Source organism: Chelmon rostratus, chromosome 16 (assembly GCF_017976325.1).
Source record: "Chelmon rostratus isolate fCheRos1 chromosome 16, fCheRos1.pri, whole genome shotgun sequence".
Classification (NCBI taxonomy): Eukaryota; Metazoa; Chordata; class Actinopteri; order Chaetodontiformes; family Chaetodontidae; genus Chelmon; species Chelmon rostratus.
Window position 1 is genome coordinate 17827057 of NC_055673.1, and position 72089 is coordinate 17899145.

Sequence of the window (72089 nt, forward strand, 5' to 3'; positions counted from 1 at the left end):
CGGTTTCATTTTTTCCAAGTGGTCACAGCTTCACAGAAACTAAAACATAGCAAGAGGTTGTTCTAAAATTTGGTTTACAGATAGAATCAGCAGAATCTGCACGCTGCCTTTAGTGTGGCTGTTAAAAAACACCTTGGGATATTTTAGAGGCAGAACAGGAGTCTACTGAGGTACAAACTTGGCGTTGGTCTCAATGCCTGGTTAGAATGCTTTCCAAAAAAGCAAACAAATAAATTCATAAAAATAGCAATCCTTAGAGATTGTAGTCACAAAAGAATATTTAGAAAATTCCCCACAAAAGCCTCTCTTAAATTCACATTACAGCTATTGAAAGGATAACTTGACTTATTACCAGGCAAAAAACGTGAACTGTCAGGTGACTGGACATGTGCACAGCCAGCCGTGCAGCTATGTTATCTAAACATTTTTATTTGAAGGTAAAAGCAAAAGTGAGCACAGCCAAAATGTTGTGGAAGTGTAAAATTCCCTCATTTGCAGTGGGTTGGTCTCTTAACTTTGATGGATGATAATAATGGACAGTTTGGATAATGATTTTATCATTCAACCGAGGTCTCTCTTATACAAGTAAGTAAGTCTCATGTTATCATACCAATATACAGCATCACTGAGCTCAAATACTGCCTCACAGAGGCTATACTAGCCTGACTGCAGACTCCTAAGGGACTGATGTGCACCATTATCCCTGTTCCCCCATGACGGCCGACTTACAGCCATTACTACCTGCTGTACTGTAAAAAATGTTTGTACTAATCTGCAAATACACTGACACCAACATAGGCCTCTTTGAGAGCCAGAACAATGACAGAAAGAACGAAAGCCTTCAGGTGAGTGTTATGTTTTCTGTGTGTTGTCTGTTCTGTTGGGTTGCAGGTGAACCACGTGTGCGGCCCTGGCCTACCAGCCCTAATTGCTCCAATGTGGCAGGGTTTAAAAGCCCCTCCTCCGACCAGCGGCACTCTGTCAGCACTGAGCAAGTTATAGCTCATCAAATATTCAGTTGTAATGACAGCTACTGGTATTCTCTGACGAGGTTGATAATGATTTCTATACAGATTTCTGTAAATTTGCCTGCTACGGACATCAGCGATAATGATAGTTACAGAGGAGCACAGTGAATATTTTATTCACCACTGCTGTGAAAATGAAAGTTGTAAGAAATGGAAATTATCTTTAACTTCACTAACACCTTAGACATCATCAGACTTTAACACATTGTCATGCAGGGCAGCAGTTGACCTCCATCAAGGTGTAGGATGAGATTAATAAATGGATATTTGTGGAATGATGATGAGTATGTCTTGAAGTAGGCAACCCCCCGAGGAGCAGCAACCAATCTACACAAGTTCTACCCACAATACCACTTTCACATGCAGTCCCATCACTTGGCATCATCCTACGCTGCATTGTTATGCAGACACAAACTAACGGCGTCACTCTATCTCTGAGATACTTCACAATTCTGAATATCACTGAACATTAGATATAATATGAGGATGCAGATTCATGTAATCAAGTTTTCATCAACCTGAAATACAAATCTCAAAAAAAAGTTTGAACAGCTTGAACAGTTTGAACTTTAACAAGGTCAGCAATTATATAGTGAACATTCAATAGTCCGCCAGTTATTAATAGACATCATAGACTATTCACTGCTTAATCACAAAAAGCCAAATTTCCTGCTCAAGCAGACAACAAAACAATGCAGTTTAGTTTTACATGCAGCTCACTGCTCCCTCAAACACCACAATCACTGCCAGACTCCCATACAAAAAGGAACGGTTGCTCTCTGGAATAGCAAATCCCGATGCCCTCCTCACAGTGGCAGAAAGCAGAAAAAATGGCATGTGCTACCACGGCGCCACCGAAAATTAGCAAGAGATTGTTTAGTAATGATAGATTACGCCAGTTTGCAATGACAACAGTGGAAAATTTATTATATTGCAGTCATTTTTAAGACAACAGGTCTTGATATGGGGCGGCATGGTTAGCATTGCAGGGTGGCTCTGGTTAGAGGGTTTCACCCAGCGCTGTCATGTTGCTGAGCAAACAGCATGTAAGTGAAACACATCATTGATTATTGCCCTAGCAGTAAAGGATGTGGAGTCAAGCAACGTGATTTTGTGCATTTTCTGTGGAACATACTTATAATTAACAGCTATTTGATTGGTTGTGATTGCTGGCTTGCGATTCACAGACAGTTCTGTGTCTTCCCAGGAAATCCCTTACATTCCCTGACATTTTGACAAACCTCCCCTCCCAAAGTACAGCATCCCGTGGAGTCAGTGTAATGGACAGAGCGAGAGAGAGAGAAAGACCGCGGCGACCTCCTCGAGGGGGCATCCTGACATCATCCACAGTGGCGGTGGAGACGTGGTGCTGTCACAACACACGGCGACGCGGGGGGGGAGTGGGCTGGCTCGGTGTCATCAGCTCTGACACACTGGGGAATGACCCAAGCCGGAGCAATGACTGTGACAGTAATGGGACACGTCTGGGAAAAGGGTGGGTGGTGGAGGAGCAGGATGGAAACAGAAGAAGGTGGAGGGGTGAGCTGTGGGACGGTGGTTTGTTGAGGGAGATCAGAGAGACAAGGCACAAGACTGGACAGGATGACTGTGTCGGCGTGGATGGATGCAGCATTGTTTGGACAGCTGAAGTAAAGCAGTTCAGACCTGACAAGTGAACAGCGAAGCACAGCACTTTAAACATCATTCTATCACCGTCACATGAACGGTGATAGTTCTGTATCAAGAAATGTCTGCTTCTATTGATTATTATCTACATTTTACATCAAATAATACCAATATTTCTATTGCTCCTTTTTGACCTTTACCTCATCCTCTATATTTGTAGTTTGTAGTGAGAGACAGAAGCTTGCAGTCTCCTTGGTGAGGGTCTTATATATCTACATGAAAAACATTTCTAGTATAATTCTCTTTGATTCGCAGAGCAGATAATAGGCTCCTCCAGTTTTATTACACACATTTCTAATGGGGCCTTGACACACATTTAGTCGCCTCAAAATTACAACAATATGCATGTGCATGCTCAGCCACTCAGTCTGAGCCGATTTGCTCTTACGGGAAAACACAGAGGCAGCAAGCCTCCTACATGCATCGCGGATTGCCAGCAGACATTGTGCGGACTAACCAGGGCGCATTGTGGGGAAAGAGGTGTCAATTGCGATTTACTCATTCGGTTCAGTTGTCTCATTTCTTTCTCTCTAAAGGCTGATTTTCGGGCCAACCTGAAAGATTTTCTGCTGGGGTTTAAGAAGAAACCATCAATTGGTATATTCCTCTACCCCTGCAGGGGAGTGCGTTTCATTCTTCAGGCCTGAAGAACACTGAACCCACACTGCAGTCTGTTTTCAGCCTGTTACAGATATCTTTTCCCTGTCAGGCCAAATCTGCACTTGCCTCCAAAACATTAGATTTTTAGAATTCATTTAGGGAACATGATCTTTGCACATCTGTGTTCAGACAGGTGCACGGGAGAATAAGTAATGAGGAGACTGCTTGACCGAGCCCTCGCCATTCAGTAGACGTAAAGTGCTGACAGTGTGCCGGAGACTTTGTTACTCAGGTCAAGAATGAATCAGCCAGATGTCTTCCAGCTTCCTCCACATTAGGAGAAGAGCACGGAGAGGCGGTGATGCTCATTTCTCTCATGCGAGTCAAATTGGCTCACTCTGATTGGCTCTGATGTGCAATTGTGGCTAAGTGGAGAGAGCCCTAATGAAGAACTACAAGTGATCTTAGGACTACACCTCTGATATCTAACTACAGTGTCTTTAGTTTCACCCAAAGGCTGCTGCTGTTACAAATATGAAATCTGTCAGTCAGTTCAAATAACTCATGTGGTTATAGCTTAGTCATAGCTTGTTTTTAGGCAGCAACATCACTATTGACAACCAGCTCTGTGGCTTTGCTTGGATGCTGCCCCTTTCTTTATCACAGATGATGCGGCTGCTTAGTTTTAATAGGAAATATGGGATCCTCTGTTTCTCTGTCTATTTAACATTTCTCCCCCCCACTCCCCCACCAGACAGAAAAAAAAGCCTGTACTAAAACGATGGAGCATCAGCATTCTCTAGAGGCCAGTGGAGGGCATGACATATTCTTTGCAGCGAGGCATTCATCTTCCAGCCTGTCGGTCTGATCTTCCTCCTGTCTGCTTCCACTCAATGCAAGATAGTGGAATATTTATTACAGATTCCGGCCGTGTGCAGGACTATTTTGAGAAATCTGACATTCTTTTGGAAAGGACTCGCTGGTATAATGTGAAAACAGGATCCAAATGACAAAACCTGCTTTGTGGCTTCTAAGGAAGTTACAAGAAATTCCAGCACTGCTTTGGCACACCCTAACTGAAGTTGGCAAGGTCAGGTCTCTCTCTCTCTGTCTCTCTCTCTCACACACACACACACACACACACAGTAACAACACTGTGAAACGATTTCGACATAATTCTATGTTAACTTCCATCTTACACGTATTTGTGTCGTTGCCTCCACTTACTGTATTTGTTGCATTCATGGTAAGTCAACATGTGGGTGTATCATCTTCACTTGGAAACTCACCAAAAAAACAAACAAACAAACAAAAATCAAACAAACAAATCTGGAAAAAACACCCCAACAGGTCTGGGAGCAGAAATCCCTCCCTCCTGTGGAATGTATGGGATTGTCTGCCACAAAGACACAGCTATCACAGCATTTCCTCGCTCTTTTTGTTTGTGTTTTTTGTGAGTACGGGCTGAGAAATGCGATACAGGACTGATAATGGAATCCGGATGTGATGCCATGGGGGATTTTTTGGCGCATTGTTGATTAATATGTGTATTTGCTGACACCCGTAGGCTCATTACAAGTTTTCTTTAAAAACTTTCAACTACTTTCAATTTCCCCTGTGTTCATTTGTTTTTCATTTCGAGCTACTGTTCAGATATAAATATATATCTTTTATTTTGAGTAGCTGAAGAAGGAGCGACTTTTGTTCTCCTTGTGCAGGGAAAGTCAAAGCACGTTGATGAAGAGGACACTAAACCATATCTAAAGGTTAAATGCCTGAAAGCAGCGCTGACTCAAGTCCTCATACTGGCTCACAGATTAGATTTTGCATTCTAATGTGTTGATTTGCATCAGTTTCATATCACATGCAACACCGCGCAGATCTGTCACCTGTCCGGTCAGCCAGCCTGTTGCTTACCCTTCTCTTCAAGTCTATAACCATCACATCATTTTCCACTCAAACTGTCTGTTAAACAGTTTCTCTTTCCTCTCTCTGATGTTATCTCTCCGTCACTTCTCTGTCTTCCCGCAAAATAGCCCGAGGCAGCTCTGCTCATGCAAAACAGGTCCAGATTGAAGTTGCCAGTGTGTGAGAGTATGTAGGTGTCTGTGCGTGATGCTCCACCCAGCCTCCCATTCCTGAACGCTTCCGATATGTCCACACCTCAAAGCCAACCCCCTCAAAATATCCAGGTGAGAGCAAGTCAGTTAGCATCGATACAAGGCCAGCTGGGACGCACTTGGCAGTCAGGAAGCACCTCTTTTCTGCTGCGCCTCTCTGCCTAAGGTAAGGTGCTTTGCTCTGTATTTAAAAGAAGTGCTAGATCAAGAAAACAGATGAAGAAAGATCTCAGTTTAATTTCAGATTAGTGCTGAAATGGATTCAAGAGGGCAAAATATAAAGGGACACTAAAAGAGCTAGAATATTGTTAATTCTGTTCCTTTTCTAACATACACAGAGGGAAGATCTTGACATACAAGATCTCAGAGAGAGCTCAGCCCTGGTGCGTACAAAAGAATGAGCTGTGTAAAGACAGATAACTGGAAGCGGTGCGAATAAAACTATACACGGCTTGCCTGTGCTTTACTCCTCCGGCTGATACGTCTCCCCTTGAAAAATGGAATAAAGCCAGGTTGAAGGTAAAAAGGCGAGATGTGCGCGAATGACAGAAAAAGAATGAAAAGCAGAGGTGGGAAGAGGAAGAAGAAGAAAAGGCGCACAAGAGAAACTTCAACCGCACCTTGTTAGCCATTGACTCATACAGACAATGAAGCCGAGGTGGATAGAAAGTATTTGCAACTAGCTCAACCTGTAGAGCGAGTCACAGTCAATGATCTATCACTGTTTCGGATGAGGTGTACACAAGGATAGACATGTAGACGTAATGGAGATCTGCACTGCGGATCAGGGGGATTTACACAAATGTAAAGGGGGGATTTCCTAAGAATAGTGTTGGCACATTTGGACATCCCTGCCGAATACGTCACACAAAGCTGAGAGTGTTTATGGCGGTTGATTTCCCCCATGCACGCTGTGTGAGGAGCTTGCGCTACAGCTGTATTTGCGTGGCGCTGAGACGGAAAACTGGAATCAAATGCCTCAAATAACCGGAGGTTTCTCAGTCTTGCAAAGCGTGATGCGTCTCCTCCGTCACAACAAAGAGAAAGACAAACACGGTGCAAAGAGATAGAGGAGGCCGCTGCTGTCGGCAGGGAAGGCGACACTGCAATCTAGAGCAAATAGGAAAACAAATTGTGGTCCAGCTTTGCCATCTCCCCGAGACAAGATATACTGTTGTGTCTGACCCCCCCCCCCCCATCCATGCTGAATGTCACCTCAGAGTTTGTTTGTTTGTGTGTGTGTGTGTGTGTGTGCATTTTGTATGAAATGGATAAATAATAAATCACATGCTCTGTATGTTAGTGCAAGAGCAGTCAATCATACCATATATGCATTTATGTAAGAGTAAGTGTGTTTGTGTCTCAACACCGGCCTCTACAATGCGTCTGAGGATTCCAAATAGTGATCCATCTTACAGCCCGCTTTCTAAACACAACTGAGGTGCATCATCGTCCCACAGACTGAGGCTCATTTCGAGATTAATACCACTGGTTGCATTATCCACTCAGGAGAGGTAAAGGTAGCATTGATTGAACCTCCCTGGCTTTCAGTAGCCTATGTTGTGATTCTGAGGGCATTCATTGAGTCGAGGCTTTTCATGCTGTGTAATTTAATAGTCAGAAATGCTGGATGAGAGAGAAAATAGCAACTGATTTGACAGCTCAATATGTCTACAGTGATGCCGAAACGCTGAAGAAAAGGGTTTCTGAATTCAAATACTCTGGATTAGACGAGACAGAATTGAAATGGAACAGTGAACAGTGAAGCTGTTATCCAACTTGTTCCCTGTCAGGCTGTGAGCGTTCATCAGAATGAGATGTAAATGTGTAAGAGGCGCATTTTTTCTGTTGTTGAAGTGAAATCCTTTCGAAAATCGTAGCCCTCGTGCAGCGTAGCAGACGCTCCTTGTGTTTACCCTTACATAACAAAATCAAATATGCATCTCAACGGTGTTTGCACCCCTCGCTCGTCAGTCACACCTGTCACTCCAGAGCTCCCAACCCAAACTAAATCTGTCAGCTCCTTTCAGATTTTAATGGCAATAAATCTTCTTAAACACACACGCCGTAAGGCGCATGCGTGCGCGCGCACCTACATCCAAGCGCCACTTTTGTTTGCACGCCAAATCTCAGAGAGAGGGAGAAATGGGAAGAGGAGACGCATGCAGTTACAGAAATCTGAAAGTACGCCCACACGCGTAGAAAAACAGAGCCAGCTGACTATGCAGGTGATCCATAACAGCTCCGGCTTTAAAGTCTGCACACGGTCGGACCATTAAATCCACATGCTAATATTTCAACTAAAACTCCCTCTCTCTCAGAGCACGGCGGTCCCATGCCGTCCCTTAACAGTCCTTTGAAGAACCAAGGCCGCAATAGGCCTTTGAGATTAGAGATGAGTGCGGCTGGCTGATCAACCACACTGTTCAAATAGCTGATTAATAGAGTTGAAAGTATTGCTTTGTCTTTTCTGCACACAGGCGGTCTCCGATGATGACTCATTCATTCATGTGTAATGAGTCAGTGCTGAAAAGGTAGCTCAGCGTAAATACGGATCAAATATCACAGGGACTGTTTGTGAAAATGATGTTTGGTTGTCTTCTTTCCTCAAAGTCAATCGCATTGAAATAGCTTTGCGATTGTTCATTCAGCTTCTACAGAGTGGGGTAATGGCATAGAAAAGCTGTATTACATTTATGGAGTAGTTTCTTAATATAGTATTATATAAGTATGCATACAAAAAGTCTATTCTAATTTAACTGGAAAACAACTGCAAGTAATTGGAGTACTTTTTTTAGTGATTTTGTGATCCTTGTGTGTGAGTAAGAACATGACATATCTACAAATGAGGAAATAATTAGGGGAACTCCACCTGTTTTACACATCAAGTCCAGTTTAGGTGCCTGAAGGCAACAATTCAGTCTGTGAAAACAAGAGCTTTATCAAATCTGAGAAAATAACCCTGATGATGTCATCGTGGTGTCACTGGGGTTAGGTCAGCCGTGACATTAATGCTGCAGAAAGTCTGCATTATAAACCGGCTGAGTTGTGTTTTAATACATGTGGGCGTTTACCAGGCAGGGAGGGCATACCCTAACATAATACACCATCAAGTGGCATCATGGGAAATGTTGGGCCTTCTTTGATCTTCACCTGCTGCATCACTTTTGACTTTTTGTCGCTAGTTCCCCAACTTTAAGAAGGTGCATTATTAAATCACTGGGAAAATTCCCTTTATGCCTTGCTGCAATACTTGCTTTATAAAACAAAATTAAATATATGACAAGAAGAATATGCAGAGCTTTTATATCTAATAAATGGAGAGCGAGTTATTCACATTTAAGTGCTTGAACTACTCTCCTGTTTCTAATCTGCGGTGTCATTCTTCCATTGCTCAGGGTGAGACCATCAAGAACCTCGTCCCACCTGGTCTCCTGAGGTGATCTCCTTCAGCCTCCTCCACCTCTAAGGTAGCAGTCATGAACTGGTCTGCGCTGGAGGCCCTCCTCAGTGGGGTCAACAAGTACTCCACCGTGTTCGGCCGCATCTGGCTCTCCATGGTCTTCGTCTTCCGGGTGATGGTGTTCGTGGTGGCGGCCCAGCGAGTGTGGGGCGACGAGAGCAAGGACTTTGTCTGCAACACGGCCCAGCCGGGCTGCAACAACGTGTGCTACGACCACATCTTCCCCATCTCCCACATCCGCCTGTGGGCCCTGCAGCTCATCTTCGTCACCTGTCCGTCGCTGATGGTGGTGGGGCACGTCAAGTATCGTGAGAAGAAGGACATGCAGTACACCGCCTCGCACAAGGGTGCCCACCTGTACGCCAACCCTGGGAAGAAACGCGGGGGGCTGTGGTGGACTTACCTGGTAAGCATGAAAGGGATGAAAGTCTGGCCTTCTGGACAGCTTCTTTTGCACGTCTTCGCCCAATCAGAACCAAGTTTTACCATCCCCTGAATTAGGTGCTTGCAGCGGCTGAAAAAGTTTGTTTTTATTATAGATCTGTGCTTTAATTTAATTGCCTTCTAAAACGCCTCATTCCTCCAGCTACTGTCAAACTCAGGCCAGTGGTGGCTGAAAAATCTCCTGCATGCTGTCCGATGGATGGAGAGGCAAATGAACATTTGAAAAATGTGTCTCCCAGTTTAACCCTTGTTTATCTTCTCATAGGTGAGTCTGATTTTCAAGGCAAGCTTCGATGCTGGATTCCTTTACGTGCTGTACTACATCTATGAGGGTTACGACATGCCCCGCCTGTCCAAGTGCTCCCTGGCGCCGTGCCCCAACACGGTGGATTGCTACATATCACGTCCCACTGAGAAGAAGATCTTCACCCTCTTCATGGTGGTCTCCTCTGCCGTCTGCATCTTTATGTGCATCTGTGAGATGATCTACCTCATCTGCAAACGCATCCAGAAACTCATTAGGAGGAAGACTGAGGCAGAGAGGAGGCTGTTCGCCGAGACGCACGAGATGACACCTCTGGCAGCGCCCAGGTCAGAGTTCAGGTCCAAAACGTCAATCCGAGTGGATCCTACAGCCTCTATCCACAACCTCAGTAATATCAAGGCTGAGGAGGGGCTGACTCAGAAAGAATAACGTGCAATATGGCATCGGTTATGTTGAAAAACTGAGCAAAGTACTCAAGGGACCACTGCAAGCGAATGTGTTCATCAGACTCCGTGGAGAACTGCTGCTCAACATCAAAGATCATCATCAGTTCAGGGATCTCCGAGACAGCGTTTTGTAAATATTGCAGAGTTAAATGACTTTCTGCGGGCACGCACACCTTATGCATGCAAATTGACCCCTCAACAAGGATGATTGCAGAGGGAGTTAAAGGGTTTAGAGTATATTTTGGAACTGGTTTGTATTGTGTGTTGACGTGTGCATGTGTGTGTGTTTTTGTGTATGTACCATTGGCCAGTCGTATGTTTAAGCTGTTATCAGGTGCCTTGTCACTAAAACTAGAAATCTAAAATGCTGAAATGACTCAAGTGATGTAAGTACAGTATAGAGAGTGAACTTCTCTGAACATACACACACTGCCTCCTAATGAATAAAACAGCATAAAGCACACAAAGCACATCCTTTAGGGGCAACACAGCAACTGACAGAAAGCACTTCGAGGTCATATATTTTGTTTTACGTTTTCTATTTATTGTTCTGATCCATAAACTTTTTTCACTGTTAAAACATTTGGGTTCTCTGTTCTTTTTGAAAAACCTTTCATAATTATCATCCATGAAACAGTTTATGATTGTCAGTTAAGGGCTTTTATCTGTGAAGATACAGTGTGGGACAAGAAAAAGAGACAGTGTTTCCGTAAACAATAACAATGGTGGTCAAAAATAAATAATGAATGGATACACATGAAGTGGGCTGTGTACAGTATATGCACGTATACATGTCCACCCAGTTCATATATAACCATCACATGTATATAGAAATAAAACCCTAAAGACTCTTAAGTAAACCCTGTATTTGTTAGAGGACTAAGCACTGGGTTATATTTATGAGAAACACTCCACTCTGCCATCCAGTCTGAAGCAGGGGATGTTGGTGTGGTTTTGACAGATGTATAAATGCACCAATAGCTTCCCTGAGCTGGACACGAATGTACAAATCCCACTGCAGCGAAGGTATGACCCGCTCTACTCTATCTAGCCTCTGATTGGCTCTGCCTAATAAAGGTGTTTCTCAGGTAGCCCCTGCTGTTTCTGCTGTTCTGCTGTCTTTGACAAATTAGTTCACGGTTGTTAAACCATAATAATTTAAATGTAGTCCATTGGTTCACAACAACCTAGTTGTGGAGGGTAGGAAAGAACATTAATGTTAAGCTTTTTATTAGCTCGAAACTGATAGGTTTTTTTTCCATTTCCCTCAGTGTTATTTATTGTTTTCATGCATTGAAAAGGTCCAAAAAGTTACAATGTCGACGCCATAGGGAGTTACTCCCTCCCACAGAAAACACTGCTCCTGAACAGCCTGAAACACTTCGGTTGTAGTCCAGCCTTTATTTCCATTAGCTGTCTGCGTCACTGTGTAACGCAGCACCACATCCAGCTGGGTGACTGTCCCGCCCACTGAAACCTGATGATTCTAACTCGCTGTCTGTCATTGTTATAGGAAGATGTGCATGGTATGAGCAAAGCATGCCTTTTTTTTTCTTTTTTTTTTTTTTTTTTTGCTGTTGGCTGAAAGAACGAAAGCAAAAGTCTTCATCTACTCACCATCTGAGCACGTCAAGACCCAGTGAACCTTCGAAGGATTCTCAGTCATCCAGATAATGCAACGCTTTGTCTCTCATCAAAGGGGCTTCTTCAGTTCTAAATGACTTGTGGGGAGTCCCAGGTATTTAACTTCTGTGGGTTGGTTGTGCTCCAGGCTGTGTAATGGCAGTTGTTGGAGTTGCTCGAGTCACCTGGGGCAGGGTGTAAACAGCAGAAGTTGGAATTGTCCCAAGGCTAACTGTGAATCATTGTTGAATGTCCTGAGAAGGGATGAGAGGACAGTATTGTCGGTGGCGGACAAGTGGTGTCGCAGACCTCCTCCTTTGTTGGGGATGGTTTCTCTTTTTTTTACATACACAGCCACCTTCAGTCCTTTTTTAAACATCTCTGCTCCCAATCTAAAATATATAAGTAGCTGTCCTCAAATGACTGTCCCTTATCTTCCTGCTGAGTCTCGACCTGAGGAGACAGCCCTCCTGTGCAGAGCCATGTGTTCCGTTAAATGGTTGTTTAGATTCTCCGATATACAAGTCTGTGCATTCCTCACTGCATTGGACTGCATACAGAAGATTGCTTTTCTCTTTGTATAGGTGTGCAGTCTTTCAGGTGGGACAGTTTCTGGGTTTGACACAGGGGTGCATTGTTTGTTAAAAAAATCTCTCTCAGATACTCCATCCACACATGGAATGACAATGTTCCTGCCTTTTATGTTGGTCTAATCGCAGGCATGTCCAAACTATTCCACAAAGGGCCATGTGGCTGCAGGTTTTTGTTCCAACCAAGGAGGAGCACACCAGGCTGGACCCATTTAATCAGCTGATCTCAGTCTTCAGCTGATAACTAAGTGATCCCTTGATGTTGATTGGTTGGCCTGGTGTGCTCCTTCCTGGTTCGAACGGAAAACTGCAGCCACATGGCCCTTTATGGAAGACTTTGGACATGCCGGGTCTAATGTTTATTTTGTTTGTTAGCCTGTTGAACTTAGCATTAGCATGTTGGGTGGCTAGTGGTGCTTGGGCGACTGTAAGTCCAACACTTTTAACATTGAAGGTCTATCAAAAGAAACTGTGAACATTAAGCATTATTTAAAGCCAACTAAATAACAAGGGTTACTGTCACTATTTTTTTATGTCGCTTTTTGTGGAAATGTATGCTGTATCACTATCTCAGTTAGCATTAGCCTTGTTGTTATACAGAAGCTTGTGCTGCTCTGGGATCCCCGCTGGTATGTGCATGTGTGTATTTGTATGTATTTGCTTGATAGACATACCATGAAGGTAATGATGCAACTACTTGTGAAAAAAGAAATCGTCAAACTGCATCTATTCATTTGCATGGCAACATCGTGTAACTTTGATTAGCACCCAGCAGCCACCATATAGTTGCAATGGTAGTGGCCCGCTGGCCAGTGCGGTCTAAGCTAAAATAAATCAGATTCAGAAGTTTTTGTTTTAGAAGCAGCTATTTCACCAGCATTCAGGGTAGATGTGGGTTGCAGTGATTCTGTGGTTGCAAACTGACAGAGCTGATTAGGGAAACAACTGGCACGACCTGCTCAGGCCAACAGGAGCTGACCAATCAGGAGACAGGAGCTAAAACGTGTCTCAAACAGATGGTGAATATAGATGTTGCAGCTACGCACAGAACGAGAAAAATAATATTTTTTGAACATCAAAGCATGTAAACCTATTCGAAATATTTTATTAAATGTTTCGGTTTTAAATATTCAGGAATAAATATTAAACAATCACTGCGGCTGCATTTTAAGAAGGCAATGCAAATATTGTGCCTTGTAAGGAAATGAAATAGCTTTGATGTGAGCAAAGACGTCCTGAAGATGGTCTGCACCAGTCTAGTGGAAAGTATAATCTCCTGTATCACATGCTGGTATGGAAATATAGGGGCTAGGAGCAAAAGTAAGCTCACACAAATAGAGGCAGTCGGTGGAATCGCACATACCAGGAGGAAAGCAACATCAATAGCAATAGCTGTTGTTTTTTTATGATATGTAATATATTTATTCAGTGTTTTTTTTTTTTTTTGCACTTTTATTCAAACCCTTTTTATGAGGCATGCCGTGCATTTTAATCCATGGCAGAGGATGTTCTTACGTGCATGTACTGTGTGTCTGGGTGCATGGTCTGTTTTCATCATGTCTCTTTGTCTTACTTTCATTTTTATCACACTGTGCGCTTTGCTTTGATGCCAGAGGCGAACTTCCATGCGAGTGGACGATAAAGATGTCTATTCTAGAAGACTTCCCAAATTGAAGTGTAAACCTGAAAATGAGCATAATGTGGCCTCTTTATCCCTAACAACATTCAGTGAAAGTTTGGTGGATGAAAGAGATGAAAAGGCAGCTATAACAATCCAATCATAGTGGAACACTTTCTGTAATTTTATTTCATGCCTTGAATACAATAGAGTCATTTCAAATGTTGAAGTAGTAGTTGGCCATGACTCAACATAACAATAACACCCGATCTCCCCTTTCAAGGATCAGTGAGTAGACTGCCATTGATTCATCAGACCTCGCTGATGTTCAGTCAAATGAACCAGATGGATGCTGATGGTTATAAACATACAAAAATATTTATTCATGAATGAATGAGCGAGCAAATAAACAGACCGAGCCATTTAACAACAAAAAGGCAGTTAACAATTGAACCATACAGTGAGGCGTAAGTTAAAAATAAATATGCATTAAAGTCCATAAAAACCTGACACCCTTTCCAAAACATGACACATTGAAAACCTCGCTTGTTTATATACAGAAGGTTCAATAAAAAACATGTTCTAACCACAACAAGGATACAGAACAGTGCACACAGGTTTACTTTGCATTTGACCATGACTTCCTGTCCTCCAAGTTCCTTCTGCAGACAAGAAATAGACATATTGCCTTTGAATGTGTTTTGTACTGCCATCAGAGATCGGCCTCTTGAACATATACAATTATTCAAAGCACAACAGGGCTGCCTGTTGTATTGTTTCATTAGTTTATGTGTAATCATACTGTACTGCAGACAAGCATATAATGTAAAACTACCTCTCTCCATAACTGTGAAATGGTGAACTTATTTTATATGCATTGTATCATCCTGACTGTGGGTTCTGGCCTTCCCCCATGTTAAGGTGGAGGCATGCCTCCTCATTAGTAGAGAGCCTCACTTTTAAATGAGTTTGAAACTCCTCCTCCCTGTCACTGAGTGTGGCCAGACGGCAAGAGTTTCTGTCATCTAAAGTGCCAAAAACAGTAAAAGGAAATCATCACAAAAATGGACAATGACCTTAGACAAAAAAAAAATTCTTTGGTGTTCACACCTAATCTCATGCTGGCTGCATAACTCAACTACCATTAATGCTAACAAGCCAACTCAACTAGATGACATGGTTAGCTTGTATCTCCCAGGGTTGTTCCTTGGTTAATTCAGTCTCTACATATTATTTGTTAGACGGTGCATCGGTGACGGGTGATAAGATCAGCAGCAGAAATGCCTCATGTTTTCCTGTTGACAAGCTGACATGTGACACTCTCAACCACACATCCCATGGGAGCATAAATGGGAGACAGACTTTGATGACCTCGCAAGCCAGTTATCTACGAAGAATCCAAGAAAGAACGAGGTATGTAACTGATAAAAACAGCTCTCGGCATCCTCCAAAATACTCAATTGTTTCATTCCTCCTGTGTCGTTGCAACTCCAAGTCCCATGGCCACTTGGAGAATGAGGCATGCTCCCCTCAAGGAGGTTGTGTACACTTAGTGGCCACTTTATTGGGTACACCTGTACAATCAAATCAATCTAAAAGTTCTGTCATCAATTTGCTTTTGTGAAGTTTATGATGTTCTGCCTTTGTTGACAGTTGGGTGTTTATATCTGAGGTCAGAGTTAAAGATGGATTTATACTGAACTACATTTTGTTGAGAGGAATTTGTAATTTTTTGTTCTCCCTATTTGCACACATGAGGGGGGCTGAGTATTATAAACACCTCTGAATATAATGCAGCTCAGTACACCACCACCATCAACTATGACCTCGATGCTAAAACATATAATTGAATGAACACCTCTATGACAGCGTAAAAAACCCTGAATATTATAGGCAACATTAAAGCATTTTTTATGGCTGAGCTGGGGCCTTGTGTGCAAGCCTTATTGCAAAAAAGGTGGGACACTGTGTAAAGTATAAACAAAACGAAATGTGATAATTTGTTAAACCTGTTTGACATATACTCACCTGAAAACAGCACAAAAACAATGCATTTAATGTTATACCTCATCAGCTTCATTGATTTTTGTAAATATCTGCTTATTCTGAATTTGATGCAACAACACATTTCAAGCAAGTTGGAAGCAAGGTTCAACACTTTGTGAAAACACGATTGTATAAAGGATGTTACAACATGGGCTCAGGAACACTTTGTGAAACCACTGTTGGTAAACACAGTTCACTTGCAAATAAGTGCATTCTAATTTTATTTATGATTTACACAGTGTGCAAACATTTTTAGAAACCGGGTTATATAAAAGACTCTGCAGCTTTCACACTGAACGGTGGTGTACTCACAAAATTAAAAATATGATACGTACACAAAAAAATACTTACATGTCTCCTTCTATACATGACCATGCAAACGACTATAAATATGACCTTCTTGTCACCTACTGTCCAAATAACAATGACCAAGTCTGCTGCAAAACACATGAAAAAGAAAAACTATGTGAGATCCAGGTGCTGATTACTAAGGTGGATGCCAGAAAAAATGGACTATTTGGCAGTTTGTCCCCCTGGAATCAGGAACACATGCAAGTTGACAGAGTGTCACAATGATGGTCAACGCAGCCGGCCCAGAGATCCGTACAACGGCCGAATTAAAAGAAAATAAAAAGGTCTGACATCAAAGTGTGAAATTACACATTAGACATCAACTAATTACACATCAGCCGCAGGATCAATTACACATCACACATGACTTATTCCAAGTGCATCTGCCCACCCCGCCAGTGCATTTTCTTCCCAAACGAGATGGATTTATGCGTCTCGCCTCCTGTGCGTCACGGATGTGTGTGTACCCTGGAAATTAGGTCCAAGGAGGACAGGTCCGCATGGTGGTGGTCACATGTAGGGAACTGCTGAAATGTTGCCAGGGGTTAACCCCTGATTCCTGGTGGTGAAGAACACACCCCATGTCCACAGTGTCCAAACCCAAGTTGTAATTGGAGGAAGTTCTTTCCAGCAGTGAAAGGTTTGACTCTCCTCTCGGGCTTGTGACGTGGTTTGCTTGTGGCTGTGAAATGCCCTCACCAATAAATTCAGGTAACTGCAGCATTACGTGGAGTGGAGCTTGAATGCTTTTGCTATCATTGCATGGATACGCAGTTGACTCTGAAACTTATCCACCCTCTGCCTGGATATCTAATAAAAGGCGACTGGTTGCCTTCTTTATTTCACATACTGACCAAATTTCTTTCTTGGCTGAAATTGAGCAGTTGCTTGCATTTATTAATATTCAGCTGTCATGCATGTGTATGTGAATGTCTTTACATTAGGATGTGAGTAATTGTGGCTAGAGAGACATAAGAAAAATACTAATGCATACGTACATCCGCCAGTGGTGGAAAAAGTGCTCAGATCTTTGACTTACAAACACTACAAATGACAATACTACAGTGTAGAAATACTCTGTTACAAGTACAAAAGTATTGCCATCAAAATACTCTTAGAGTACAAAAAGTAAAAGTCCTCATGATGCAGAATGGCCAATTTCAGAATAATGTGTATTACTGAATTATAATTATTAATACTTAATACATACATTCAGTTATCAAATAAATACAGTGGAGTAAAAAGTATAATATTTGTCTTTGAAACTTAGTGGAGTAGAAGTAGAACGTAGCAGAAAATAGAAATACTAGTGTAAGTAAATAAGTGTAGACAACTACACATAGTAAGCAATGCACATTATCAGTCAATACTCACTGAAGATTGTTTTCATTTAGAACTACTGCAATAATGCAGAGAAACGTGCCCTCATGTTGGTGAGATCAATTACCGCAACTCTCCTACTTAACTGCTCTGGGTGGTGCTACCTAGCTAGCGAGCTATTCCCCATATTATCATAGCAACCTGCGATTGTAATTCGGAAATATTGATTGTATTTTAATGCAATACCTCCTACGGTTCTTCTTCCTATATCGTCTCCCCAGACGGTGCTGACATCTAACAAGAACGCGAACATGTAACGACATTTTCCCACACTACTCCTTCCCTCACTGTGAGCTAATTTTCCGGAGACCGCAGAACAGTCCGTTTTTTCAACTTCCTGTTTTGTCAGTTGGCGCTACGAGAGAAACGTCATTGTCAGACTAAGCCAATCAGAGGCAGAGTAGGGCGGGTCATGCCGACAGAGCCGTATCCGCCTTTACTGCTGCCTTGTTGAAGGAAGTGAAGTCTGTCAGAATGAGTTTTCGCTACGGCCAGGTATCGAAATATTACGTTTTGTCTATGTCAACTACAATAACATGTTAATATTTTTAAGTAACTGTTCTGTCTTTGTTTGTTTTTTTGCTTTGATATAACGTAACTAATGGTTTATACATAGAAAACACAAGTAGCGTTAGCCGTTCCTGTGATTGCTTTGGATAGCAGTAAACCGTTGCTATTTTTCATTAACAGTCAGTATCGTTTGTAACGGCCTTTTTTTGCTAACGTTAAATCAGTTCAAGCTGTGCTAACATTGCTGATTTTAGTGTAGTATAGAACAATATTCAACTGTTGTATTGTTCCAATTATTTAAGTCGATTTTTTAAGTAGTCCTGATTATTTCTTGTTTACTCATCTAGGAGAAACAAGTAGTTTTTATAAGCAAAATAACGCCATAATGTAAACTTTGAGTGATGGGGCAAGCATTCAGGTTCTTCGTAGTTGAAGTAAGAATACCTCACTGTAAATATATTCCATCACAAGTCATGAATTCAACCTTTTAAACGAGTGAAGTACATAAATATTACCAGCAAAATGTTACAGTCAAAGGAGTACAGTGAATGGCGTCTCCTGAGAACAGCTTCACGCAGCATTGAAAAGTTGAGTGGGGCTAATTTTGTTTGTGTCCTGGATAGCTTCATCTACAACAAGATGTTACGATATATAACGAACAGGTAGCTGCCAGATATATGTGGGGGTGTCAAAATGATATTTCCCTGTTTGCAAAGTAGTAGAAAATGTATATACTCAAGTAAAGTGCAACTACCTCATATTTGTCCCCCACTGTAGGGTTATCCAGTTGGAGGCAACCCACCACCAGGTGCTCCATACGGGGGAGGCAGTGGTCCCTATGGGCATCAGCCCTCAGCTCCATATGCTGGTGCAACACGTCCACCAGGAGGTCCTTATGGCGCTTATGGAGCCCCAGGTCAGGGAGGGCAATATGGGCCTGGACCAGGGGGTGTCCCCGGTGGGCCGTATGGGGGCTATGGGGGACAGCCTCATGGAGGACCTTACGGACACCATGCTCCAGCAGGTAGCTATAGGCTGAGACCGCAGCTGCGTTAGCTTCTCTGGTACCTTTACTTGAAGCAGTTGAAGAGGTGTATTCTGAACACGAGAGACTGCAGATAGGCTTGAAGTCCCCTTCTTCCTGGCTTCTCTCTCCGTTTCTCTCTCCCTCACTCTGGGTGGGATGATGGATAGAAAATGACTTACGTTCCCAGACAGTCGTGTAGAGACAGGGTTCAGCTTGTGCCCCTCAGCAGGATTACACAGCTGGAGTGATGACTCCAGTAATACTGAGTGAGGGCTAAACAGAGTAAGAGACAGATGGGTAAAGAGGTGTGTGTGTGTGTGTGTGTGTGTGTGTGTGTGTGTGTGTGTGTGTGTGTTTGTTTGTGTGTACTGTACAGTACAGTACAGCCTGAGCCAGAACTTGATAGCCTATGTTGCGATCACTCCCCACAGGGACAAAATCCATCAGGGTCTGGCCTGAAGTCTCACCTGTCCCTCTCCCCATTCATTTTTCTGACTATGAGCCCTCCTTCCACTCCTCCCCTCGTCTCACAGCATATTTAACATTTCGTGTCTCTTCTGCCATGTATTCCGGTAATGGCCTCTTGCCCTGACATCTCCCTCCTCACTGAGATGACTTTTCCTCAACCCTTGACCAAGCAGCAACCTTTATTCACAACCTGTGCCTTTTGAAACACTCAGTTTGTATAACCAAGGTTGGGGATGTATTGTTTAGCAGATTACCAACTGGTTTCACAACTGTAGGGAGATTCATTACTCCCGAATTCACCATTTTTTCCTTTACTGGAAGATTATACAGTATTTGAAAGACATAGATTGGACAGCACAGCTGAAATGTGTTTGTTTGTATGATCTCACACAGTTTTAATGGTTTTTCTCTTATCCACATGTTCTTTCAGCCAGTAACATGTCAATACTACATCTACTAACTGTTACTGTAAACTCCATTGCATTTATAAAATGTGCATACTTATAGGAATTATATTTGGCATATCAATTAAAGTGTATTTCATGTTATAGTTACTGTATACCGTACTGTTTTCCAGACCAGTGCCTTCCAAACACCAAGGCCTAAAGATTGAATCAAGCACAGATGTATTATTTTTTATGATCAAGTTTCTGCTTGGCAGAGTCAGCACACTTTCAACAAGCGTGTTTCTTCATCTCTCGGTAAATAAATAATTATTTTGCATCCGAACGAGACAGCCACTTCATTTCGAGGAATCGTCACTGTCTTTTCCTAGATTTTTTACTGTTTCATACACACACACACACACTCGTATCTGTTAGTCTGAGAGCTTCAGTGAAATAATAACCGCTAGAAAATCTCAGGATGGGAAACGATAAAGAGAATAAATTAAACTAGTTGTCTCAGACAGACTGAAGAAGAAGAAGAAGAAGAGAGAAACAAGAGCATGCTAAGAAAACAATCTTCTGATGTGATGGGCGTCTTCGGAGTCAGTCTGAACCCCCATCCTTTCTTCACCATCCTATTACTACTCTATTTCCCCTCTGCAGGTAACATCCCTCCTGGCGTTAACCAAGAGGCGTACCTGTGGTTCCAGAGTGTTGACACGGACCACAGCGGCTTCATCAACCTGAAGGAGCTGAAGCAGGCACTTGTCAACTCAAACTGGTCTTCTTTTAATGACGAGACCTGCCTCATGATGATCAGTAAGTCACACGGTTGCAGCCAAATGCCAATGCCAGAAACAAAAGAATAAAGGAGTGGTGGGACAAAGGGGACGAAGACAAAAGTCTGGCTTTATGTTTGAGTAGCTAAGTCTCCCAAGCTACTAAATAGAAATCTCTCCTGTTTAGGCAGCCATGAGTCAGCCTTAAAATATGACTGAGTCATGTTTGTCTTGATGTCTGTTAGTTGTGCTCCCTACATTCCAGTTGTATTTGCCAGCCAGTGACTAATGTGTCCCATTACCGGAATGAGAAATGTGTGACTGCTTTTCGATAATACAGAGAGAAGATCCACAATGATGGACGAAGGGCTTGCTGGAAACAGAAAATGCACATCACATTTGAGCTCTGTTTCGCAAGAATTACTAAAGAAAAGCGCCCGAGTCTTGCTTGTGCTGAACGCGCTGTGTTTTGTGTTTCCTGTCAGACATGTTTGACAAGACTCGGTCAGGTCGAATGGACCTGTTTGGCTTCTCAGCTATGTGGGACTTCATGCAGCGGTGGAGAGCGCTCTTTCAGCAGTATGACAGAGACGGTTCAGGCTCTATCAGTGGCATGGAGCTCCAGCAAGGTATCCCCATTTGTGCATGTGCATTGTGTGTGTGTGTGTGTAAATGACCATGATTGGCACAATCAGTGGTTTCACTCTCACACCAGTCTTTTAAAATTATTACCAAAATACTCCTTCCTCCGTCCGCCCCCTCTCCCCAGCCCTCGCTCAGATGGGCTACAACCTGAGCCCTCAGTTTTCTGAGACACTGGTGCGGCGCTTCACCGCGCAAGGCGTACGACCCGGCATCCAACTGGACCGCTTCATCCAGGTGTGCACCCAGCTCCAGGTCATGACGGAGGTGTTCAGGCAGAGGGACACGGCCATGACGGGCAACATTCGCATCAACTACGAGGATTTCCTGTCTGGGGCCATCACCAGGCTCATGTGAGCCTCATTCCACTGACAGTCCCTCTGCACTGTGGATTCACAGCACCATTCCATGTTCAGGTCATGTTTTTCCTCAGTTTTTAATGCTCTCCCATAAGTGCCCCAGCCTGTTGGCATGTATACAGTATATCAGCCAGTGCACATCATTCCATGGCGTTTTGCTGAAAGTAGATAAAGCCTCACACCATGCTGCTGAATTGAGTTCAGAGGCTATTACAAAGGCAGATAAAGCCTTCACTGGACAGCTTACCTTTCACCAGCTGGTCAGCAGGAAAGTGCTTGTGGCTTATTATTACATCAGCCACCATCTACTGTAGGTCAGTCAAACAGTCATAATCTTACCATAGATGCCTTCATGACAATTAGCAGGTCTCTTGTTTACTAGTGCCAGGACAGCACTTGATTCAAATGACTAATAGTTTACCTGATGTACAAGAGAGCACTTGATACATATTCACTGAATGTTGACCTGACAACCCCACCGACCACATATCTGTGCAGACTGAATCAGTGTAAAGACTTGACTGCAGGAGATAACAAAATCCACCAGAGATCATTTCTCTGCTCCTTCATACGACTGCATGACGATGATTCTGATGAACTGCAAACTCATCTCCTGCGACTTTGCTCACATGCTGCATTAGCATGTTCCCGTGCCATCAACACAGTTTTAGATTCTCTGTCAAAGTACGTACCTCAGAAGTATTCAGCATTCCCTGAGGGTTTTTCCATGTAATGGTTGCACCTTGTATTGAACAGTGCTTTGTATTGCAAATGTGTGTATTTGAGCAAAAAAAAAAAACACATTGTAATATCAAATCTATCTCTTACAATTAATGAGAAAGCTTTGGAATTAATTGATTCTGAATGTTTAGAAAAAAAAAACGAATTTGTTCAATTTTTTTGCCTAATTGCACTCCTGTGGGCCAGTATGAACCACAAATAAAAACAATGAACTGTGGCCAAAAGACACAAGAGCACTAAAAAGTGCACCTCAATGAAATGGGAGGTTCAGTGATTGTGGGGCCAAGACTCTCGCGGCCGTCTGAACTATTTGTTCTGAAATCAGTGAACATACCAGCTGATTCATAATGCCAAAAACAAATAAATGCTTTTGTATCACGTTTTGATGTTTTCAGATTCTTGACTGACAACCATTCACCGTTTTAAGGGTTTTGAAGCTACATACTGTATGTACTGTTTAATCTGCATCTGAATGGTAAATACTGTGTTAATGCAGCAATACCAAGGTAATACCAATATTAACTATATCAACATGACAAATTTAGATGCATTTATATATATAGTAATAGTTATAATATATAGCACTTCTATTATAATATAATTTTTTTTGCTCTTTTAGAGCAGTTGTTGCTGTATTTTCTTTAACAACAGCCATGGCTAGTCGAAATCCAAACCCTGCTCATGACCTTTGACCTCAAAATGCCCAAAAGTGGGTACTCATTTCACCCTTTCTGGGACAGATTGACTGGACCAAAGACCCTCTGTCTTTCCTTTCACATCTGGCGCCCCTCTCCCTCACCATCTGCTGCTCTGTTTGATTCGTCTGTGTCGAGTCCTCTTGCTTCTCTTTCCAAATCAGAGGCAATCCATCAAATTCTATTGTGAGTCATTTTTTTGGTCATATCCCGCCTCCTTCACCTCCTTTCCCCTTTCCCTCCATTTTAACCTGAGGCTAAACTCCTCAAGCACCCTTTCTGTCACATTCTTCCTGCCATCCGTCCTGCTCTGTTGACATGTCACCTGAACATGGGTGTGGTTTAGTGTCTGGACTGTGTTCAAAACATCGAGTTTAGGGACTTGCAAGTGCAACCAAAAGTGCACCATGTTTGAAGGTTTGAGCCTATAAAGAGAATTGCAGCAGCCCTTTTCTGGTGCGTGTCATTCAGTAGTGATTTAAGCTAAGTCCTGATTGTAATTTCCTGTGTAATGAGGAAATTTCCCACCACTGACCATGCCTGACATCTGTAATTAACTTTGGCAAATAAAGCAGGTCTATGGGGCTCACTTCAGTTAGTGAGGGTGTGACACTCCACTCTGTCAGCCACAGTTTGTGATTTGGATTGATAAGACGGTTGTATTTTTACAGCAAAATTTTGGCGAGCGCGGCTCTAAATCTCATTTACTAATAAACAGGAGCTGCTGAAATCATCCTGGCGCCGCTAAGGTTGTTGGTAAAGCAGAACTGGCACTAGTAATGTTGTTCTCCCTCAAGGGATGAGCACATTTCACTTTATCTGACGGGACTGATCAAATGCCAGTTCTGGCAACGACAAGATGGACGGAATAGAGGGAGGAACTGCTTAAAAGAATCATTTTGGAGCATGAAGCATAATAACCCACACAGAATCCATTTTGAAGTAATGATAACACATAAATCTGAATATAGCTTCTTTTTTTCCTTTTTTTAATTTCTGCTTCTGCACAATTGGCCAATGAGTCCAAACTGGTCATCGCTCCATGACAGGCCGCATTCCAGTGGGCTCTACGCTGGTATATATGGAAAACCTTTTGGCTTGGGAGCTGAAATATAAGTGTCATGAATCATGTTGAGATTTGCAAAGAACACATACTGATTCACTACCCAGCAACTACAGTGGCACAGAGGAATATTTTCTTCCCTCTGTAGTCAGCTCTACAATTTATAGCTTCCCGCTGGGTGACTGAAATTTACACAATTTCTCTGCAGCCCTCATTAGCAGTAAAAGTAAACAAAAGCAAAGCTCCTAAAACTGTGTCTTTATACAGTATACTAATTCTCTGAAAGCTTGCCTGACTTCATATGCCAAAATATGCTTTCAAAAGAGGAAACTACCTCTGCACTTGAGGGGTTTGTAGCTTGTGCCTTGTCAGCATATCACACAGTAGTGGTGACAGATCTGTCAGCCTTTCATGAGTATTCTCTGAGAGGAGTATTTCGTGCGAAGATGCCATTGATGTTTGAATACAAAGAGGTGGCATGTTTATGGAAGGCATGGAAGGGTCAACATTTGTGTATGTTATGTAAGAGCACAGCTCCCTTTGACTGTGTTGTCACAAAATGCATTTTAGGTTGTTTCATTATAAAGTATTTAATAGTTCTACAGCTTAATGAGACATATTTGAATAAAATGTAATGTGTTCTTGTGGGGAAATTGTTGTTTCACTTGTCAAATCATAAAGAAACAAGTGAATTAATTAAGATATGTTGCAATGCTGGATCACATATTTACATAATATTTGACCCAATTAGTTCCATTTTCTGTGAGTCCATATTTTATTGATGATCTTAAATTGAATGTATCTATTTTAATTTATTGTCTATGATGTGATTATTGTAAATTAATACACGATGTATTGGTACCAGCTCCTATCAGCCATATTAGTAGTGGCAGATGTTGATTACCTTTGTGTTTCTTGAAACAATAAGATAAATGTAAATGACTGTTTTGGCATTCCTCATTTCATAGTAGTGTACGCTGTTCACCACTAGGCGGCAGTAAAACACCAAGAAAACGCAAGTTAAAGCTTCTTGCTTACAGCAAAGTGAGGCTCAGCAGCCAATGACGTTTAACCAGGAAGGATACAGACAGTCGCACGGAAATTGCGTTGGTTTTGGCTTGGCACAAGCAACGTGCTAACGTTAAAGGTGAGTGAAGACCAATGAAATAAAACTATTGTCCTTTTCAAATTATCAGAAAAATGAACACCTCGAGCGTAAAATATTATTCCATATTTTCAGATATCGTGCCAAGTTAGATAGAGCCGTGTTACCCGCCATCTGGTTTTGTCCGCGATTGGCTGACGCCATGCCAAACTCCGTTACAAATTTGATCATGTAATATTTGTCGCTGGTGTACAAAGTAAACAACACGACTTCGGACGCAGGTAACCGCCCGTCCGAATCGAGGAGAAGCTCCTTTCTTTTCGGCAACAGTGCAACACACGAGGAAGCGCAAATTAGCATAAAACTTTCGCTATTAAATGAAGTGGTCGACTCGAAGGAACACCGTGTTAGCTTTGCTAATTTCATTAACGTCGATTTGACAAAGCTGACGTCATGTAGCGTTATGGTCTGAGGAAACTGCCATTAGCTTTTTTGGACTGTGTTGCTGTGGGCCATGTCATTGATTCCGCCATTACTTTTGTCAGCTCTATTTGTTGATGGTGTGAGGAGGACATGAGAAGGACAGACTGGCCCTTATGTCCGGTGTCAGCCTAAAGTCTAACGTGTGGCTCGAATAGCCTCACATACCGTTAAAGGCACAGTCAATTTCAGACATATGTTATCGCCACAAGTCATAAAAAAAACCACTGAGCTATGTTCATGTCTAATAAAGACTATTATTACCTCAATAGTGCTTTAATGAAACAACTAAGGCTTAATCATCAGAATCAGCTTCAAACCACAAGAGGGAAGCAGCTAAGAAGAAGTGCTTTTCACACATTAGATAAGAGGTAGTGAGTAATGGTAATATTTCTAGTATGCTCTTTTATGCTTTAATTGTTCACCACTTCTTCATACAATAATTATCCCTTAATGAAATGCAATTACCACTTTATTATTCTTTTCCCCTATAGAGCACCTGGGAGCCAAAGCGCTGTGCAGTCATGTGGCCTGTGGTGTGGACAGCGTTACGGACCTATGCCCCTTATGTCACCTTCCCTGTGACCTTCGTGGTGGGAGCGGTGGGCTACCACCTGGAGTGGTTTGTCAGGGGGACCCCTCAACCTCGAGAGGATAAGAGCATCCTGGAGCTGAGGGAGGAGAGGAAGCTGCAGGAACAAGTGGGTATGGACAGCACCCAGGTGCTTAGCCTGAAAGAGAAACTGGAGTTCACGCCCAAAGCGGCTCTGAACAGGAACCGGCCCGAAAAGAGCTAATCCGTGTCGGCATGAGAGACTCGCGTTTGCCCTTTCTCGGCAGGAGGGCAGTGCATCGGGAGCAAAGGAGGGCGAACCAGAGGGCAAACACACCCATTCAGTCATACAGCCACACTCCAGGCCACCCAAAAGCACCATCTTGTCTGTGTAAATCTCAGCTACATTTTTAGAAGCTAAAGGGTAATCATAAAAACAGTCTTGATCTTGTTTCAAGTCAAACATAGCTCATGTGTGCTATATGTGATTCTTTGACTTTCCCCTTGATGTTGCACACACCTGTTCATGCTTTGATCAATAACCAAGTAATGACAACACCTGAAGAATGGAAACCCTGGCTGTCCAAGCTTCAAACTGATGACAGCGTTGAAAGGGAACTGGTTGTTTTTTGTTTTATTTAAAGCTAGCTGAGAGTCCTATGACAGATGTGATTATTTCTTCACTGTTAAATCAGACAAATGCCATTTCTATGTAATTTCTTGCATAAAAATGATTTTCATGTATGTTAAAAGGAATTCTGTAGGGCCGCTCAGTTAATCTGGCGTCCCCAAGCAAAGCCCAAGATGACGTCCTCAAAGGCATTCAGTTTACTGTCATAGAGGAGTAAAGAAATGGAATCAGAGTTTTGATTAAACAGCTGACATGTTATGGATTCATCATTGTCGCTGCAGACCTCTGATTGTGGACATAAAAGTGGAGGAAGGAAGGCAGGTCTTTGTGGATCGTTATATCTCATGTCTCGTCCTTTTGATGGTATGTGGCACAATAATCCAGCAGTGTGGGAGGTCTCAGGAAGTTTAAGATGCTCAGTCCTATTGTCTTATTCCTATTGAAACATCAACACAATGCTTTTCACTGGATAGTTTGCACACTAAGAGTTTAAATTATTTGTGTTACTGAAGACTGTGATGAATAAAGACTTTTTTGTGTACTCTGAAGTGTATTTTACATTTCAGTTAGTGTTGGCAGAAGAATCGTCTTAAAATCGTACTCAACACAAACTCTTACAGTTTAACCTTGAACGCACAGTTTACTGGACGCCTGAATGCCTCCATGAGATAAGCAGTGGCTGCTCAGAATAGTGTCCTCCATGGATATGCATATGTTCTGGAGCGATGCTGGGACATCTGCTTTGGATATCATGAATGAATTTTGTATATTGAGAGCCCAACCAACCCAAAGCTGACACTACTGGGGGACTTCAAGGCTTTACTGCTAATATGAGGGGCCATACTGGCTTTATCAGACTCGTCCTGATTGCAGCTGAGAAGTGTATTGTACAACCATTGACTAGAAAAGTGAATGAGTACACGTTGTGACTTTGTGGCTGAAAGAGCTTTTATCATACTAACCTTCAGAAAAGATGTTTAATCTCAGAAAAAAAACATTACTTTTTGATAAGTTCTGGAGAGGATGTGTAACCTTTTTACAAAGCAGGACTTCTCTTGATCCATGGCAAGACTTGAAGCGGAACTGCAGCGCTCTGCGGGGGTCCTGGATGCTCCCAGGGGCTGCTGGCTGTGCTTGAGATAGCTCAGGTTTATGGGGGCAGGGGACACAGCTGTCCTCTGTGGGAATGGGACTGGGATCGTCCCTGCGGGTGTCTCTAGGGTTTGGTTTTGGGGGCAGTCATGTTCTCTGCCTCTTTCAGTCCAGGTGGTCCTGGGTGGTTCTATAAACCCCTCAAAGTCTGGGTAAACCACAGAAAGGCAGAGAGCACTGAAACGTTATGTAACATGCATCCATTATCTATTAACACACATTATTGCTGTCATCATTGTGAATACTATGTATCATTATTCATTATTGTTATTACCATTATCTGAATTTAACCCCTTTTTTGTCAAGACTGGACATTTTGGAGGTGAAGGGATGATGTTGGATGCTGTTTGTATTGACTGTATTTTAGTTTGAAAGGGAAAACGTTAGACATAATTAGAAAAAAAAAAAAATCTCCATGGAGCATGTTTGACGTCTCCTGTTCCTTCCACTGATTTCCTCCAACAAAGTCACAAAACAAAAGTTTCAGCATGTGTCACTCGTGTTTCAGCAGCATTGTTTCACATTCAGGTTGCAGCAAATATCTGATCTCACTTGATTATGAGACAACACCGCTGCCAAGGACAGAAAGTAACATCAAAGTCACAGGAAGGAAGTAATGACTCTGCTCATTCAGCTTCAAGAAGGAAATGATTTGAGGGAATGCGGCAGACTAAGCATTGATAAATGGAGAAACCGGCAACTCATTCACTGTTTGGAATTTGACCTGTGGACAATTCTGTGTTCTGCCTCTGGGAACAGAAAACACGATTAAGGAAAACAATCCATTTGAAAATGTATCTGCCAATTGGAGGTCAGTTTCAGATAGAAATGATTCCTTTTCATGTAGGTAAGATGGTTTTAGATGAGAAGTTGTACGTTATTGAGAAACCATCAGGAACTGTTGGAGCAGTTTTCACAATTTAATTTTCACAAGAGTTACATCCCTACACCAAATCACCCTTAAAAAACATTAGAAAAACATTTTGACTGTTAAAAGGCAAATGGAACAAAACATGGCATTTAACTATGTTGCTATGATGAGGATTTAACCTTTGAACACTTAAATTTAAGAATTGTATTGAAGTGGATGGAAACGGTTTACTCATTTTACATTCATAAATTCAAGGTCAGTTATTTAATTAAAATTGCACACTGCAGAAATCCCTCACTGTAACTGCACTCACTCATGATAAATAATTAACATTTCTATTAACGATTAAACTGACGAGAATTAACAGGATCAGTTTATCTCGGCAACAGCCTGGATTAGTCAAACCGCGTTTGAAGAACGGGGCTAAATCTGCCGAGCGACTTGGATGAAGCCTAATGACGCGCGAGCTAACATTGCTGCTAACTATGCCACGCGCCCTACCGCTAAAGAGCTGCACATACGACAACATGTAGAGTTATGTGAAAACATTCCTTTTGATACAAGCGTCAGCAGAACAACGTGGCTAATTTTAACTTCATCCGTTTAAGGGCAGCTTGTCTCGCTTCATCTCACAATCCATCTGCAATGTCACAGACTTATATAGTCCAACAAAAGCAGTGATTAAAAAGACTGTATTATCATGATTGAATTAATGTAGTGCTGACAGGGTGTAGATGAAGACAGACGTTGCCTTCGCCCTCCCTGCGTTGGAAGAAGGAGGGAAAAGTTTCCACATATTCAGTCAAAGAAAGTGTTTACTGTCCTCATAACTGAAATGAGAGCAGTGATGTGGTCGGTAAACAAAGAGTTTAATAAGAATTCATCACTGATTGAAGACGGAGAAGTTATTGGTGTCGTAAACGCGACAAAATGAGGAAACTTTATGAGGCTTTTCAGAGCCGACACGTCATAACTCACATGCACTTAGGAGGAATGTAATAATTATTTTGTTGACTTTTACTCCGGCCCCGCAGCCTTTCCTGTGTTAAATAATGAAACAGAAAGGTCCATTGCTCCTGTGCGTGCCCCAGGAGCTCTCTTAATGGATGGTAACCTTTCCAGTGTGCGAGGGTGAGTTCTGCTACATTACCCTGCCAGCTAGTGAAACGGGGAGAGACGATGAGGCCCAGATTTACACTGGCACCACGGCAGCGAGCGCTGTGCTATCGGCAGTCATCAGCTTGTACTCCCCTCTCGAGGTTGCTATCAGTGGAACGGTCCGCTCCACTCTGGTGACCTCGGTTGTGCCTGCTCAGCGTCAATTACTTCAAGCTGGTGGAAGTTTCCATGTGAAACAAGCAAGGATGGAGAGGCTAAATAACACTGAGAGAGAGAGAGAGAGTTAACAAGGAGTGTGTTTAGGTGTGTGGAAGGTGTGTGCGTCCTCCTGGGAACAATCAGAGGACAGGTCGGCCGTCTAACAATGGCCCAGCTCCTCTGAACTGGACAGTACTGTGGGAACCGAGCACCGAGGCTCCTGGGAAAGGGGGATGTTTGGAGGTGCTCCATTGTTCTTGCTGGATGATGGGGATAATGGGTGTGGGTGATGCTGGCTGTTCCTTTTTTTTTTTAAGGAGGTCCAGTCCAACATCCTGAGTGGACAGGCCGGAGACGGCATTCCCTCTGCTGCAGGAACAATGCAGCTGTCTGCCTGCTCGAAGGGCACCACATCCTCTACTGAACAACCACACATGCACAGAGAGGGAGAGTACAGGTAGTGCTCTATGTCAAACCTACAGAGGCAGTAAACAGAAACATAGAAAGGGTCTCACACTCAAAAGAAGAAGAAGTCAAAGTAAAAATGCATTTATTTAAAGGATGAAAATATCATTTAACAGAGCATTTTCACTGAAGACTGCTAGAAACGAGGTTCACGAGAGTGAACCAAAACAGTGAAGCTGTGAGATGTGAAACCAAAACAATGAGCTGAAAGATGCCAGAATGCTGCATATAGCTGAAGAGAGCTATAGAGATGGGTTTGTCACAATGAGTGACCCATTCCACATTACATTTAGTCATGCGACTCATTGTTTATACAAAAATATTGATAAGTGCAGCTTTAAGTTAAACAGCTCGACCCCACTCACTCCTATCAAGTCCTAAAATGTACCTTTAGCTCATATTGACATTCAGGAGCTTGAGAGAGACTAAATAAACATGCACAAGCTTATTGATATGCCCTACTCCACCTCACACACACACACACACACAAAGAAATTCATATACACACAAAAACTTGCTGTTTGTGCACATTACAAAGACTTGCATGGATTGGAGTCTGAAATGTATCCCCGAAAGTAGTTGTACCCACAGACACACACACACACACACACACTCTGTGAGCTATAAGTGGTACCAGCCCTCTTAATTGACTCCAGCCACACAGCCGGCTCTTTGCCCATTTCCCTCATCCTTCGCTGCTCTTTGATGGGGTGGCCCTGACATTAGGTCAACACAGCGGAGCCGGGACAAAACAATGCAACAATGCCCACAGCAGCCCCATTGTCAGGGTGAACAATCCCAATCGACCGATCCCTGGGGAGAAACAATACTGGAACGGGAAACAGATACGGACCCACTTCCTGCTCAGAGTTTATATTTAGGAGCTGCTCAAAGCATTTTGGTGTCGCTTTGTCCAGCAGCACAAATGCTCAAATTAAGGACTGGGTGCTCGGACGTGACATTGTTATGGATACAGAGAAAGTCGTGTGTCTGTACGGTGTGTGTATGTGCTGCTGGCTGGGTAAAACAACAAAGGGAGTTGGCACACACGCTGTATGCCTATCACACACACACACACACAGACATAAACACTAAACCCTGAAAAATATTTTTGCTATGTGAGAAACATTATTCACAATTACATCTAAATAAAGCTACATTGCATAACTTTATTAACCTCATTCACCCCATAGCATGTTATTTTAAGCCCTGGCGGTCCCTTGTTTGTCTCTGTGTGTGTGTGTGTGTGTGAGAGAGAGAGAGAGAGACAGAGAGAGAGAAACAGAGAGCGCCTTCTCTGTCTGTTCAGAGTACTTCCTAAAGATACCCAGGGCTTTCGGCAGTACAGCTGGCAGGAAGTGTGACGACAGGCCCATCGTTTTTAGCTGGCCTGGGACGAACATGGACCTTCTAAAGACCCTCCAGAGCCTGGTGGGGGCATGACTGTAAGACGCCCCCTAAAAGGAGGCTCGCCTCTGGCCATGACAGTTGGCCTTTCATACGACCTGCTGGAACACGGAGGCTACATGATGGCTCTTTGAACCGCTTTACAATCTAAAACCTTATCTTCAGCGGTGTGTGTGCGTGCGTGTGTGTGTGTGTGTGCGCGCTCATTCACCAAACTGAGTAACTGCCCTTCTTTGTGTGTGATCAGCAGCATGTGGCTTCACCAACAGAGCGAGGAAGTGCATCAGCAGTGACTGCGACAATGTCAGGAAGCGCAGTCAGAACGGCAGGCGATCCCAGAGGTTGCATGTATAACCGTTAAAGATGACCCGTCACACAGACGGGGGTCCTCCCAGCTAATGGCTCCTACTCATTTTTAGTTGCACAGCTTTGCACAAACAAATATCTCCATTGTCAAGCTTTTTATTGGAATATCCTCTGAGAGCGTGTGTTTGATTTGATCTCCCTGAGTTTGGGAAATAGTCTAGACATGAATAATAAATAATCTGTAATCAAGCCAATGGATGGGAGAGCATTTTGCTAGTAGATAATGACTAGGGGAAAAAAAGGCTATTGGAGCTTTGCTGCTGCTTTCATCCTGGACGGTTTATACTGTATTCGCTTCACTGAACAGGAGGTGAGAGTTTACCCTGCGGAAAGAATAGAACAGGGCGTACAGCTTCTCCAGCTACATCGGCTATAAGGAAGATGGATGCAAAAGCGAGCTCCGCTGTTCCGCCGCAGGCTTTGGTTGGCAGGCAGAGGGCCGATGTGGGTCGCCCCCGTGCAATCTGTTCCGTGACCCCCCTGGCTTTATGTGGAAACGCACACATGAACAAATCACGCTGACACACGCATGCGAGTGCACACACATGCGCCCGCCCACCTGGACTGAGATAACAGGGCTGCGCAGGAATGCCAGCCAAGTTCTTGTGGACAGACATTGAACTGGGCAGCTTCAGCAGGCTTCGTTTGGATTGTTCTCTCAGCAGTATCTGCCAATTTCTCCTTGACACAGGGAGGGGCTGCTGACAATAGAAACACATTCCACTCAGAAATGAGTCTGAGTCTTCCTTTTATTATTCATCATAAAACACAAGAGGAAAAAAAGGCGGATTCTTTTTCATTTCAGTTTTTTCAGCTGCTTGTTGCCGTTCTTCTTCGGCCTCACGCAGCCGAAGCTGTTTGTTTTATGAGAACCTGTCTCACTTAAATTTCCCATAAACCCTCCTTCCTGCTATAGATAACTCCTTATCGTCATGGTGACAGTTCGGTAAATTGCTGGAAATGAGCGGCGCACTGCAGAGCGCTGCGGCTGCCGCCCTGAAGACATATGGCTGCATTCATTCGGAGCCTGGGTGAGCACCTTTGTGGAAGGTCCCGAGTTCTGGATTTTATCGCTTGCTTTCCACAAAAGCAGCGTTAGCAGTCAGGGCTCCCCGAGGGATGTTAAATAGAAAGTGCTCTTCCACCTTGTATGAACTTTTACTGGCATATAATTGATGCCTTTCTTCCCCATCCAGCCAGAGCTGTAGATCTGAAAACAGCCATTAAATCAAAGTTATTTCGCGCAGCGTTCTTCCCTCAGGAGGTTATGCTCATCATGCCCCGTAAGGCTCATCCACTTCTCCACACCTCCGCCTTTCTATTATCCCCACAGGACTGTCTCCTGAGTGATTCAGTGCCTCCGTATTGTGACAGTGTTTGGGTAGTGGAAGGTGTATGGTTGGACACAGAAGCAGGACACACTTCAGAGACATTTTTCCCACACAGAAATCTCATCCCCGTGTTCAGAAAGGGGATAAAACCACCAAGGGATCCGTGTGTGGAGTGAAGCCTCTGTATGGAATCTGTAGCATATTTAACACGAGTAACGCAGTATGTGATTGATCTGAAGAGTTTTAATTTGTTGAGTGCTCATATGATGATTATGTCCTAAATTGACAGTGTCGTCATTCGTTTGTGGTACTTAAAACTTTATTTTACACAAAATAATTAATATTTGCACTGGTATTACTTCACAGTACTCCAGACATTAAAATACAGTTTTCACATCGTCATTTCCTTTCACTGTGTTTGCACATTTCTGTACCGCTTGCCGTCCATTCAACCTCCAATCACCAATGCATCTCTCTCAAGCTCTCTAAAAAGGTTTGATTTTTAAACCGGACGCTTGTCTTTGCTCTGTTCAGCTCTCGCAGCCTGGTGTGCGGTGGTCCTCTCTCTCTCGCTCTCTCCTCATAGCTAAAATACTTTGGTCACTCGCAACGAGAAGTCACTTACAATCCCATGATCCCCGTGGTTTGGCGCCCCTTCTCTTCCCCAGCCTGCAACCCCGACTCAAGTGACCGAAACTCATCGAGTGAGAGGGGGAAAAGTACATTGTGTGTGTGCATGCATGCGTGCCTGCATCCACGCAGCCATTATCCTCTTGGGAGCTTAGCAGGATCCAGAGACCAGGACATTCCACAGCGCGAGCGCAGGCACGGGGAGAGGAGGGGGGGTTTCAAAGAACTCCAGGGGTTACAGTGCAAATCTCAGAGGAATATGCTTAAATGTGGCTCTGCTGCCTAGTCTCACAATATCCCTCTGCAGACCCCCCTTTCCCTTGTTTTGTTTTTTTTTCCCCTCACTGTCACATTCAACACCAAAAGCCACTAGATGCAAAATGAAAGCATCTTATGACTGCGTCTTGTCTAATTGTGGAGTCTCAGTGTCTTTGCCTCAGGGAGCGTTCTCAGACTGTTTCCTTTGAATCGGTCAGTTTATCTGGTAAATCTCTGTTTGAATGCGGGCCTGCCTCTGAAGCATCGAGCTCACAGTGCGCTCCTGATAGTCAAGTGTCATGTGCAGGATAGTATTTACAAAGAACTGGAAGACTCAACAAAGCTTTCATAGTCATAAACAGCACACTACCCCCATCTGCGTCATACATAATGCTTCTGCTTCAAGTGTCCCTTATGGGCGACCTTAGTGTTTTTCCCAGTGTGTTGTGCGTGTTTCTTATAATGGACTCTAGGGGAGTGTGTAGTCCTCATAGCCTCCATGCAGTTCACATAACTGGGGAGCACGTCACTCCCAGCCTCCCCAGGTCCCCAGATCACCTCTATGGCCAGATCCCCGTAGCTCTCGCAGGGGTTGGAGTAGCATGTAGCCTCACCCTGGACGGGGAGGTCCACGTGGCTCCCTGCTTTGTACAGCTGTGACGCCTCCGCTTGGAGTTCTGGAGGCTCCTCTCGCGCTGTCGCCTGCTGCGCCCGAGGTAGGTAGTCCTGGCGCTGTGCGCGGTAGCGTTTCTCCAGCCGGTGGGAGATGGCAAGCTGAAGTAGGTGGAGGAGCTCCAGGAGGTTGAGGAGCAGGGAGACGGCGGCGATCACCTGAGTGTAGATGGTGAAGATTGTCTTCTCCGTGGGCCGGGAGACAAAGCAGTCCACTGTATGAGGACAAGGGAACCCCTTGCACTCAAACTTTGCTGCGATGAAGAAGCCATCGTAAAGGAACCACAGCCCTGCGATGAAGCCAACTTCTAGCAGGACTTTTACCAGGATGCTGAATGCATATGCACACAGCAGCCTGCCTTTCAGTTTAGGAACCTCAGGAGGTGCCTTCTCAGCTCTTCTTCCTTTCCCAAGATCCCCTTGTTTCTCCTTGTCTTCTGCATTGTCTTTAGCCACATAGCTATTGTCCTTTACTGTTACGATCTCTCCTCTCTTACTTCCACCGCCGCCAGCTTTTGCCTGCTCCTCATCCTGCTCCTCCCCTTCATTTGCATCCCTACCAACCCTTATAGCCACATATCCAAAGTAGAAGATGGTCGGCGTGGACACGAAGATGACTTGAAGGACAAAGTAGCGAAAGTGGGAGATGGGGAAGGCTTTATCGTAGCACACAGCCATGCAGCCGGGTTGCAGCGTGTTGCAGACAAAGTCGGCCTGTTCGTCATCCCAGGCAGACTCGGCGGCCGTTGCCAGTACCAGCATGCGAAACAGGAAGAGCACGGTAAGCCAGACGCGGCCAATGCCTGTCGAATACTCCTGGCCCTCCTCCAGCAGGTGCTCCAGGAAGGACCAGTCAGCTCTGGACATCCTCTGCTCCTACGAGGGACAGTTAGTAGATAAAGAGATCATGTTTGAGATACAAAAATTTTAGCGTTAACTCAACATTTACTGTGAACATGTCAGGCCGGACCAGATGGAACCAAACTGTGAGCAAATCAAAGCACCTTCAGATCACCATGTTTAAACTGTTCAGGTGGTGAGCAGCTGAGTCGGGTGCTTTTCCCATTAGTTGTAGTTGTGATGCAGGTCTTACAGTTCATCCACCTTTCCATTCACTGAACAGTGCTGAACAGCCTGGCTCGATTGTGCCGCTTAACACCTAATTGGTACATTTTATTTCCCCTCCAGAATTCTCAAGGCTTTTCATAAACGCACAGCTAACGCACAAGTGTTTCATGATTTCTATACGCAACAAATGAGCTAAGTTTCTCCAACCTTCAGTATAATGGTGTCTTTTTTTTTTTTTTTACTGGGGAACATGTGTATCTGGCTGCTGGCCCCTATTAGTTCTTCCATGAGCTCACACCGTGGTTAGGGTGGGCTCCAACTCCTCATCACCGAGATGTGAAAAACAAGGCCTCCATACACTAAATGAAGTAAAACAAAAACACCTGGTACTGAAGTTAACATTTTATATGCATGGAAATGCTTTCACTGTTCACAGTAAAACTGGAGCGAACGCGTCCAAGAGGGGCCCCTCAAACTCTGACATTATGCAGCATTATTATATACTTTCGTTTCTCCGGTTGGATTCAGGAATCGTGTCAAGCTGATTATCGAGGGGGGGGGGGCTTGATGGAAGTCGCTACTGATAAATGACACAGCGGCTGGTGGGAAACTCGTGCACGTGGACACACACGCACACACATCTGAATAAACATCCTGTGTGGAGGAGTTGAGACGGTGCTGTGACACTTGTATATTTGTTTAGACCGTTTGTGCTTTTCTGTTATTTCTTGTCCACTGAGGAAAAAAGAAACAAAAACCTTCCTACTCGTCAAATTAAAATGTCTTCTGACAGGATGAGACGAGACAATGGACAGCCGGGGGAGCTCGACGGACACAAAAATGATAAGTGGACTGATCCACTTCTGCGAGTATTGTCTTCTCTGCCAAACACAACACAGAATACGAACAGACAAGCAATTGATGGCTATACGAGACACAGCTAGAGAAGACATTATAGAAAATTCAATAAAACACTGAAACCAAGAAATCATCATAGCCCCACTAGGCTTTGAACAAGATAACTGAAACTTTGAGAGTGATTTTAAAATCACTGGCATACTTTAAGTTCTTATACTGTTTGAAACTTTTTTTTTTTTTTAAACATGACACAAGAAATAAATTAACATAAAACTTACTATCATTTATACAGGTAGCATCATTTATAGTAGAATGCAACAGAAGAGAGTTGAAAACGTTTAGATCATGATATTCACTATAAGAGGTCGTAAATAATGAAACAAAAGTACGATTAAAAGTTAATAAAGGTGTGGCAGGCATTATAAACTCCTTGTAGACATATTATCCTGATGTGTTAGGGGATTGAATCATATTAAATACACGCGCGCTCACTCATTGACAGCATGTTAGTAAGAGGCTTTTTTTTTTTTTTTTTCAGAATCTGACAGGGATATAAGTGAATCCTGGTCCTGACGGCTCATCCTCACCTTTCTCTCTCTTGAAACGGGGTCTGTCTCCTTGTGCTTTCACCGGTGTCTGGACTCGCTGTGGCTGCCTCTCCTGTCACCCTCCGCCGCCTCCAGTCGCGCTCTGCAGTCGCCCCGTGTCCGCCTCCTTTAAAAAGATCCCGTGGAATCGGAAAAAGTAGGGAGAACTTTCCCAGGCCCGCTCTGCCGGATCCTCCCTCAGGAACCTCATCCAGGAAATGGGATGGATGAACTGGAGAGTGGCGCTGGGACGAGCTGGTCGAAGTTTTGTTTTAAGGCCAGCGCTTTGCGCAAAGCCTGCCTTCCGTTATTTAAAGTTCAGAATGAAACGCCGAGAAGCTGGAAAGAGAGGGAGAGAGAGATGGTTTTAAATGTCATGTTTTAGAAGGAAACATCATTCACAGATGGTGCAGCATGGTGATTATAAATAAAAGCACTTCAGTCGATTCTAGAAACTTCTTATATCACGATGACTGAGGAACCAAGTAATAAATCACTCTTTATTAACAGAATACATCTGCCTTCTTCTATCAAGATCAATACACTTTTGTCTGTATTAACGTTAATAGACTTCTTCTTGTCATTTTTCTATTTGTCCTGTCAGTGCCATTTTCTTTCTTTATTTACTGATTTTTCATCTCAGATGATGACTAACGGGACCATCTGACCACAGAGGCTCGTGTAATTTTCTATTACGCCACGCAATGGCGCCAGTCGCCTTATTTCCGCGAAGCGCATGACGCACAGATGGATGAAGCCGCACTCCGGCCTGAAACGCGAGCCTCGCTGTTTGAGTCACAGGTTTGCTTTTCGTGCACGATTCGGTCAAACTCACAGCTCGTTGCTGATGTGACCGCAGCATCTTTGATATCGGCATCAGTCTAAACTCTTCCATGACGCGCTGCAAAGTGGAAGCGCACTGTGGAGGAATGTTGTGTTCTTGCCCATCAGTGTGGAGATCAGGAGGAAGCGGTGGTGTACTCGAGTACTGCACTTCACCACAGCTGTGAGGAACTTTCCATTTTCTGCTGTTTAAACTTCTGCTCCTCTAAATTAAATTAGCTCCACCCCAGCAAGCTGTAACATTACAGTACTGCTTCCATAATGAATCATTAATAAGGTTACAGTGATACAATAATACACTGACAGGGGCTATTATGCATATTAAGTACTTTTACTTGGGATACTTTTTGTTGCCAATACTACTGTACTTTTAGTGCATTTTTCAGTATCAGTGTTTTTATTGCTGCTTTTATTTAAGCAGGCCTACATGATTTGAGTACTTCCTCCCTTTTGGCATGACGTTTATAATTTGGTAGCACATAATTTAGCACGTATTGAGTCGATTTCCGCACCCTGTAAGTTAAAGCCCTGCGTGTGTGGGGGTGTGTGCTAGACTCAAGTGATTAAAGCGATTCAAGTGTGGTGTATTACTGACAGCACACACAGGCTTTATTCGGTAGAGTTATGCCCACTGAGATAATAAAATAACCCACTTGTACTAGTGGTATTTCATCTTTTCATCTAGATTATAATGCAGTTATGGGAAGGAGTTCTGTTTGCTGATGCAAACTATGCAGCAAGACCAGCCCTTGTTTTTGTGCTTATTGAAAAGTCTGCAACCTGTCTAGTTTGTCTTTAGTAAAGGCCCAGACAGCCGGCTGGCTGTGCACAGAATTTTTGTGGATGTGCGGCTATAGCTATCCCAAGCAAGCCCATGATGCTGCTATAATTCAGATTCTGTGCCTACTCGTTGAAAGTCCATATAGAGAGAATGCGAAACCTTGAGGCATGTCTTTGGAACATGCTGCACAGAAAAATGCATCTTTTCATAACAAGCCTTTCTCCTCTGGAGGATGCCAACAGGGTATGACCTGCAAGTATGAGGTGGCTGGTAGACTAGATTTCTTATTCGAAAACAGTTTCGGCACAAGCCAGGCTGCATGCTGTTCTGAGCATGAAACAAAATGGCTTTCTCATGTCACCAAGAAACTGGAAGAGCGATTGATTGTAAACAAACATTTTATTCAAATGCATTTACCGCACGATATTCACACCATATCAGCTGCCATAACAGTCTGTGCAAATCCAGCTGCTCATGGTCACTCCAGTTATCACCTTCTGACACCACACTCAGTCAAAGTCTTCGCTGCGAAGTCATCTCCTTACAGTCGTTTCCAATCAGCACTGTTCCATCATATGTGTCAATATGCAGATTATTAGAAGTGTTAGGAGGCCGGGTCCACCCGCCCGGCTGCTGCACAGGCGGCGCTTTATAAAAAGCCTGATAAATTGACAGTGAATCATCCTGACAGATCAGCGTCTTGCTCTTTCTTTGGTCATTATATCCGTGGATGAATGGCGAGGAGGGGAGTGAGGACAGCAGACAGAGAGTAATGGGACTGTTTCCATTCAGGAGATGTGTTATTCCTCCCCGTGTTCAGTGTGTTCCTCCCTGCCGGTACAGTTATCAATGAAACTAATTGCCAGCTTCAACTTCGATCAATTCCTCACACATTTAAACATGAACTGTGGCATTTTAGGACTGGTTCAGTCCTGAGTGTGCATCAGCGAGCTCAATAATGCAGACACAAACGTTGAATGGGAATGCGTATTCAGAGATGGGCCTGAAACACCAAGAGTTTCAGGATGAAAAATCTTTTGGAGCTTTTTTTCATCTGTTCAAACACACATAACAAAAACATGCAGGCAGGTGTTTCCTCACAGGGTTAAAATGAAACAGAAGCTAAAGCAACAAAACAATCAGATCCATTTGCTTGGCAGCTCGGGTCCCTTATGAAAAGGAAAATACTGACAGCCAACAAATCATGCCCATGTTTGTGTTTTTCTTTACATGAATAAGTAATGAAGGGAGTGTTAAATCAACCCTACCTTGCTTGGCTAAATGATGAACTGCAACTATTGCCTGGAAAAAAAACAGACTGGAACAGCTTCTACGCAGTCTCTATTCACTTACATGACGTGGCTCAATTGAGTTGAACATTAATTTTTTGAAATTATTGTGTCAAACCTGTGGTACCCCATGCTGGCAGCATGCCTCTAGGGATAACAATGTTGATGGGGATCCTCTAGCCTTTCCTCTAGCACCACAAAGAGCCTGTCAATTGTGTTTTGTAATGAAATGTGCTGACAACTATTAGATAGATTGCTATTACTTTACAAGCATTTTTGGTTCCCGGAGGACACAGTAAATCCTAATGACTTTGGCAATCCCCTGACTTTACTTTCAACGCCACCATGAGGTTTTTCATGATGTGTTGACAGCTGTAGAGTAGATTGCCATAAAGTCTTGATTCAGAATCTCTTGGTTCCCAGAGGATGAACCCCAATGATCCCCTGACTTTTCCATACCACCACCGTGATGCTCACATTTCTGGTTTCAGGTAAAATTTATCAACAGCTGGTGGTGTCCAATGAGTTGCTCTGGTACAAGCATACATGGTCCTTTCAGGGTGAATAATATTCACTTTGATGATTCCCTGATATTTTCTCTAGCGCCATCTTCAGGTCACAACTATACAACTGTCCAGTCCTTTGGTTTATGAACAAATGCTGCAAAGCATGACGTTCCCACCAACCTCAGCTGCACTGTGTTTACTGCTAAGCTACAAATATTAGCATGCTAACACACTGAACTAAGAGGGTAAATGTGGTAAACACTACAGCTGCTAACATCAGCATGTTTGCATTGTCACTGTGAGAATATTAGCATGCTGATGCTAGCATTGTGCGCAAATTGGCTGGACTCTAGTCACTTTTGGCACCAGCTACTTTTCCCTACTTGGTTTTCCACTGCAGAAAGCACTCTCTCAACACAGGCTGGATTCTTTGCTGATGCCCCCTTCACTTTTCCAGCAGCATGGGAACAACACACAGGAGCGTGACTTTGGTCTTGAGAAGCTGCAGCCTCAACTGTAACCTCCACTTTACATTTACTCCTAAACTGGCAACTTCACTGCTAACCTTCTCCTCTGTCTGCTTGCATTCACCATCACTCTCTGCCAGTCAACCACACAGTCAGTATACACACACTTAAAGGAGCTATGCTACTCTTACAGCAGAGGCTATAGAGGGAGTGCTGGTCTTGATATGTCCACACTTTGTCAGTTGACCACAGCGTGGTTTTGCGGGCTGCCATGCAGTTTTAGGGAACAGAAACCACTCAGACCTTTTGAAAAACTCCTTCCAGGGTGAAGACATTCAGAAACTGTGTTTGCAGTGTTGATGTGTCCACAGGGAAGACAGAGTGCAAAATAGTGCTTGTGCTAACACTGCTAACACAACATTTTACATGTTTGCACATACATGTGCAGTTACTCTTCCACTTTAGGTGAAGAACAGAGGCTTCAGGACATGCTACAGAGGTCACTGTTACATAATCCAACACTCCCACAAGACAGACCCCACAGCCAATATCGCTGGTTTTGGTTGTGACCCGGTTGGATCTCCTGTCGCAAGTAGCTTACTTATAATAGCTTTTTATCATGCTTCTGATTGACCAGCATGGCTTCAGTTATATCACCACCTGTAGGTTTGGCATGCTCTTGACAGTGCTTCAATTGTTTTGTGGGTGTGTGTGTGTTTTCATGATTCGTGCTTGTGTAGACAGATTTTTTTTTTCTGAGAACAAAGGAAATACCCAGTTACATGTGGACTAGGCAGTAGTCTTGTTTATCATCAGTTTATTAAACTGTTATCTCAGCTCTCTGGTTCCCTGGATCATCAGCAGCCTTCATCTTATCTGCGAGGAATACACTGATGCTAGGTTTCATATATAGGAGCGCTGCATTTGCAATGATGCACTAACCTATATAAAATACATTTGTGTTGGAATAAAAAATTGATTTCTCTGCGTATCTCTACCCATCACTGTGGCGCAGATTGTCCACACAGAGAGCTCTTTGAGGAACCAGAAAGTTCATGTGACGTCTTTGATCATGCAAAATTAATCTGCAAGACTAAGAAAAAATATTGCTACTTCTTCACGTCACGTGATTTAATACGGCGTGTCTGTGCTGTGTGGGTGTGTGTTTGAATGGGACAGCACAAGAATCACTCTTTCTATCAGTCTGTCACATTACCAGTAAATTTCCAGCAGTGAAAGTGGTGTGTGTGTGTCTATCAGTGCTGCCTGGTTAGTAAAGATGTCAAAGAGCTACATGAGCTATGGGCTCCACAGCCTTGCATGTTGTTTGATGAAATATGCATGATGCTAGCAGAGCTGTAGATCCTCTGAAGTGATGGATATATATATATACATATATATATATACACACACAAACACACACATATATATATATATATATAGTGTAGTGCTGAAGCCTAGTATGCTGATGGGAGAAGAATGATATCAGAATGATATCATATTACTAATGGGGTTTCTGACATCATCACATGTGCCAACAGAGACTACACACAGCTATACCCTGCATCCCATACATTCTGTATCAGCTTTCAGGAGATCATGTTTGATTCTGTAATAGGATACTCTTTATCCTATATCCATGCATGCCCACTTTTCTTCTTTTCCTTCTCTTTCTCCATCCCATGTGTAAACACAGTGTCATGTCACCCTGTTGAAATCAGGAGTCCAAATCCAATCGGAGCGTTGCCTGGATCCTCCCTGTGGTCTACTTACCATGTGTCTCCCAGCCTTATTACGCCGAGGGACCGCTCCCTGACAGGCGCTATTGATCTCAGCCAGCTTGGAGCCGCGCCATGAAAGTGCACATTGGCAGCTGATGACAGCTTTATTAGAAAAGGAGGACACGGCAGCTCAGCAAGTTTCCCCACATCAAAAGGCCCAAAGGGGATGAACCATGGCTAGAGCTCATCACATTTGTTTGGGGATCAATTGAGTGGCATTTTTTTTTCCAAAGGTGATCAATTTGTTTTTGTCCAGTGGGAATAATGCACTCTGACCACAGGTAAACATGAGCCATCGCAGAAGGAAAACCCTCCATTGGGTATTTATTTGACTGTAATTTGTCATTACTGACACTTCTGATTTCATTTTGCTTCAAACTTCGCAACTTTGTAAAGAAAATATACTACACCAGGTGCCTATCAAAAACACAATGTTAAAATCAGCTCTTGTATGTTACTGTAATGGATATTACTGGTGTATTTGTATATGCTGACATCTGTGGGACTTCTGCGCAGGTTAAATTTACCTTAGACTTCCAGAGAAAGATTAGTATTTACTTTGCCATTGACTTTCATTTGTTTTCAAAATGATTGATTCTTATGGGAAACAACTGCATCTCTAACACCTGGACTGTGAAATCGCACAAGGCGGGTTATGGGTTCTCCAAACAACAACCCAGCTAGTGTTTCTGGAGCAGAAAATAGCATTTCCAATTTACTTGTGACCATGGCAATACAGGACTTCAATCTCAACATCTGCAGAATAGTAGCAGGTTTGCAGAAAATCAAAATTCTTCTGACACAGACCTGCAACCAGTGGGCTGACTTTATTCGAAGTGAGCCGAGGTCAGGGCCCTCTGACATCTGGCTGCAGCGCGGTTCGGACGAGTGCTAATGAAGATAGAAACAGATCTGCTGGCAGGCTGTGAAGCAGGTGGCGCGAGGCCGAGCTGTAAACGATCCTGGCCTGGTGATGAATGCCCTGCCACATACATGAGGGGTGAGGGCGCGCGTCGTGTCGTGTTGAAAATGTGGATATTACACCTTGATCCAGTGAACCGATAAATATTCATTAGGCTGCCGTCCGCCGAGAGAGAGCAAGTGCGCGGTTGCATCTTAGCAGCCTTGTTATGTAGGAAAATGGTGTGCCGTGGCTGAGCAAGAGTGCAATTCGCTACAAGAGGAAGGGACGCCACAAGGATAATGAAGCTAATACACTAAAGCGGGATTTTCTGTCCTATACTGGGGCATTGATGCAACCATGACTGAGTAAAACACACTTGCCTATAGCAATGCTTGGGGCCCAGGGCTGCATGTTGATGCACTAAATGTTCAGAGTTTGCTTAATACACACTTCAGCAATCACAGCTACACCTACTGTGCGTGGAATCGTGTGTTTATCATGTCATGCAGGTCCTTCCCAGCAACCCTCGTCATCTGAAACATCACCTCATAAAATAATCAAAGGCGCTCTGTGGTCCGGGAATGAAACCAAACACTAAACTTTGACACCAAGCAGCAGCAGATTTGCAACTCAGTCTCCACTCTGATCTGAGGTTGGCTTGACATGCTGACACTTTCATCCTGACAGTCAACACATTCATGTCAATGGTCAGAAGTCTGGTGGGAGCGGTTGAAAACACACACACACACACACACACACACACACAGACACACACACACACACACTGCCAGCAGTCTCACACAGTGGCCTGCATGAGTGTCACTGGCCATGGTGCTGAAACCAAAGGCTGCAGTGGAACCAAGCTGCTCCTGTCCCGCAGCTGCCACTGCTATTAATAAATAAACAGCACTATTTTACACTAATGATGATACATTGAAATGCTGGCGAGAACTATGATACACTGGCACATTGCTTCCCGCGATAACAATTGCTGAAGATGGATCCTGCTCAGAAATGCCGGAGCAGTAAATTAAAGTGTGGGTGATCGCCAGTGGGCGAAAAACACAAGGAAAACAAGCTATACAGTGAAACAATTAATTAAACTGCTGGGGAAAAAAACTCATTTCTTTTAAACTAGACCTCATAGTCACTCGATTTGAAAGCACTTTAATGTGTCGTGAATATTTATCAAGCCTGAAAGGGAAGTAAACTCTGTTTTGCAAGTGAAAGAGGGGGAGCTGAGTTTGAGGTGTTTTTAAGCAGAGATCCTGCACGATTAGCCGACATCCCTCACTGACTTGGCAGAACTGAGCGGGGTAATACAAGCTGTCATTTAGCGTCTTGTGGCGTGCGCGCTCAGTCTCTTCTCCCTAAACGCCTGCGTGATGGTCGCGGCTGAAAAGAGCTTTTTATTGTTGAACACGAAGACGCTGGCAGGGTGAGTCTGACTGCACTCACTTCTGAGGAGAGTATCTGGGGGAGCAGCGGCGCTGAATTTATTTACGCAGCATGTTGAGAAATTAACACCGAAGGCGCCGCGCCGCGCCTGTGAAAATCGCGCTCGGAGGCTCCAGCGCCTTTGGTGTCCACGCTCTCACATGCGCACCTATTCAGCCCGCATCTCTCCCCTCACGCGCTGTAATGCGACATATGCACGCCGGGTTCACCCATTTCCAGCAGCTCAGCTGAAAAGTTCAGGGAAACAAGGATAAATGTGGGCTAGGTCGTTATTTGCAAGCGTGGACGCATGTGGTCCTCAGCGGCGCAGCAAAACACTCATGCAATCATGCAATGGCCTTCAGGCCTATTGAAAACGAGTCTTTGTTTCCCCCCCCCCTCTCTCTCTCTCTCTGCTCTGACCCATTTACAGTAGCTACCGTCTATGTGAAGTGCGTGACGCGGTGGCGTATTCAGAGCGGGCGGCTACGCTGTTAAAACATGACAGTGTGGCTTCAGAGGAACCCACGGCCTGCACTCCTACTGCTGATGCGCGCCTGTGTGGACGGATGATCCACACTGAGGATGGAGTGGGTATGATTCTTCCAAACTAACACTGTAAAACACACAACTAAAGAAATATATATGCCCTGCCATGCACTAAACTAAAATAAGCTCCTGCCATCATTTAACTTGATGGGGTTTTTTTTGTTTTGTTTTTTTGTTTTTTTGCATTGCATCGTGACCAAATGCAACCGCACCTTGGAAACACGTGGCATACATACATCTCGCTCGTTTTTAATAAAAAATAATAATAATTAGATGAGCGGCTTGTAGGGTTGATTCATATGTTGTGGTGTGTTGACCTCTGTCCCCGCGGCTTCATTTGGCCCCTCCTAGAGCAGCGGAGAGGGGTCGCTCAGGAGCCCGTAGACCAATCGGTTGCCGGTAATATTTCAGCGGGGAGCCCTGCCTGTGAACCAGAGAGAGAGAGAGAGAGAGAGAGAGAGAGAGAGAGAGAGAGAGAGAGAGAGAGAGAGAGAGAGAGAGAGAGAGGCGGTACCGCTGCTGTCTCTCCAGCCTCCATCCTCCTCATCACAGCGGTCGGGGAGCTGCGCGGGATAGGCGTGCGTTTGTGTTTCCGTCACTCCAGCGACGATTACGGCCAGTGAGCGAGAAGAAGCCTCGACTTTAAGGTGAGGATACGCATGAAGCGGCTGGTCGAGGGGGGCGAGGGGGGAGGCTGGAGGTGCAGGTGCTCCTGTGCAAATGTTCTGTGAGCGCTCGCTCCGTGGATGCACGCAGGCTGTCATGTGGCTTTTGTCTTTACGCGGGGTAAGAGAGCGGCCGGATACTGGTTTTGTACTGGCGCGGCCGAGCACTGACATCTGGGACCGCTCGGTTTGCTGTCAGCGGGGCTCCCAGCTGTGTCAACTTGACAGGAAAAGCATGAGAAGTTGCGCCATTTGCGAGCGCCACACACACACACACACACACACACACACACACACACACACACACACACACACACACACACACCAGAACATGCATCAAATTGTCTTTGGCTGGCAATTCAAGCCAATTCAAGATGATGGTGATCGCCGAGTTGCATCCGTGCGTAAATGTTCGTTGACCGTGAAAGCGCGCTTGTGCATGTGTGTGTGTGTGTTAGCTATGTATGTGTGCATGTCCCGGAGAGGAATTCGCGCTAGCTGCAGAAGTATCGCGTTTACAGTAGGCTACGAAGCAGAGGTGCACAACGGCTTAATTAATCATACGAGAACCGCGTACCACGAGCATGGCGCTGGTGCTCGGAAGGAGATGATACCTCAGGACCACCCCAGTCCAGGAATCATCCAGGGGTGCTGCTGATGGCGAGGCGGGGGTCGTTTAGGATGCCGCACATTTATTATTCTACCTGTGTGTGCTGGGATGATTAAAGGAGGCGAGCTTTTACAGCTCTAACGCGCGTTTGGCGCTCCTGTGAGGGAGGCAAACCATTCTCCCTGGTTTCACATGAATTATCTCAGTTACCGCCCCTGTTCCTGCATGTTATAGCCATGCCGCTGCAACCCATCCCCTCTTCTGGCACCGCCTTACTATATCTTTATTAGTACTTAGATCATTTGGATAAAGACCAGATGGATCAGGCACTTAACACGGTCCCACCACACCACGCAGGTGTGGTTTGACACTTTTTTTTCCTGTGCTGTGCGGTGTGGAATTCCATGTAAAGGATGATTTTCTGAAATTATGGAGAAAACCACATACTGGATTCATATGAGCTGTGTTACTGTAATGCATATCAAGTTAATAGAACGAACCTGGCAACGTTTTTGCTTCTGATTACTGGTGTGTGTGCATGTGTGTACTGCTGCATGTGTGTGTGTGTAAGTGGGGGGTTGCCTCAGTGCACAGGAGGGTTAGTGTATGAAAGGGCTCTTCTGGTGCGTGTGATGTACATAAACATCCTCGCACCAAACACAACATGGCTCCAAAACCAGACGACATGAAACCAAATATCAGCGGATAACGAAGTGGAGTGCTATCTGACCAGATACTGTCGTTTTTGGAGTCAGTGTAATGAATGATTAACGCTACAGTAGGACACCAAGCTCGAAGCTTGGTAAGTAGCACACTGGCCCCGAACGCTCAAACTCATCCTCCCTCAAAATGATTCAAACGACAAAATGAAACTTGTATTTTCCGGGTGAGTGAATGTGTCATATCCAGATGACTCCCTCCACATCCCCTCTGCTTTCCTCTGGAGTGTGTCCTGCCTGCACACCCAGTTTGCAGAGAGGGCTGCTTTCCGATAGAGGCGCCCTCAATCAACTGCACTTTTCTGCCTGGAATCAGAAAATGCCTGTTCTCATTTCCAGGTAGTCGAAGCAGCATGTTCTGTTATAGGAAGCGTGTCCTTCTGTTTGCAGGACACGCTACTGATTTTGTCCGTTAAATGGAAAACGGGGGTCAGTTTGACAGGACAGTGAACAGTTACACAGGGAAAAAAACAGTGGAAATGAAGTTTTTCTCCCACTTTGTTAACTTCGCACTATCACAAAATACACCTAAAGAATATGTCAGAAATGCTGAAGGAATTATAGGATTTGTGTCAAATTACCCTTTTTAATTATCGCTCATTGTGCTGCGGGCGTAAATAAAAACTCCAAACAGCAAATAAAACCCCTGCAAATTCTTGAAAGCAGATTTCGGAGGAATCCCAGTCCTCGTCTTCCCTTCCTCATTCGCCAGAAAACCCAGAACATTAAGAAAGCAAGATGCTATCAAATTGCCGGTTCACTGTGACTTATCAAGTCTCATTCAACCTTAAAATTGATTTTCTTATTTTCAGCCGAGGGAAAAAAAAGAATAGGCTGTGTGGGATGGATATTTCTTGCAGTGTGTAGGGTTGAATTTGCCAGGGCTCATTTTGGTGCATCAACACGCATTGCACAAATCCCATTATTTCTTTTCACTATCACATAAGAGGCTTGGTAATGATGCTCCGTCTTGATGGCTGCATGAGGATTAAGTGTCGTCTGTTTGAGGTTCTTGCACACTCTGTTCTCTTAAAAGAAAAACAGATGTGGAGAGTGGGAAAAGCAACACCTTGTAGATCCGTGATAATACACAGAACAATCACAGCTTGTTAACGGTACCAGTTCATTATTTTGGATAACGACTGCAGAAACAAATAATTTCTTAGCCCAAAGTGGCTCAGTGTCCAGCATCTGACAGGATATTTTGATTTGGTCATGTCAGTGACCTAAGAACATCGATTGTGCACATCATTGATTTGATCTTGTGACACTGTACTTTGAGTGAAAGGCTAACGCATGCTAACATGCTCACACTGACGGTGCCAGCATGCTGATATTAAACAGGTATTTGCCAGTGCTACACCATGTTTCAAGTATTCGGTCAAAAGAGCAAAAGTCATGGAATCACCAAATTATCACAATTTATCCTGGGGACTGAAGGTGTGGGGCACTTTTCATGCCATTTTGTTGGCGGTTCTGGAAGAAAAGTCAGTGGGCTTCAGCATCTTGAAACCAGATGTTTCCAGTGTGTCCTGTGTCTTAACAGAATAAGTGAAAGCTCTGAACTGCTGGCAGTGCTAGAGGATAAGTCAGAGGATCACTAAAGTTAGTTCAACGCATCAGACATAGCAAGCCAGCTAATATTAGCTTCCTTACTTGTTCAGCCGCAAGAAGGCCAGTTCGCTGTCTGCCAGCATTCCCCTCCTCTTCTCCTGGAAACCTCTTCTTCCTGGTGGATCGTAGCTCCAGTGCTCGCAGTGTGAACACCAGCAATCTTGCGGCGCTGCGAGCTCCCAGACTGTTCTGGGCAGAGTCGGCTTGCTGCACCGCTAACTGAGCTAACTAGCATACTGTTGCTTTAATGTAATATGCCGAGCATTAATGAGAAATGTAATTGTGGACCATCTTTAAAATATCGAACAGATCAGATTTCCCTGCCGTTAATAGTCGAACCTTTCAGATTCACTTAATTCCCCCAATACAAACTGACACTGATAGGGTATCCCTTTTCAACAGAGCACTTTATTATCATCTCTGCAGTATATCAAAGCTCTGTGCTGACATCCTGCAGTAGAGGGAAAACAATAGTGGCCTGGGTGACAAGGTGAGGGGCTTTGAGTGTTTTCATATTGTTACAGTTCCCTCTAAAGCTGACCGCTGCATGAAAACGCAGGCCACAGGAAATGGTGTTGTTTGAAAGAAATGCCCTCCATGTTAATGTAGTGTATTCAATCCAAATTTAGATGAATGGAGGCTGCTGATGAGAACAATTTCGGGAGGCAGTGGCAGGCGAAGCACATACATACGTACACAGAAAGCACCTTTCCTTCCCTGCCTCGCTCTCTGTTTGCCCCACAACCCAGACTCTTATAAACCACGCTGAGTGTTAAGCCATAAAGAGGCCATTTTGCATATTGCATATCAATAAAGAGCATTCAGCTCTGGTGCTGGGGGTTTCATTGGGCTCTCGCAAACACAACCAGCAGATTGGCCCAATATAACCATGCCATACTCTGTCATCCATGTGCTTTATGGAGGTGAGGTTTAAGATGTCTGAATATTGGAGCTGCTTTTTTGCAGCCATGTCATGAATCCCCCAATAGCAGCCGGAGATTTGAAATAACCTACCATCTTAAGTAGATCAAAGTTAGTTTGGAGGATCAGGTGGAGTGATAAGAGGCATGGGCATGGTTCTCATTTTAAATAATCAAGATGCAGATTTTTTTTTTTTCCAGAGTAATATTCAGCTCGGGTTCTGAAGGGGCCACCATGACTGATTCATGGTCTAATTTGACTTGCCTGCTAATATCCCTGTGGTAATTAACAATATAACATTTACCTTTGAGTTAATCAGTGGATGTAACATTAGCCATTTTAAACGCTGCAGGTCCTGCAGCTTTATCTTCCTCACAGAGCCAAACAGAAGGAAGGAGGGAGATTACTGTCATTATGAAACGCAGGCTAGCAGAGATGAGATGAGTAGATGCTGCAGACGCTATGGAAGCTAAAATCACCAGGTGCATTCATGGTCGGTGTAATACGGAGTGGATTCAGTGTTTGCTAAATGTTGCCGTGGATGAAAAATGTGCTATCCTCGAGCTTGCTGTAGACAAACCATTAGTCATGAACATGATTCAGATGGAGAAGCAACCTGAAGCAGTTGCATGTCTTATAAAACAGTGATATAAGTGGAATGGGACTGTAGTCATTTTTGCACATTTACATTGCTGATGATAACATTTTTGTTGGCTGAAATGACAAATGTGGCTGGCTGCTAGTTAAACCATTGATGCTATGCAGCAGAACGGCACCGTTCGGTTCATATACCAGTTTAGGAGTCACAGTTCAGTGTGAGTTTTGCATCGTGGAGACAAAAATCATTAGCATATGTTTGTATTGAACAGCTGTAGTGCAAGTGTACGAATAATGAACAAACACTTAGCTCACAATAGTGAGAAGCATCCCTCATGCTATGAAACTGAAATACAAAATAAATATCTGAGAAAAATAAAAAAAAGAACTTGTGTATTAGGAGGAGTGCATCAATTATCCCACTTTGGCTATATTTAAACATTCAAAGCACACAAACATGTATGTATTGCACTGTATCAAGCAGTAAAATTAGCATATTCCGTTATTTCTTATCCACAACTAACACTGACCCGAATTGCTCCCGAACAACTGATTCTCTGACTGACACGCCAATTGGCTTGTCGTGCTAACCTCAGCACATGTTGCTAACAGCTAGTGTAGTCAGTGTAAACTGTGTGCACCGGACCATCCCCTCACCATGAATACATGAACTGATTCATTGTATTATTTCTTTTCTCACTCATATTCTGTGAAGACCCACCCCTCTGACTCTGATAATTTTTTCTAAAGCTAACCAATCAATGAACACTAGCCAATCAGAGACACATAAGGCGGGTGTTGTTAGACCTTTTTCGGACTATTGTTGTTTCATTATTGGAAACAATGGGCCTTCGGAACAATGGGGTTCCACGAGTTACCAGAAATGTCATTCTTCAGCTGATTGAAGTAAAGCAGTTGCATTACGTGCAGTCCATCCCAGTTACACAAGTGGAATGAGTCATGTCAGTGAGGTCAAATTGCATGTAATTTCATATGTAGAGACAAACATTTTTAAAGGGGCACTCCAGCAATCTTACACATGAACTCATCATGAGGAGAAATCTTTGGCCTGTTAAAACAGCTTTTTTCCTCCGTGGCTCTGGAAGGAGCTTCACAAAGTATGAGAAAATAACCCTGCTGATATCGTGCTGATGGCGTCACACTGACGCATATCTTGGGCATTTACACTTGTCGTTTCAAGCGTCTCGTATCCGGGTAAAATTTAGAAGACACTTTCATTTGCACTTAATGTCTCAGTGTATGCCTTCAGTCAGCTGACTGAGCTGGAAGCGGGAAAGAGAATAAAATAAATCTGGAGGCTAAGCATGATAGACGGCCTTCTTCCAGCTCAGCTTCATAACTTTAACGCATACCATTAATAGGAAGATTGGCTTTTGGAGGCACAGCGATTGAGCAAAATAATTAATGACAGCATAGTTAATATAATATTCCTGTAGACATTAAACAGGTTAAGGCTGTTCCCATTGCACTTAATGCCACCCTGACATTTTCTAAGTGTGGTTGAGGTAATATTAATGCTAATCTTCTCTCCTGGGTCAAAGGCGCTTTCTCCTCCCTTGTCTCTGTTGGCAGGCTTGGAGTGTTGGCGACAGGACAAACACTAATAAAATAGCGACGCCTGTATTGTTAATCCAGGTTTGGCGGAGTCGCTTGCACACATGCACACGCTCATGTGGATGCTTTTTCACATCCTTCGCACTCCCCCTCGTATTCATACATACCTCCATTGTTGCTATAATGGCGCTGCTCTTACTGGAGAGGCAGCACCTTGTGTCGACACATTTCCCTCCTGAATGATGAGTATTTAATCACACCCGCTGCTGTTCCGCCAGGATAACGGGTCAGCCCAAACTCATAATGGCTATTCGTACAGTACACGCTCACGCTAGATCTGCAGACCGCTCAAAATGATGTAATGGGGAGAAAGATACTCACCCAACCCCCAACTCTCCAACACAAACTCTGCGTTTGACTCGTCTTGTGGACGGGACCTGAAACAGAGCTTGCAGGCGAGCGGCAAGGTTAAAGAGGCGAGGGTAATTGCTGTAACCTATCTGGGTGGAAAAATGTTTGCTCGTGTTCCCAGTGTACTCTTCTCTGATGCACTTGGGCATGAAATTGTTCCCCTTTCCACCCTAGCAAGCCCCAAGCCCAAGTCCATTGCCCATCCCCAGCCGGGCGAGCTGGCCTTTCTGCGCGTGTGTCTTTGTGCGCCTGGGTTGTCTGTTTGCCTTCGGTCGCCTGTGTTAGCGTTTACTTGAGTGGTTGTTGGTGTGTGTGTGTGCGTGTGTGTGTGTTTGTTTGTGAGGGGGTGTGGGGAGCGGAGGATGCGTGGGTGCTGGGTGTCAGCTGGCCCTCTCCGTTCCTCTCTGACTGACAGAATAAGTGAGCGAGCGCTGCAATGATTATGGGCTGCATGGAGAACTGCGGCAGAATGATCACTGAGCATTTCACACTAAGATCAGAGAGAGAGAAAAAAAACAGAGCAGGAGAGAAGCTGATTTGAGGTCTGCGGCTCAAGCGCTTCCGGAAAGGAATCATATTAGCATATGTTCATTCATATATTGATAGAGGAATGTGTGTGTGTGTGTGTGTATGTGTGTGTGTGTGTGTGTGTGTGTGTGTTTTTAATCTTGCCTTCTTTCATGATTGATGAATTGATGAATTTCATGATTGATGACCTTGAGTCTCAGCCAGTCATTGCATGTGGAGTATTAGAGTTCAGCTCATACAGTATGATAAAATGTGACTCCATTCTTGTGTGTGTGCTTCTGCTCAGCCCCCCCTGTACTAAATATATCCAGCATGCTTCCTGCTGTGTTATACACTTGAGAAAGACGAGTGTTTGCACTGTGTATTCTGTAGTGATTGTCGGGGGGATTTCCAATGACAATTACATGCAGGAAATATACAGTATAAGCAGCTGGTACCCAGTTGTGAAAAACATTGATTGCGCCCACTGTTTCTATGAAAATGTCAGAAAACGACTCCTATGTATCCAGACAGAGATGAGACGCCTTTATTGAGTTTGTAGCTGTATAAACATTCCCATGCCACATAAAGAGCAGGACGGAGCCACTGTTATTTCTCTAAATTCAGATTTAAGAGCACCTGGGACTCCCTCAAAGCAGTAGTTTCAGCCCTGAAAAGGATCATTTTGAATGTAACCTGTAATAAAATAATATGGTCAGCAAATATCTATACCTATAGTAAGGTTACCTCTGCAGTTAGTAAGCTGGCTAGCCAGGCATGCTAACATTTACAGCTTATGTACGCTATTTAATGCATTCCTCTCAGTTTTACTGCTGTGGTTTTGCTTTCTCTAACGTGAAAGAAACAAAGCATTTGTGTCAGAAAACACTGCCGAGTAAGACGCTCACTCAGATCACAGGTGAGTCACTGCGGAGCATAAAGCCTGATTCATGGAAAAATCCTCGGAAGTTGATTGATTGGATACGAAGCGATCTCTCCCCAGTGGCAAGTAAATGGGAATGATATTAGAGGACTTGATGCCGGATTAAATGACTTGTAAAAGTGGATGTTTTTATGGTGGAGGCATGGCTCTCCCAGATGTGTTTTACCTGGAGACGATCAGAGGGTGGAGGAAAGCAGGAGGGGCAGAGCAGGAATAAAGGAAGGCGGGATGCCGGCCTAATGGAGTGGATGAGCAATTGCGTCCATGACTGAGGATGAAGGAATGGCAGTCATTTGATGAATGGGTGGTGGTGGGGAGCGAGGTGGGAGGGAGGGAGATATGAAATGATAGAGAGGAGTAGTCTTTAAACGCTACATCATATGGTAGCTATTCATTTCATTTAGCTCAGTTCCCTCCTCAAGGTGCACCATTTTTTAACATTTCTTTGTGCCTTTTTCCTCTTAGTTCTTCATTCCTTCCTTCGTCTCCTTTTTTACTGGCTCCCTTCCTGTCTTCTATCCCTGTCTTTTGGCTTTTATCCCTCACTTTGCCTTCCTCCCCTTTCATGCTTCCTCCTTCCTTCCCTTTTCTTCCTCCCTCCCTTCTTTCTTAGCTCCGTTCATCATCTCATTCTCTCCACTCCTCCCCCATCTCATCTTCTGCCTATTTCCCTAATGCCCTCTTCGTATCTGCCTCCATCACTTCTTACCCTGCTTCCATTTTCTACACTTTCCCATTTTTATTTCACAACGTTTGTCTAATAGCTGTCTTGCTTGACTCCTCCCTCCTCCTCTGTCCTCATCTTGCTGCTGCCCCCCCCCCCGCCTCCCAACATTAACATTTCAGCCTCCCATCTCTCTCCCTCTGCATGTTTTCCTACCTCTTTTACATCGAGCAGTCCCTCGCCTCCACTCTGCAGCCCTCTCTATCTCTTGTTGGCGGGGCAGGTGGTGGTGCAAGCACACGCTTTCAGTGGGACACGCCTGCGCTCAGATTTAAATAGATAATGGCAGAGCCCTAGCGCTTGTTGGGCTCTCTGAATAATGCAGGAGATCCTGAAGGCATTGTTGCCAGGCTTCACTGATGGTGACATGCATACGCCAGCTCGCAAGCTTGCAATATTGATATCAAGAGAGAGGAAGGGACTCAGTGGCAGTTATTTTTATTTCCCCCCCCTACATGCCAGCTTTGTTCTTCATAGTCAAAGTTGACTCAAGCTGAAGAGTGTCCTTCAAAGACAGACGACGGCATCTGTTCTTTAAGTAAGTGCTCAATAACGACATATGACAAAGCCCTCTAGTGGCCGTAGGAATTATGGCGCTCTTACGCTCGGGGCACAGGAGGAAGTCATGTGACATTATAGAGCGACAAAGTCTGCAGATGGGGGAGGTCGGGCGGTTTGATGCTTTAGCAAAACGTTCAGTTGAAGGTCCCCGAACCTTTATGAAGGCGTTATTTTAACCCAAACCACGATCTTTTCTTGACCCTAACCGAGTCGACTGACTCCGGAAAGCAATGACAAATGAGGATCTACATTCATCCTTCTGTGAAACACTTACAAAGCACGCATTCAGTTGTGTAATTAGGCCGACTTGTTGAAGCTGATGGTGGAGAACTGGGGGGAGGTCCGTGCTTGACTAAGATTGCTTCTTTATAACGTGTGCAGATACACATGATGTAGCTATTGCAGGCAGGGATGGAGAGATCCACCTTTTTACCTCCCAATAACGATTCTAACACCTCAAGTCAGGGCGTCTAATACCACTGCTCTCTTTTCCCTGTATTTGAAATGTGAATACCTGTGTGGGACTAATTGGACTCATTTTTATGTGAGCTGACAGGAAGGGATTGCAGTGGCACTAAGAATGGTGGCTCACTGACGCTGAATGGATGTAACTAATGGCGGAAACACTTCATTTTCTCTTGCCAATGATGACAAAAACTGTAGTTCCGTGTTTTGATTAGTCAAATCATGGCAGTACAAAGATGAGGTGTGGTGTTCATTTAGAAATCTGCTGGAGAGAGCTTAGATGTCTGCAAAATAGTCTGGAAAGAATCCAGAAGGTGTCAGGGGTTAATTTTTCAATCATCTAATCATTTAGCATTTACATAATTGTTGGTGCATGAATTAATTTAGGTTTTTCGATTGGGAATTAGTCATTTTTACTGCCAGATTAGTCACTTTTGTTCATTATTTGAGCCCTCAAATGCTGCAGAAGCAAGGTTTTGAGTACTGGCAGCACATAGTTAATGCTGCAGGTGACAACGGTCATTGCCTACTGGGGCACACAGAGAAGGAAAGCATCCTTCTGGAGTCATAAGTCAGTCAAATCTGAACACGCAGACACGAGGATAGTATTCATTTTTCCGCAGATAAACATCCATTAATCAGTTTTCTGCAGCAAAACATCCCAAACTACCACCGCTGGCAGGTTTTTATTCCCACATCAAGCACAGTTTGAACTTCCCCACTAACAGCCAAGAATACACACACCCAGTTCACTCACGGATTGTGTGATATGTATGATAGATGACAAGTAGTAATTACTGCGTATTAAAATTCATTCATCACCAGCTTGATGGCTGGTGCAGCCATAGTTATTTACTCATTTACAGCACTTGGGAGTACACTGTTTTTCAGTATAAATCACCTTGAAATCATTATAAACAGCGGAAAAATAGACCGTGGCACTGTAGTTCAAAACATCACATGAATCCAAATTAGATGGTAGCGTAGCCTCTGCAAGAAATAATTAAAAAATCACTGACAATTTACATTTAAATCAGCCGAGAGGATGCTAGGTGTCTGTCTTATACTGCGCATAGGCTAAGGTTTCTTGCAGGAATGCACTGATGATCCACTGTATTGGTGTCAGAAGTGTGCAGGATGTAGTGCCCGTGGAAAATTTACTCATTAACCACTGAGAGCGGATCACAAAGATAAGATGACAAACACGGCCCTCTTTATCTCCTCTTCCTCCACTTTCCTCAGATAGCGAGGAGGCCGATATTGTCATTTGATCTCATGTCATGCTCTTATGAAACTTAATCATAGGGGTGATTGTTTAGCTCTCTCACAAACCACTGCGCTAATAACTATCAGTGTTATCCATTCTGTCACCATCACAAGTGTTCTGGACTGTTGGGCAGCTCATCTGAGATCGGCTGGTCTGTCAGAAGAGCTCTTTTTTTAAATATTTGTGGACTTAATAGCCTGACTGTCAGTTGTGAATTAACTGTGACTTTTTGTGCTTTCCAGTCTTTTCAAGGTTTTAGGGACAGTCTGGTGGAAAAAGGCCGAAAAACATAAAAAAAGGAAATATCATAAAGGGAGAAATAAGCTGGAGCTGCAAGAAAGAAAAACATGCCCCATTGTCTCCTGGTATCCTCGCTGCGAGCTGTGCACTGGTGCTTGAGGAAAGAAGGGGAAAAGGAGATAGAGAGAGTTGTGTTTGTGATCTTATCTTGTTATTTTCTCTCTTGCTAGTTATTCACTACTCTTTCTGTAAAGCCTCCTCCTGGAGGGCGCTTCTTACTTTTCAAGAATACAGGGTCGGTCCCTCAGGGGGGCATTTTGGGGAGCTGTCTTCAACTGTCTGTCAGAGAGAGGGGGAGATGGAAATGGAGGAGAGGAAGGAGGAGACGGTGTTTGATCAGCGGGGTGCTGAGTCACACTGGGATGTGATGGAGGGATTGGTGCTTTGCGACAGAGGAGAGAGGAAGACAAAGAGACAGACTAAATGAGAGTTTTGAGAAGTAAAGCCTCAGGGGTCTCCTCCCTCGTTCAAGGTGTGTTTCACAGAACAAACACACGTGCAGACACATATGTGCGGCGCACAAGTCTTCCCCCTCTCTGTTTCCCATCTCTGCGGGGGTCTGTCCTCCACTCGGTGTGTAATCTGTGAGGCAGATGAAGCAAAAGTCCTGTCATATATTTTGCCAGCCATCCGAGGTGTGGTACAGTGTGTGCGCGAGCGTTGGCTGACAGCTGCGTTCTCGCCGGAGCTGACAATGTGAGCTCCTGAAAGCTCCACTTTTACACCTCCAACAATGCCGAGCCTCCTCTAGGATGATGTTGTGTACCCATTGTAGTGGGATCCATTACTGTGGCACACACAGTCACAGCTCACATGACCCGAAACACATGTGATGAACACATTTTCATTTACCTCACTGCTTCTGCTCCGTGGCAGCACACTAAGTTTTTCTTTCGTAGATTTTTAGAGCAATTTTGCTGATTCACTGAATCAGAATTGGTGCAACATGAGCGGCTGACGAGACAAAAATGATACATCAGTGCAGCTGACAAAAGATTTGCAATATGAGAAATGGTGTATGGCGAAGCAGCCAAACAAAACGGTTCATCTTCTTGCACAACAGAATATTCTGAAGTTTTACCCAGTGATTGCTGTGTGTGGCCGCCACTTGAAACGCTGTAATGTTGCCAAATGAATTTCCACGTTGTAGTCTTAGGCTGGCAAGAAATATGGCATTGGCTGAGACCACATCACAATACTCACTTGTCCATTGCTTATCCATTCATGACAGACGTACTCCATTTACTTGTCACTTTTTGATTTGGCTAAACACTACAGCTGTTTAAGCCTGTTTATTTGAGGTTCCAGCTGATGGAATTCATTATTTAAAAAGATCATTTGGCAGTTGAATGGAAACAGATTTGCACAGAGCACAGATGAAATTGCAAGTTTATCATTTTTGTTTTTTTCCCCCCAAATTAAAACTCCACAGCATGTCGTTATAACAGCAATTTCCAGTTGGGGCCAGTTTGGGTTAAATGTGGCTCGTCTGGAGGAGGGCCAGAGGCAGCAGCCGCTGCCAGGAAGAGAGCAGCAGGGGCCCACAGCTGTCACACAGCTCTGACCTGACTGCATACAGGGGTGCAAAGGTCCTGTGGCCCGACATGATACTGCAGGGACCCTGACCTCTGTCGGCGATGTGATGGCCACAGCTAATGAGGAAGCACACTCGAATATGAATAGTAATTCAACGATAAAGAATTGAATATAGATGAACTCATTTCTTTGTTTTTACAGAGGGAAGTGACAACAGTATTAGCAGTAGCAGTATTATTGTTTTTACTAGCAGTAATAGTACTTACAGTACAGCTTGTGGTTATCTATGTTATAATACTGGATCTATCCACTTGCGGTGCAAATGCTGGTGGCAAATAAAGTGATACCAGCAGGCAAATAAATAGGCAAGAGACAAGCCCTGCAGGGGGGTGGGGGGGGCACGCTTGCAAGGTGCATACGCAATTACACAAACACTTTCCTGCGAGTGTGACAGCCAGTTGTATTGGTTGGATCACCAGAGGGCTGCAGGACCAAGGCCATTAGAGACCGGGCTCACCCAGAGTTCTGGTACCTGCAGCATCCACTAATGGAATACATTCTGTGAGTGTGTGCATTTCAGTGCCTGTGTGCAGTTAACCACACAGCAAAACAGTCACTGCACATGTATGTGCCTATGCAGTTAATCAACCCGAGGCCTGTAAATGCATGAATGCATGTATTCCCCCCATTCCGACTGGTCTCCATCTTATCCTCCCTGTGTCGGATTTACGTTGCTGAAGGAAACTCTGCACACTCGCAATGATGATTGCAGGAATGTTCATACAGTGTTACAGAAGATTGCCTGTAGGCATTTTGTTAAGAAGATTGGTGCCAAAACGATCGGTCGGTCCATCAATTGGTTTTGATAACCGGTGAATCATTAAAGTGATTTATCAAGGAAATAACATTTGCTTGTTACAGCTTCTCAAACCAGAGGTTTTCCTGCTTTCTCTGTTTAATATCACTGTATAAAACAATAAAGCAGTCACAGTGCTCGGATCAATGTTGAGCATCAAGTGAATTGCAACGCAGTCCATTACAGGGCAATTTGGTAGTGTCTGGCAGTTCATACATCATGACCAGTCCTGGCCATCAGCAGGGATATGCCTCCGAACATCAGACAAAAATGTGAGATGATTCAACATTGGAACAGCCTCATGAATATGCCTGAACAGTGGCTAACTCACTATACTGTTGGCACAAGCAAAGAGGGTTTGAGTGAAGAACCTTATGTGGAACATATTTTCAACCAGAAGTTAAAAAAAAAAAAAATGTTAGTTATGTTCCCGTCTCACTGAGGACAGAAGACATTGTCTGATTTCGGTGAGAATGAAGATGAAATCTATCTCGTGAACCACTGCTCAATATATGATCATTAAGTGTTGTGCTTTTTAAGTGTTACTGCTTGTGGCAGTTTATTTGTCAAGCTTTGGGCAGAAGACAAAGCGCTTTTGTTTGCAATGTAATGTCACATGGAAGAAGTCAAATGCTTGTCTGACATACTCCATCGCCGCAGTGGTATTTTTAGTCTTATAAGTGCATATGGGCTGGGCCACATGACACAATAAACAAACAACACACAGCTGTATGTTAAATATCTATGGCTTTCAGACTGTTGGTTCAGCCTATTTAAAGATGTCAGTTAGGTTTATCAGTCATGAAAATAATCATCATCTGACCTCTTAAAGAAGACATAGTGAGTGAGCAGTAATCAACCTGAGCCAACAAGACCAACTGGGTTGGATATCGCAGTGTTTTGGTCCATGTTTTACAGTATTTAGATGCTGAAACGCTGATTGTGTTCTCCATTACAAACCGAGAACACTTCATTAGCTCTCATCAGCCGGCTGATGTGGTTTCTGCGCAGGATTCATCAGCAGGTTGTGAGCCGCAGTTCTCTGTTTTATCATTCAGGTCCCTTTCAAAAGGCTATTAAATGGCCAATCTCCAAATTGTTAGTTGTGCAGAGGTTAAACAGTGTTTATTGTCCTCTGTGTTGGATTTAGTTTTGAGTGAAAGCAGCCAGGAATTAAGAGAGTGATAGGATTGTGTTTAGGATTGTGTGCCTTGTGTGAATGTGTGTGTGTGTGTGTGTGTGTCCTCTCACCTCACCTTGCTGCACCCTCGACAGCCCGGTACGACCATTCTCTTTGACAGCTCTTGTGGAAGGTGTGTGTATTTTTGTGAAGGTACAAGTGTGTGTGTGTGCATGCACTTTGAAAATAAATCCCATAGCTCATATCTATACGTAGCTAACCCCTCCATCTTATATGATTTCCCCTGTCACTCAATCTTGACATTTTCTTTCTCTTCCCTTCTTCCCTTCTTCCCTTCTCTCACCCCTTCTTCTCTTCTCCTCTTTTTCCTCCCTCTCTCATTTTCCGCCTGTGGTGCCGGGGTCCCTGCTTCAGTCGTGGAGAGTTCGGAGTTATGTGGACAAGGTGAGGGTCAAGGTGAAGCCGACGGGGAGTTCAAGAGAGGGAGAAAGAGAGAAGATGTAAGGGTCAGCAGTGATGGAGAGCCTGGGAGATGAGGGATGGGGTCAGCAGAAAGGGATTGGATGAAGGTGCTGAAATGGAATGAATCAAGGAAGGAGGAAGATGTAAGGGTGAGGGTGAGGTGAACAGGGAGGGTGGAGGAGGAAAGAGGGGGAGGGGAGATGATTTAAGGGTGAAATTGTGAAAGGGGGAGGAAGCGTGCAGGACTGTGCTCCCTTTAAGCCCATCAACAGTCATTGAGGACAACATTTTTCTGTGGCGCTGTTTGGGAAATGAAAATACACACAAACAAAAAGCGAGATCATTCCACTTAATGCAAATCAATGTGGTTGAAGGATTTTTCTTCATTAAGCGGTTGAGCTGATGCTCGTTTTGGAGCATTAACAGCAAGTGGAATCACCTGTTTGCCCCGAAAGATTTGCCTCAAGAAAAATACAACTGCGCTTTAACCCTAATTTGAGACTGACATATTTTTAAAGGAGAAGTTCAACATTTTGGGAAGGAAGCTTTTTCTCTTTCTTTTCCAAGAGTAAGAGAAGAAAAGAAGATCGATATCAATCTCATGTGTGCTCATTAGGTTTGGAGCTGGAGTCAGGGTTCCTTTAGCCCAGCTCAGTATCAAGACTGAAAGCAGGGGGAAACAGCTAGCCTGTCTCTGTCTAAAGGGGGGAAAAAACATCACAACACCTCAAAAAGCAGACTTATAGACACAATGTATCATGTTTGCAAAACTAAAGAGAGATGTAAAAGGTCTTTATGTGAATGTAGATGTAGCGTATACATACATCGGCACCTAGGGTCTGACCTCGTCCCCACAAGAAAACACAACGCGTGGGGGGAGTGGGGAGTCACGATGCTGAGGTAGACTCCGAGCCTCCAGGTCGATGCTGGGATGCTGTGTCGTGTGAGTGGAGCAGCAGACTCCATCTGACTGCTTCAACTAGCTGGCACGCTTTGCTTTTTTTTCTGGTTGAAGGAGAGTTACTTCATGGATTCCTGCTCCCCAAAGTCTCGTACTCTCAGAGAGGTTGCCAGGTATTGGCACCATCACGTCCGAATAGAGACCCAAATCGAATCCATTGCTCACTGTCAGTATCTGGCAACCCGCGCCACAGCCAGAGACACTGCAGAGAAGCACTGCGTGGGTGGATAAATGGCTGTTTGTCAAGAAAAGAGCAGGGTTTACACCAGAGGAGAAAATTACATTTTTATGAAATGTAATAATAGGCTTTGGCCTATTCGCAGCAAGATGAGTGAGGCAGTTGTTTAAACCGTCATCTAGTAACTACGTTAATGTGGAGACGAGATGCATCCAGATCAGCTCAGGAAGTAATCGATTGATTGATCAATCGTATGTTCACTTGCAGTAATTAATCAGAGCTCTTTGCAAGAAGGAAAGTGGAGGAAAAAAGCAGGCCAATCGGTCACAATCAGGTGCTGATGTGGAAGAAAACAGCTTCCCTGAGGGTAAACCCTGAATAGCTACAGGGCGTAACTTTCCCTAAAACCACCGGTTTTCAAAATGTCTGTTTATTTAGCAGTCAAATAAGTGAGTTACAACGTGTTAATTAGCGAGCTCTAGTTGTGTGTAGTTTTGAACTTCGGACTGAGCCGGGCTAGCCGTTTCCTGCTGCCTGCGGGCGGTTACAGGGCTACACCTGTCCTCACTCCAGCTCCATGTATTAACACACAAGCATGAGATTTATATTGATCACCTCATCTTACTTTTACAGAGAAAGCACCTAAGCGTTTTCTCCAAAATGCTTAATTATTCCTTTAAACCCGGCATGAATCCCACCAGCGTGACCGTCAGACGTAATCATGTGGTCATTATATGATGACAGTTAGCCTCCACGGGGGTTCATTTATAAGCACCCATTGAAACAATACATTTCGAGGTGTAGGTCATTTGTCCTTGTTTCCACTTTGCCCTTCTCTCTCTCCCTCTCATCCCACATTCAGCGCAGCCATTCAGGTCACTTCTAATTACTGGGGTCCAATTGGAATTGGCTTTTCAATTTTTGACGCCGCGGTGGTGGAAATCACAAGGTGCCAGTGCCAGCTTCCTCCCATCCCCACCCCCGCCGCTCAGCGCCCCCCTCGTATGACTTAATATGCCTGATACATTCACCTCGCTGCGCCAGCACTCGGCAATGCAGTGTGACTGTGTGTGTTTGCGCGAGTGTAAGCGAGAGAGAGAGAAAGATGAGGCAATTACTGTAAGTCACTACAAGGCCAGCCAGTATGCTTGGCGAGGGCCGTGCGTTTAGACGGTGAGGATGTGAATAGGTGTGCACGGGTGAGGGAGAGGGTGAGTGCATGTGTGCAGCAGTGTGTATGGAGAAACATGGAGGGAGAGCGGGGGAAGGAGGAAAGGAGGCATCTCTGGGAAGTGAAGGAGGGATGGGAGTGGCAGCGAGAGCCCGGGTCTCTCTCTTCTGTCTTTCCTTGGGTCCGCAGTGCAGGAGAAGAGAAGATTAAAGTGGAGACGCTGCTTTTGAAGTTGGGCAATGTAAAAGAAGCATCAGCTACTGCACGGATAGACTCTCTCTCTCACACACATACACACACACACACACACACACACACACACACACACACAGTAGCTTCTTCCTTATAGCCTAGTAAAGTGAGGGAATATCAATGCTGCTCAGGCTGCCTTTGATTCAAACTGCCGTTATGTGATCCCTCACAACGCTTTAACATTCTCTCGCCTCAAACACAAAAAAGCCCCCCCCCCTCCCAAACATCCATTCCAATCCCCCATTTAAATGAGAGCAAGGTGATAAAGACGTAAACTCGATTTAAGTCCTGACCGAGCTGTGTTTGTGGCCGTTGTGGGGATTTGGAGCCTGGGTCCACACAGATACACCGGCAGCCCCAAAGCCCACTCACTATCAAAGACAGGGATGGAAATTACAGCTGTAAATGTTTGCAGCGGTGGTAAATAAGAGGATTAATCGTCCACTTTCCACACACACACGCAGGCATGGAGGTACACATGCTCACCCGAGCCCGGTGAAAAAGGCCTAAATATGAGTGTGATGCATAAATGTCAAGAGGTAATTGTAGGAGTAATACTCAGACTGGTGAAATGTCAGACTCACCCTCCCATTAGTGGGTAGACTCCAACATGCAGCCCAGCACCATTCATTACAGGCATATGGACGTTTCCTAAACCAATGATAAACAATGATCGTCGACCACTTCGCGATAATGATCGTGTTGGTGTTACATCGTGCTGCGTGCATGTCGCCGTGCGCTTGATCATCGGAGGTGTGCAGGGCCCACCTACACACATTTGCACGTGTGTGTAGTCGCATCCATTCTTGGCTTTCAAATCAATCTGCATTAATGGACATCATCATGTGCCGAGCAGTCATGAAGAGTGATCGGGCTTATAGTGTCACTGGATCACAGTGAAGTGCCCAGAGTTACAAATCCTGAATAATATTGCTGATGACACTTCAGAAGAGCTGTCTTCAGCTCATAAAGCAATGTGTGTGTGTGTGTGTGTGTGTGTGTGTGTGTGTGTGTGTGTGTGTGTGTGTGTGTGTGTGTGTGTGTGTTGGGAGTGGGGAGGAGCTGTCCAGAATAACCCCACAAACGCATGGGACTCATAATGTGAATATATTGGATTTTAATGTCCTTGTCAAGTCGAATGGTTTCCCATTTGAATTCTCTGGAGGCTGGTGCAGGCACACTCCGAAGCTGCTTTCCTGCTTGGCCTGAAATTCCCTTTCGCTTCATGTGAAAAAAAAAAAAAATGGTCTCGCCTTTCTTGTTCTTTGGCTTCATCTTTTTGCATCATTCCCTTTGACTGCTTTTCTCCCTCACTCGCTCCAGAAGCCTCGAGACAGTGGAAGATTTAACGGATTTACCTGCTTTATTCACAGGCAGCATTAGGCTGAATCTGCTTAGTGTGTTTGTGTTTTCCTTTTTTTCCCCTCTCTGTTCCCTGTCTCTTCCATTATCCATCCCTCCATCCACCATATCAAACTACTTACAACCTGGAGCCAGCTGCACCAGCTCTTTGTGAGTTCAGCTTCGCTTTGTTATAACATTGGGGTTTACTAAGTTGAGTTTTCTGTCATCACTAAATTAAAAGCTGATGCACACACACAACTAATCCTTAAGTAGTCTTTACAAAGTATTTACACCCAGTAGCTGCTAGGTAAGTGTATTTAACAGCAAGCGTCTCACACTGTGTAACATCAAACTCACTGAATTCATTAAAAATGCACTTCTGTTACACTATGATCAACATAAATAAACCACGTAACTACAAGCTGTGTGCTCGAGATCAGACTGAAAACACACATTTTCTGTTGTGATATTTACATGTGTCTTTACTGGAAACGACACACCAGCCAATAGCCACCAGCAAGCAGGTTGTTTGTATTTTCTAGAAACTTCCAGCTCCCTGGTGATCCTAAGGAGGTATCATATTGATAACTCCTCATTTGAATCAACGCCATGTTTCGACCGCTGCGTCGGACATTAAATATAATAAACCAGTGCAGTCAAACTTATTTTGCCGCTGATGCCTCCTCACGTCACATTGAGTTAGGACGTGGTGTTGCGTAGCTAACTTAGCTGACAAAACTAGCTTTAGCTTGCTGACATATGATCTGTTTGGACTGAAGGGGAAACAAGGTAATATGGCATATGCTTGATACATCTGACTGGATAAAAATGCTAATTTTATCTGATAAAATGCTGTTTAATAATAAACTAGGCATAGTTTAAATTGCTTTTCACAAAAATAATGCAACATACATTAGAGGACAAATTGTCATGCCAAAAAAGACTATATGACCAAATGATGTTAGCTAGGTTAGCATAGTCAGGTATGTCCCCACTCATTCTAAGCTGCATGAATAGCTTAATGCTAACTTACTACTAACAAGTGAAGTTTAAAATATGCTTTTTCTTGCCTACTAAACTGTTATTTTTAGAAGTTGTGCTTCAGTGATGTTCTAGTTACATAAATACCTGGTTTTGACTGGACGACCCTTTTGCTAACTAGCTAGTATTTATATCTATCTGTTCTTTTGTCCTTTCCTCACACACACGGTCACTCAAACATAATAAGCTAAGTTTTGTCCAAGGAAAAAATGAAATTACAGCTTCAGTCTAGAGACCCCAGCAGCATCCCAGGAAACACACACACTCCTCCTGCCTACAGATTCATGAACTGTCGCGCTGCCATCTCTGCACAAACATACAAGCAAAAATGCAGCTAGAACATCCTGCAGTATGAACGCTCTGGCCACACATAGTTTTAATATACACATCTGAGGCCCTGCAATCCAGTTCTTCCATCTTTAAACATGCAGGACACTCTTTTTAAAAACACATACTTGCAACGTGCACGCTCCTCCATGCACAAGCTCTTCCATCAGTGATGTTCGGGCTCTCAGGCTCGCTGCCTGCGCCTCTGAAGGGACTCCTACCTCTCGTACCGTACGCCAAGAGAAAAGCTGCTTTTTTATTGAATTATTGAAGGCAGGAGGAGAGGGATGGAGAGTGAACAGGGAACTTGTGCATGAAGGAATGCGAAAGAAGTGGCAGGCTGAGGTAGAGATAGACAGCAATGGAGGGAGAAGGAGGAAATCATGGGGACACTTTGGGAAGGAGTAGACAGTACAAGGAAATACATGAGAGGGTGGGGATGCCGAAGGAGGCAGAAGGAGGAGGGCAGACAGGAAGAAAGAGAGGTAAGTGGAATGTGTAGTTTTCCCTGTGGCTTGTTTGCCTGCTGATGTAAAGAGGAAATGGCTAGATCAGCAGGAGCTTTTACCTACACCGAGTGTAACTAGTTGTGGAAATGCGTGCCACACACACAAGCATAAAAGTCCGTGCCCCACGGGACTGCAGGAGATGAAGGGAAAGAAAAACAGACACCGTGCAGTAATGTCTTCTCCGTGCTCAGGTTACACTGCTCAATAGAGCTGCAGAGGCTGCTGGGCTTTTTGCGCTTTGTTGCTCATGTCGCTGTTTACGGGTGCAAAACTTTGGCATGTGTGTGCGTGTATCCTGTGTGAGGGAGAGGCACTTACTGTATGCCGTATATGTGTGTCAGTGTGTGTTAGTGTGCAATAAACTGGCAAATCCTACTGCGGCTCTGACTTCCCCTGGTGCTGGCTTTGTATCAGCACCCAGCTGAACGTGGCTGCAGATCAATGTCACACACACACACACAGAAAAACACATGCACACTTGGACCTGTTTACAGTTTAAACAGCAGGTGGCACAGATAACAGCTACTTAATCCGCAGCCATTTGGACCACTGAATGTGATACCCAAAAAGTTTCTGTCCACTCTCTTTTCTCCTCTTTCCTTCTATCTATCTATCTATCTATCTATCTATCTATCTATCTATATCTGTCAAGAGTAATTGAACATCCCCTGAAAGTGCTTGTTTGCTCACCTCCAGTGATTTAAATTGGCAGTGATGTACAGGTGTACTCTGGGACACTGTGACATCACTGTTGGGTGTGGTTGCAGGTGCAGAGGAGCGCACCTCTGGTGAGAACACAGGCAGGCTTTGAACGTCTTCTTCACACAACCACTTCCGTTATTTTCTGGGAAGATTATCAAAAATCATCACGGGGGCGAAATGTGATAATCTCCCTGTGAAGGCAGGCTTTTCACCCCACCTTGGGATTATTATATATTGCCTTCCTTGCCTTCAGACATGGAACAAACCAGTTCGTCTGGAGCGTACCCCCACTTCAAAAGTGTGGTCGATCGAGCTTGTAATATGTAGACTTTCATACCGGAGTACCCATTCCTGGGTGCTGTGTGTTCACCTACACCTCAGTGAATAAAGTTGAAGTGTGGGAAAGTTTCTGGCAAGGTATTTCTCTATGACTGACAACGTTGCCTCGTCACATTGCGAAAGCCGTCAGCCGGCGTGTGTTTACCGCTGGCCAGCCGTGATGACGCTCACACACAGATACTCAACCCGTGCTGCTGCACCCTTGGCTAACGCAGCGGGATGGCTTTCCAAGCCATGTGTGTGTTTGGGGGTTGGGTCAGGGGGTGTGTACGTGGGTGTGTGCACGCGTGCGCGCACATCCATTCATGTGAAGTGTTTATTGGCGAGGCATTCTCCTCCCACATCTGCAGATCACTCATTCTAGGGGAGCCCCCCCCCCCCTCCCGCTTTCATCAAGCCCAATGGAAAAGTGGGGAATAATTAAGGGGTGAATAGAGTGAAGTGGAAAAGTATAGATGAGGTAGGAAGTACAGTGACAGATGAAAGAGGAAGAGCGAGAGATAGAGATAGCGAGCGAGCGAGCTCTAGCTAAAGTAAGGAAAGCGAGCAAGGCATGTGGCGCGGTGAAGGCTCTACCGGTCACCATGGCAACCCTTTAAAGGCCGATCCCCAATGCAATTAAAGTGGCTTTGAGGCAGCCAGTCTGAGGGCAGAGAGTATGAAAAATAATGGCAAGAAGGAACAGACAGACTTTAGGCAAAGAACCCAGCTGAATGAATGAAAACCAGCTATTATGTGTCAGTAATTGTAAGGGTTGATTGTGGGGAGGTCTCCATTCTTCCACACTGGTTGCGGGAATTTTAATAATGAAGACACCTCCGGCAAGGCAAGTTTATGGATTAGTACGCAAGTGTGTGTGCCCGAGCTGAGGTGTGCACACGTTTATGTGTGAGAGTCAAAGCACGCGGTGAAAAAAAAAAAAACTGCAGGTTGTTTTATTGATACCTTTGACCGGAGAAACCAAAAGCAAAATCAAATTTACACACGTTAGCAATACTTCAACGAGACAAGACAGAGGGAAGGAGGCGGAAAGAGGAGGCAGAGGTTTGCTTCGTAGCAGTGCCGAGGGAGAAGGGCTTAGGCTCAGGGCGCCAAGGTGATATTATCAATGAAATTAAACCTTAGAACTCTGTAGTATTATTGCTTGCAATCCTCTCCAGTCCTATCTAAGCCCATTAGGCAGAAAAGAGCAAAGCATATCCAGACAAAATGAGTCCCATTTTCTTCGGTGGACACGAGATCTGCTTCGTTCTTATTGCTCAAGCGACTAACTGCTTCATCCAACAGATTGTGCAGTACTTTTGTGTCCCTGTCTGAAAGCAACATGCAAAGTTAATATTCAGGTTTGCATCGCAAGGGCCTTGGTGATCCATCCTGAGGATCAGATTGATTAGTTCATCTTCACACGGCGGATCAGCTGCCGGTCATTGAGTGCACAGGCTACGGATGTTTAGACCATTCAGCTCTTGCAAAATAGCATTCCTGTCAACAGCCAAAACACAGTTACAACAGGGAAACTCAGAGGTTTAAGAAGTATGAGCTTTTGTTTGCCGCAAGCTAGACACATTGTCACAGAGGAAACGCTGAGGAGCACAGGTGCTGCCAGGGGACGAAGAGGCCACCACCCAGTTAGCAGTAAAATGTGTGTGCTGGGACATCACATGTGTGTGTGACACTGTGTGTGGTGATGGATTCAGCGGACTTGCGCAGGGCTTGATTGACATCGGAGGCTGAGCCGGCCGCGTGGACGCTCAGCAGCTTCTTGCCTGATCCGACAACTGTATCGCGTAGACTGACAGACTATTGTTGTGGAAGTTTTCGTTGCTGCTTCTGCTGGTGAAGAATGAAATAGAGACTTCTGCCGGCCGACAAGTTTTTATTTCCTTTGCAAAGAAAAGGTCAATCAACATGAGCGGTCAGGATGAAGAAAGACCCCGAGCCTGGGGAAAACTGGACATTTTATACTTGTGGGGAAACCCACCCCTGGGGTGTGTTTCCCATCCTTTGTTTGCTGCAGAGGCAGCCCCTTACCCAGAGGTGTGTATTCGTACCTTTGTCCCTTGCAGGTATAGGTACCGACCCCCTGAGGTGCGTGTTAAACCGTCTAGACATAAATACAAAAGGATTTGGATATTGTTAAAGGGGCAAAAGGGAAGAAGGAAGTCTCAAGTGGTTGTCAAAAGGATTTGAGTATTGGTGAAGAGACAGAAGCGAAGTTGTGTGTCTCATGTAGTTGAGGTGCAAGGGACCTTGAAAGGGTTAAACATTTGGTGAGATGGTGGGAGGTTGTGTGTCTCACAAAGAAACTGAAATTGCCATTACAATTCCACCCTTTTGATTATTGATTAATCATACAAAATCAAGCAAATGATAAGAGAAAAAAAAACAGGATCAGGTGGTGCATGGTGTAGTCTGATGGAGAAGGGTTTGTGCTGCTGGTCTTGCACGTCTAGTTAGTGTCCATTGAGTTTCTCAGAGTTATCCTTCGTGTCGTCCTCTGCGGCGCTTGTTCGTCGTCGCGCTGTCCGTCCTCGCGTCGTCCGTCCTCACGTCGTTCAGGTTGACAGCCGAATTCCTCTGTTGGCTCAGGAACCTTCCTGCAGTGGCTGGCGTGAACCCACGTTGCTCTCTCAGCAATCTTTACGGCAGTGTGTGTTGTCAGGAGTATCTGGAATGGACCTCGCGTTTGGAGTGCCAGTGCTTCCTTCTTAGGTCTTTTATCACCACCCAGTCGCCAGGTTGGAAGTCATGGA

At 44.2% G+C, this 72089-nt stretch overlaps 4 protein-coding genes across 4 annotated transcripts; 3 read left to right on the plus strand and 1 right to left on the minus strand.

The window, feature by feature from the left end:
- The first annotated feature begins 5372 nt into the window (after positions 1-5372).
- On the plus strand, positions 5373-11134 carry gjb9b (gap junction protein beta 9b). Its single transcript, XM_041955310.1, has 3 exons — positions 5373-5600; positions 8833-9303; positions 9607-11134. The coding sequence occupies exons 2-3, from the start codon at positions 8914-8916 to the stop codon at positions 10033-10035; spliced, it is 819 nt and encodes a 272-aa protein (XP_041811244.1). The 5' UTR covers positions 5373-5600; positions 8833-8913; the 3' UTR covers positions 10036-11134.
- A 6947-nt stretch (positions 11135-18081) lies between these two features.
- On the plus strand, positions 18082-22693 carry pef1 (penta-EF-hand domain containing 1). Its single transcript, XM_041955517.1, has 5 exons — positions 18082-18155; positions 18948-19194; positions 20715-20870; positions 21316-21459; positions 21600-22693. Exons 1-5 carry the CDS (start codon positions 18135-18137, stop codon positions 21827-21829), a joined length of 798 nt encoding a protein of 265 aa, XP_041811451.1. The 5' UTR covers positions 18082-18134; the 3' UTR covers positions 21830-22693.
- Positions 22694-25418: 2725 nt separating this feature from the next.
- On the plus strand, positions 25419-27640 carry smim12 (small integral membrane protein 12). Its single transcript, XM_041955695.1, has 2 exons — positions 25419-25477; positions 26410-27640. Exon 2 carries the CDS (start codon positions 26440-26442, stop codon positions 26710-26712), a length of 273 nt encoding a protein of 90 aa, XP_041811629.1. The 5' UTR covers positions 25419-25477; positions 26410-26439; the 3' UTR covers positions 26713-27640.
- Positions 27641-33560: 5920 nt separating this feature from the next.
- Positions 33561-38216, minus strand: gja4 (gap junction protein alpha 4). Its single transcript, XM_041955278.1, has 2 exons — positions 38082-38216; positions 33561-36444 (listed from the first exon to the last, which is right to left on the minus strand). The coding sequence occupies exon 2, from the start codon at positions 36433-36435 to the stop codon at positions 35278-35280; it is 1158 nt and encodes a 385-aa protein (XP_041811212.1). The 5' UTR covers positions 36436-36444; positions 38082-38216; the 3' UTR covers positions 33561-35277.
- Between the last annotated feature and the right edge of the window lie 33873 nt (positions 38217-72089).

Bases quoted from the DNA above. Each gene is read 5' to 3' on its own strand.
- gjb9b (XM_041955310.1), top strand. From the start codon at position 8,914: ATGAACTGGTCTGCGCTGGAGGCCCTCCTCAGTGGGGTCAACAAGTAC. The intron at 9,304-9,606 runs GTAAGCATGAAA...ATCTTCTCATAG, and splicing joins GGCTGTGGTGGACTTACCTG to GTGAGTCTGATTTTCAAGGC.
- pef1 (XM_041955517.1), top strand. From the start codon at position 18,135: ATGAGTTTTCGCTACGGCCAG. The intron at 18,156-18,947 runs GTATCGAAATAT...CCCCCACTGTAG, and splicing joins TGAGTTTTCGCTACGGCCAG to GGTTATCCAGTTGGAGGCAA. The intron at 21,460-21,599 runs GTATCCCCATTT...CCCTCTCCCCAG, and splicing joins TGGCATGGAGCTCCAGCAAG to CCCTCGCTCAGATGGGCTAC.
- smim12 (XM_041955695.1), top strand. From the start codon at position 26,440: ATGTGGCCTGTGGTGTGGACAGCGTTACGGACCTATGCCCCTTATGTC.
- gja4 (XM_041955278.1), bottom strand. From the start codon at position 36,435: ATGTCCAGAGCTGACTGGTCCTTCCTGGAGCACCTGCTGGAGGAGGGC.